This window comes from Terrapene carolina, unplaced genomic scaffold (assembly GCF_002925995.2).
Source record: "Terrapene carolina triunguis isolate 2854851 unplaced genomic scaffold, T_m_triunguis-2.0 Scaffold67, whole genome shotgun sequence".
Taxonomy (NCBI): domain Eukaryota; kingdom Metazoa; phylum Chordata; order Testudines; family Emydidae; genus Terrapene; species Terrapene triunguis.
In genome coordinates this window covers 29,902,359-29,974,447 of record NW_020664418.1, presented here as the reverse complement: position 1 = coordinate 29,974,447, position 72,089 = coordinate 29,902,359, and the positions used below count along the sequence as shown (strand labels likewise).

At 44.1% G+C, this 72,089-nt stretch overlaps 1 protein-coding gene across 2 annotated transcripts; it reads left to right on the top strand.

Moving 5' to 3' along the window:
• Nucleotides 1-33,788: 33,788 nt before the first annotated feature.
• Nucleotides 33,789-59,772, top strand: MAPK6 (mitogen-activated protein kinase 6). 2 transcript variants are annotated; one of them, XM_024199733.3, is made up of 6 exons: nt 33,789-33,928; nt 42,923-44,127; nt 45,856-46,000; nt 52,791-52,955; nt 54,359-54,560; nt 55,370-59,772. In XM_024199733.3, the coding sequence occupies exons 2-6, from the start codon at nt 43,573-43,575 to the stop codon at nt 56,466-56,468; spliced, it is 2,166 nt and encodes a 721-aa protein (XP_024055501.1). In that variant the 5' UTR covers nt 33,789-33,928; nt 42,923-43,572; the 3' UTR covers nt 56,469-59,772. The 2 variants fall into 2 exon arrangements, with proteins under 2 accessions (XP_024055501.1, XP_029766618.1); XM_029910758.1 differs by lacking the exon at nt 33,789-33,928 and adding an exon at nt 35,419-35,505.
• The last annotated feature ends 12,317 nt before the right edge of the window (nt 59,773-72,089 follow it).

Here is a 72,089-nt window from a genome sequence, read left to right as displayed (position 1 = left end):
GGCATTCGACCACACACATTTTAATTGCTTGTTTCAGCTGTTTATTATGAAGATCCATTGAAATGTATGGGGGACAGTATAACAGTGGAAAAGGAGAGGTTCTGAAGAGAGATGCCCTTTGATAATGCAAACTGATACAGCAGCTATAATTTATGCACACTATGTGAGGCACCAAAAATAAAATCAATTGGGAATTCTCATGAACAAGACGGAGGGGGTAGTTGTCTATGTGTTTGAGAGAGAATACCCTTGATATGGAATTTGTCTTCATGCAGTGGGAGCTGATGTTGCAACATTAGCATATTAACTAGCTTTTAGGATTTGTACTTAGTATACACTATTGGCTTTTCAAGCTGTATGTTGATCTGAATATTTTTAATGGAATTGTTTCCTATCATAACTATTCTGCATTTTGTGGCTACTTCTGAGGTGTGTGTCTTACTTTTCATGTTTAAATATAAAAGGCAATAAACAACTGTTTGTAAAACCAAGCACACGTGGGTCAGCCAGGGCTGTCTTGGTAACAGTCTCTCCCCTAACAAATAGAAGAGTTATGTCAAAAACAAACATGTGATAGGTTGTATTTATACAGGATCACTGGACGCAATTATGCAATCATGAAAGCAACCAAACATAGCCAGGTTTCCTTGCTTCATCTGGGATGCCACCCAAATTTGTCAGCTGTACTTCAGCATTAGTCTCATGCTGATCCTTCTATCCTTGAGTGTTGCTGTACTAATCTATGGAGCAACCCTCTATTGGCCCTCTGCACTACTCTATCAACACTTTCCCCTACAGACTCTCTCCTTTCTGCCTCTCCTAATTTTGTGGACCTTCTGAAGCTCCACCAAACCACTCTGACCTTCAACAAAGTAAGGATGATGAAGCAGGTATGGAAGCAAGTATACATCTATTGCAAGAACTGATGTCTCATTAGACATTTATTTAGTATTCCTGGCAAGTTATAGTAGCAGTGCCAGGATTTAACAGGGGCAGCCAGAGTTCACTAAACCACCTTTTTGTATAAATCTTGTGGGAATGTACTTGGAAGTGCAAAGTCAATGCATACATGTTTCAACACTAGTATCCTGGTAAAATTGATCAGCTGTGTCTGGTCTCTCTTTATCCTCACTTTTTAACACTGAAAGAAACCTAGGTCCTTTTCATCCCTGGTGTAATTCCATTTAGATCTATGGAGTTACACCAGGGATGAATTTGCCCACTCTGTGTTGAAGAAATATTTAAATGACTTCATTCTTTATAAATTGCAAGAACTTTTACTCTGTATTTTCTGAAACACTTTCTGTAGGGATGGTCTATTTTTCTGCCTAAGGGCAGGGAGTGACTGTGTGTGATTTAAGCAGCAATCTCACACCCTCCTCCTCCTCTCATTTACATATTTATATGATGAATTATTACTAGAGTAACAGCTGTACACAGTACTCATATCTCAGCAACGTAACCTTCCCCTTCTCATCAGATCACTTCTATTTCTGACTAGAAAACTTCTGGTCGACCTTTTCACTTGCTGTTGATGATTTTTTTTTTGTTCTGTTGGTTGGTAGATCCTTAGGGATATTGTCTTCAGTGTCATTTATATTTATTCCCTCTGCTTAAAACAAGACACCAGATACAATGATGCTGAAGAGACAAGACAGCTTAAAAATTGGTAAGTTAAATGTTTGTGTGTGTGTGCTCTCTCCAATGAAGTGTTCATTAGTTTAAAGGGGATAGTATGAAGAACTAGAATTTGAGCTCTAACTACCCTACTAGTCTAACATTAAAACACAGAAACAAAGTGTGTGTGTCTGTGTGTGTTTATTTTTAACTTAAAAATTAAACAGGAATATACTGACTGGGGTCCTGGTTATATAGAATACTTTAATGCTTTTATATAAGCTATGTATCGGGTTATTTTGTTTTGGGTTTGATTTGGATTGGTGTATGTTTTCACATTGCACCAAGATGAATGAATGCACTGTGTAATCTCTTTAGATAGATTGTATTTAGTGTATTTTCTGTAATGATGCATGGACAAAAATACGAGGATGACTAGTTAGACTTTCCATTGTGAAAAAAGGTAGGGATGAAAAATCCAAGCAGCACCGATATTATTTCAATATGATAAATTGCCCAAACATGGAGAGAATTACAAATGTAAAATCTTTGTTCTTACTAGAAAGTTTTGAAAGTCACATCAAGACTTAAAAAATATGAAACATAGAGAAGGCTCAGAGTTCTATGCTGTGTGAACCTGTAACTGCAAGATTTTTTGAAATGTAACTTATTTGCATGCCTCTTTAAAATGTATCTTATGTATTGCATACTACAGAACAAGTGACTTTGGGTTGGGCTTCAATGCAGTTGTGACACAGAACTTAATATCAGCAGTAATATTTTGGAGGCAGTCTTGTTTGCACACCTGCCTTTTAAATTCTAAGGACCGTATTGTACTACAGGGTTTTGGTTTGGTTTGTTTAAGCAGATTTCCCCTCTGAAATTGGCATGGAATTATGACTTTTAAAAAGAATCAGTTTTGGCTTCTTAAAAGGGAGTTTCTGATAAGACATGAAAATGTTGCTTTTCTTGTGTCTAAAGGGGTGTTTGTAGTTGGAGAGTTACTGAGCTCTTTATTATAGTATTAAAGGCAGCACTAGTGTTTTCATGACACTGTCTTGTGTATCTCTTTCCTTTAGTGCTTTTCCTGAGACAAACATAACTGGGTATACAGAATGAAATGTTGAGAACCTGCTGCTCCCACAGCAGGCAATGGAACTTACAGATTCTCAATAGCTCTCAGGGTCTAACCTTGAGATAGCAAAGGATGGTTCCCCTGAGTCAAGGTCTTGCTGAAGTCCATGGGAGTTGGATTGGGTCACAGGAAAGGGCTCCCATCTTTTAAATTCACTGTTTGTCTCAAGGGTTTGGTTTTTTTCTTATGAAAGTTTTGCTATCCCAGAGCAGTTGAAAACAATGGTGTTTTTCAAAATGCCTTAATATCTTGTTAAACTTGTAGTGTATCCCTGAGGTAAAATCGCATTTCAAACAATCCCTTCAGTTGATTATCTGCACTGATTGTTACCATCTTGCAACAACTGTCCTTCTGGGCAGAAGAGAAACCCATTGCCAGAATTACAAATAATTTACATAACCCAATTTAAAGCTCTAACAAAATGTTCCAGTGCTAAGAGGATTGTTATACTGTAATTAACATGTGGGATGAAAATACTTTCTGAAGTTCGGGAACACTCAAAAGATAGATTAGATCCCTAGGAAAGAAAAAAATTAGCTTTTTGCCACCACTGGCAATGTAAACAAAATGATCAATTTAAAAACAACACATTGCACATGATGATGAAGTACTCCTGGGCCGTGACAGTTCATGCCAGTTCTGCAAGCCATTAGTAACAGTAGTTTGCGTTTTGTTGGTGTGATTTTTGTTTTTAAGGCTCCCAAAGTACTTCACATACTCTATGCAAGCAGTATAACTAAAATGCAGCCAACTGGTGCACAGCTCACACAACAGTGTACGTGGGAAAGGGGAGGGAGGAATTCTGGCTAAGGGCACTGTGTCATGGGATCGTTAATATCCCTGCAGGGTATACAGGACCTCATTTTGGACTTCTATGACTCGTGTTGAGTAGTCCTAATGAAATGAATGGACCTACTTATGCAATAAGGTAGTAGTGTGAGTAAAGATTTCTTCCGAAGGACCTTCACACAGTGAACTTTGTGGCACCCAATCTATCCACCTCAGAATGACAAAGGGCTGAATCCACCCTGCTAGGACCAGAGGCCACTCAAAATAATCTGCTACTCTAGACAAAACTTTAGTGGGCCGCAGCCTTCCTCCTAGGCCTAGGACAGCAGATTTGGCAGGGGCAGCTGAGCCAAATGTGAGTGAGTGGTGTTGCAATAGGGTGACCAGATAGCAAGTGTGAAAAATCGGGACGGGGGTTGGGGGGCAATAGATGCCTATGTAAGAAAAAGCTCCAAAAATCGGGACTGTCCCTATAAAATCGGGACATCTGGTCACCCTATGTTGCAACCTGATGGACGGGGCTGCGGTGCCTCTCAAGTTTGGCCCAGCCACCTCTTTATCAGGGAAGGGCTGCTGGGCCAAATCTGCCACCGGAGGCAGTTGCCCAGAAATCTGCCGACCTAGGCAACTACCTCGTTTGCCTATAGCTAGAGTGGCTTCTGACTAGGATTGGAACCTTTGGTTCCAGGAAGCCTGCATAATCCAAGGAAGATGATCAGATCATTGAGCCTTCCCCTTCTGTTGATCAGTAACTTGTTTTATTGTGCTTAAGTGTTAAAGTGATCCTCTTAAATCAGCCAAATAAACCCATAAAATGTCAAATATAATCTCTGGGGACCAGCATTAAGAATAGCTGAGCTCCATAAAAGGATGCTTCCGGGATGCTGGAGGAGAGAAGAACCTGTCCTTGACCTGCTGCTCTGAGGTTTTGCAATCCAGGCAGTTTTCCACCCAGGCTAGTATGGAAATGGAAGCAAGTAAAAAGAAATGACACTAGCTCTAATCATTGCAATGTGGGGTTGGTGTGTTTCACATACCCCCCTACCTCAGCCAACAGCAACTGGCAATGTAAACAAAATGATCAATTTAAAAACAACACATTGCACTTGATGATGAAGTATTCCTGTGCCCTGACCGTTCATGCCAGTTCTGCAAGCCAATAGTAACAGCCAACAGCTGAGGTGACGATGTCATCTGAATCTTCAAAGTAAAAAACTCCTATTAAAGGGCCATGCAAGTGGGATGTCTGAGCAAAGGCCAAACTACAACAGGTCTGTACAGCAGGAGAGCATCTGTTTTATGTGCAAATCAAAACAAGATAACAGAAGTAACTAACAAAGAACTGCAGCCTGGAGAATGGGCCTGCCTTCTTCCAGCCATCCTCCTCGTGTCTGTTCAGCGCCCTGTGTCACATCCCATCCCCTGTACAGAGGGAAGGAGAAGCTAGAGTTAGGACCCTGTACACAAGGGGCTGAGCTGAGAGCACCCCTGCACCCTGTCACAGGCTGCTTGACAACATTAGATGGACAAGTCCTCCACCTCTCACTGATCCTTTTAAGAGGCATTTACAGATGCCAGCTCACTGTGGCAAAGTGCCTGACCCACTTTTTCCACTCTCGTCTTGCAAGAGAGCTCTTTGAACAAATGTGCGGTTGCAGAGGGAGAGCGCCATCATCGAGTCTGTACTTGGATCCACATCTGAGGATCACAAAGAAACTAGGAATGTTATCGCATCTCGTTCATGCGCTGCATGTGATCTGGAATGACCACTAAGGAACAGGAACAGCCTGCAGGGGTTCTTAAATTGTTGCAGTGTTAAAGTGAACAGTGTCTTCCTGTCTAAAAGCATAATCTCTTATGGCAGTGTATCAAAAAGAGAAAACTCTGAATCTTTGAGTAGATTTAGATGGTTTTTAAGAACCCCAGGAGGGCAGGAAGTGAACAACCTAGAAAAGGTAATACAGACCCAGGCCTGTATTAACTTCTGCGGGGTCAGAGTGTGCACCCTGCCCTCCCTCCCGCACATCCTTGCGGGGATGAAACGTAGGCTGAGGTGACTGGAAGCCAGGATGGGGGAGAGATGTCTTGGATGATGAGCTATGCAATTGGGGAGCGGGCGGGGGGGAGGAACAGGACTGGCTGGGCAAGAAGACTGGGATGGGGAGTCCAGAGGATTGACATTAGGACTTGCAGGACAAAGAGGCTGGGATAAGAAGCCTGAGGAGTGAAGATTGCAATCGTCTAAGTGAGGAGAATGGGAGTGGGATGAGGTGTCAGGGGTGGGAAAGAGACCGGACTGGGACAGGGTAGAAAGGGGCCATGTTTGAGAGGAAATGGGCAGAAGAGTCTGTGCCCAGTAGAGCAAACTCCCGTCTACAGCCTGGAATGGAATCCAAGATCCCTGAGTCTCAACAATCCTCTGCTGTCAACATATATCTATGAAACCCTGTGTCTAGCGCTGGTCGAGAGAGGATGACAACTTACTACTGCTATCAGTTAGTGATGAGCACCATAGAAAAACTCATCTGGAAATTAATAACTGGATTTAAATAGCGTGCAATAAACAAGGAACAGGGCCACATGTTGAACAATGAGGAGAAAACAAAATATTGAGTAGCTGATCATTAAGCGAGCGCTGTCCATCCAGTGCACGGAACGAGGCAAGAGTCCTGTGTGGGGGAACAATGTGATTAAAGACTGTATCATAATGCATATTCACAAAAGGACCAAATTAAGGTGCACAGGCAAATTAATTCTGGCATTTCATAACCTCTGAGTGCTTGACTTTGCAACCTTGACATTCTTTTAATGTTGGGGGGGGGGTGTGGTGGAGGGAGGGTGAGAGAGGGAGATTGAGATGTATATTCCTTAATTATGGGTTTTAATCCATTTTGTTTGACATATGGTGGGAGATGTGCTGATTATTGCAAATTCAGTGTCTTAATAGTTCTTTAGAAAACAGATGGGCAAATATACTAGTTCACTTATTTCTGTGCTCTCCTGTTATGTGAAACATTAGAGCAGTCAACAGGTTGATATTCTCTTGCTTCTGTCTGTAAGAAGACTTTAAAAAAATTCCATGTCCCTCTTGCTGTCTTATTTAATTACACCAGTTACTCTAGGTTCCTAGTTTGAACATTCCTTGTCATATCACAAAAGTTAAACCCTGCCACTGATTTACAATTGGCTTGTAATGATTACATTTTTATTGTTTACCAACAAATACTATTGGACCTAGGATTATAAACACAAAGTACAGTGTAGTACTTTGATCTGAAATTGTACATTCTCAGTCCTTGAGTTGTTTTACCACAAGCAAATGAATTGCCTTCATTATTTAAACAGACCTGTTATCTCCAACCATCATAATCTCATCTCCTCTGTACTGCTAGAAAGAATTTAAACAGTCATTGCAGCTGTGGAAGTGCCATTTAAACTGGTCTCAGATTAAAAAAACGGGTACCATCTCACACAATCTTAGTAGGGTTAGGAAAGAATGATTTACTGGATAGCTGCATCTTCTGTTGAACTGTTCTCTTCTCTTGAATTCCAGGGGCAGTAATTGCTAACAGTGTCAATTCAGCACATTGGACAATTAAACTCCTTATTTTCTCCTTAGAGCAGGTAGAGATCAGGCAGTGGTAATAGAAGGCTCTTTGGCATTGTAGTATAGCTCTGATAGAGGGCGTGAGACTTAATTCAGTCTCTATACCCATTCTGTCCTTGGCCTCTGAGCTACTTAGAACCAGTTGTACTGGTGCATGAACAAGTATGTACTGATAACTGGATGAGGTCCACCATATATCAATTGTTAATCACTTTTGGTTTCTACTGACCTGGGCTAGATTTGAACCAGCTATCTAGAGATGAAAGGTTCCTAATCCCACTTGTAAACTCTTGAGCCCCTTAGGTCCTCTCTTGTTCTCCCTTTTTACTGATGATTAACTTTTCCATGATGAGAGAATTTGTATGAGTGGAAAAACACACTATCCTGCCACACGGGTATTCTCAGCAAATTAAGTTTTCTCTCACTATTGGCTTAACAGGAACCCTTTTTTGGTTGTTTTTTCCATTTTTTTTTAACAAACGGAATTACACATCTAACTTCCATGATTATGCATGCATATGGCTAATTACCTTCTCTTGCATGCACAATCAACTGATTTTGTGCATGCAGTCAAGGTAACTGTACACAAACTAGGCATTCAATTGCAGGCCCATGTATTGTGCTCAGTACATAGTGCAGCTCTCATTCCATCAACGACCAATCTACAAGTAGGTTGAGGACAGCATATTAAATCTACAGTGACCGTGAGGCCAGCTGGCAAATGGCAGCAAGCCTGGAATTAAAGATTTCTAGGTAGACTTATTCCAAAAATTGAAAAACTACCTTTTGTGAATAATCTCAAAGTTGTTTTTATTATGGGAGTGTTTGGAATGGACCTGCTTTTTTTCTTGAGAAATATCATGCTTTATCTCTTTTTATCAAAATGGTTATTGCATTTTTTTGTTTACTAAAATCTGGATTCTCAATAACTTTATCAAGAAAAAATATTCTTTTAAAAATCAAAAAGGCACTAAAGTGTTTCACCAAAAAAACAAAAATGTCAACTAGGCTGCTTTGAAAAACGTAGTTTAATATATTATTTTGTTTTTTTGGAAAACGTTCTCTTCAAAACCTAGAAAACCAGTTGTCGTTGCAAGCTTTTAAGGATTTGTTGGAGTTTAAAACTAGCAATCCTTTCAGTGTAGTGAAATACTCATACTACAGAGTTGTACAAAACCATGAATCTCTTACTTGTAGCTGAAAACTTTTAACAATATTGAACTTAAAATCCCTGCCCCCTAGCAAATGAAGTATCGACTCTTAAGATCTAGATCTTAGATAAGAACCTCCAGCTATGAACAGACAGTGGAACATCGTATTAATAACTACCCTTATTTAGACAACTTTCTGTCCTGATAAGTCACCCAAAATACATCATATCCCCAGTATGATAGAGAATAATTACATCTGATGATGGAGTTAAACCAGAGAGGAATTCAGTCCAAGCAGAACAATTGTTGTATCTTTATTAGAAGAGAATACCCGTTAAGCAATTTATTTGTAAATCCCTTGAGTATGTCTATGATTCTATGAGTAGGCACTTAAGATGGTTTTCATTGTAGTTTTAAGTGGAAAAAAGGATATTATTTGAATTTATTTCCTGTGTTTGGGAAAAAGTTGTCCGGCTTTTAAAAATACATGGTCATTAATCACCTTTTTTTTAATATGTATGCAAATTAAGGGCTTATACTAAACTCCACAGGGGTTAAGCAAGAAGTCCCTAGCTTCCTCCTGCCTTTAAACCCCCCTCCCCATTCCTACACACACACACACACAATGCACAACATGGCCCCTAAACTGTGAGCCTAATCCTGTCTCATTAAAATCGTGGGAGTCGCTAGGTGTATTATGTCTCTTATTTATCTGTATTGCCTTTTCTGAGAAGCTTCAGGAATTACCCAGCTTCCAACAGTGGCCATCGCACTGGTCTTGGCACAGGATATGGTAAATGCTATAGTTGCAGAAGATTGTTTGAATTTGTTATTTTGTGTCTAATTTTAAACATTTACTTGGTAGAGAACTGTTGAATTGTATTCATTTAGACCATCTTTAAACCCATATATTTACTCAGTACAAAGATTCTAAAGAAGGTGCCCTTATACCCTATTTAACATACTCACTCCACAAGGAGGAAATGCTTCTCCTGAGCTGTTCCGGCTGTCATAAGAATAGATCATTTATAAGTGATTGGAAGGAATTGGTAAACTTCTGAAAGAAGTGGAGGGACTCCAAGGTACAGTAATAAAGGAGACCCAATGTAGAATCCTTTGTTAAAATAAAATATCATACCCTGGCCTAGAACTAGTCTCCATCAGGTAGCAGGAGGCAGAGTATGACGGCTGGGTTGTTGTGATGATAATGTCTGGGGCCAGCGTGTTATATCACGAGAGCCATTCTTCCTCCTTCGCCCATCCTATTTATTAATTGCATTTATTTTATTTATATAATATGGGTGAAGGAGGAAGAATGGCTCTCATGATATAACACGCTGGCCTCAGAACCTAACTTCTGTACCACAGTTAATTATAATCCATGAACACTCAGAACTTTGTTGCTCTTTGGGCTGGCGGCTTCACGCAGTACGTATTGCAAACAGGAAATAAACTATACATCAGCAGCTAGAAACTGATGTGTTGCACATGGAAGAATACTGGGCAGAATGCCGTAAAGACCCTTTTCCAGAAAGTCACAGGGTGGTCTCCATGAAAGTACTCTTTTGGTTCTACCGCAATCCACAAAACTCCCACCAGACCCTGCAGGCATCTAAACTCACTCAGTGCCTAAGTTTTTCAGAATAAAAATTCCCTTTATAGCCTATGTTTCTGCTTCTGGGCATGCGCACAGCTGCTTCCTTCTAGGCCTCTGGGCACTTAAGTCCTGCCTAAGCCAGGGAGCGATCCACGGAGTGGGAGGAAACAGACATTCAGCCTCCTAAGTCATCTGTGGGGCCTGATCCAGTAGGTGCTCATTGACATTGGGCTAGAGAGAGCGAGGGAATGACTCTGTAGCCCACTGGTTAGGGCTCCCACCTGAGAGGTGGCAGACCCTGAGTCCAGTCCCCCTGATCCAATCACTCTTTTGTTGTTTATCCAGAGTGAAACAGCTTCAACAGGAGAGATTGAGGGAGCCCCACATGAGAATATCCCATGGCTCAGAGGCTAGAGAACTCTTCTGAGAGGTGCAGAGACCCTGTTCAAATCATTTATCCTCCTTTGGCAGGGAGGGGGCAATTGAACCTGGCTCTCCCACATCCCAGGTGAGGGTTCTAACCACTAGGCTAAATGTTATAAGGTAGGCACCACAGGCAGCAGCGACTCCTCTATCATTTTGTGTAGGGAGAGACAAAGTATAGCTAATCTGATGTAGGTGCCTCCCTACAGCCTGGATTTACATGCCTATGTGTGAGAAAGGGGAAGGATTTAGGACACACCCATATTGTCGGCATCTCCCATTGTCTAGTTTAGGTGGCTCCCCGCCTACCATGTGGTGTTTTGTGTATCACATTCTAAAGCGCCTGTCTGCCCCCATTCGTTGCATAGGAATCTAGGCACCTAACTTGGCTTTGTGGTTTCTGGATTTTCTAGGCACCTAAAAGTTAGACAGTGTGATGCTCCGCATTGCAACGTTGAAGTCTCTTTGTGAAGCCCCCTCAGTGTGAATAATGTATAAGGGCTGGTCTATACTTAGCCGCTAGTTCGGCGGCTGGAAATCGAACTTCCGGGTTCGATTTATCGCGTCTGGTCTGGACGCGATAAATTGAACCAGGAAGTGCTCGCCGTCGACTGCGGTACTCCAGCTCAACGAGAGGAGTACCGCGGAGTCGACGGGGGAGCCTGCCTGCCGCGTGTGGACCACGTCTGAACCGCGGTAAGTTCGAAGTAAGGTATGTCGACTTCAGCTACGTTATTCACGTAGCTGAAGTTGCGTACCTTACTTCGACTTGGGGGGTTAGTGTAGACCAGGCCTAAGCCCCCACAGTGCCCAATAGAAGCTGCAGAATAGGCAGGGAAGGGAGGTGTTTATTGCTACTGTGAAGAGAAACCACTGGCAATGAGGTTGGAGTTATTGTGGGGAAGTGTCTTCAGCACATAGGGTGAAATCCTGGCCCTACTGAAGTCCGTGGAAGTCTTGCCATGGGCTTCAATGGAGCCATGAGTTTGCCTATAATCCAGATATTGCTACTATTTAGAGACAAATCATCAAACTTTTATTCATAAAGAAACATGAACTTATGCCAAGAGATTCCCAATCCTATATTATAACAGCAGAAGAAAATGAACAGGCAGAGGCGAATTCCTAAAAAGCCATTGTATGATTCTGATAACAAGAGTGACTCCCCTGAAATCGAAGACGTTACTCTAGTGTAAGTGAGAAGAAGATCACGGTGCCTAACCTTCATCAGCATCATGGGAACCTCCACAGCCCAATTAATCCATCACCATTTGTAGGCCGTAAGAAGGCCAGTTACTACTCCTGGAGAGTGGAGGAACAAACATTGGTCTAACCGATCCCACTCAGTTTTGCTATATGTAGATAATTCCTTCCACTTCCTTTTAGTGGCAGCTTAGTTGCCAGTAAATTTGACTCTTGGCTGACATGTAACTGGGGGGGAGGGGGGAAGAAACCTGGCCTATTTTGGAACCCTGATACAGTATGGAGTAAAAATGCATGCTATGTTTAAGACTTAAGGGAAATGCATGTAATACTGTCTGGGGCAAGTGGCATGAGTATTCCTTTTTCTTGGGCAAAATAGACAAGTGCCATCTATGAAATGGATTGAGACCTCAAACTCATTTCTCATAGGCCAGTGTTTCTCAAACTGGGGCCACCGCTTGTGTAGGGAAAGCCCCTGGCGGGCCGGGCCGGTTTGTTTACCTGCCACGTCCACAGGTCCGGCTGATCGCAGCTCCCACTGGCCGCGGTTTGCCGCTCCAGGCTAATGGGGGCTGCTGGAAGCAGCGCGGGCCGAGGGACGTACTGACCGCCGCTTCCAGCAGCTCCCATTGGCCTGGAGCAGTGAACCGTGGCCAGTGGGAGCCGCAATCGGACAAACCTGCGGACGTGGCAGGTAAACAAACCGGCCCGGCCTGCCAGGGGCTTTCCCTACACAAGCGGTGGCCCCAGTTTGAGAAATACTGTCATAGGCCATCAAATGGCCAACCCATCGTGACTACTGATTGTGGCATATAGACCAATTGCAAGGGACCATGTCAGGGAGGGGAAGAAGTAGTTGGGAAATACACTTAATGATATTGTTAAGAAATCATGAAATAACTTAGAAAATATTAATGAATATTGGTGAGATGTAATGGGGGGAGGAAGGAAGATGCTTTCCTATATGAAGTGAAAGTCTTGAGAAATAGGTTGTGTAGTATATAGTGAGAAACATAATAAAAAGACTAGATTGTGTCACAGCTGCTCAGTTGCTAAAAGTTTTGAAACTTTTAGCTTCTGAGGATTTTAAAAGCCTTGCAGCACAAAGAGCTGAATATGGCCTGGCTAAAACAAATGGAGGCGGCTCCAGGGAGATGTGCTTCTGCCTTCCTTATATCCATTAATTGGTGACAAAGTGAAACAAAGGGGAAAACGACCTGGCCAACCAGGATACAAATAATAAACAGTAATGAGGTAGCACCTAAAGGCTCCAGTCATGGTCCAGGGCCCTATTGTGCCAGGTGCTGTACAGATATGGTCTCTGCCTCAAAGATTTTATAATCTAATTATGATGATGATGGTTTCTGTGATAAAGAGCAAAATTACCAACCCACGACACACAGGTCCTCAAACAGCCTTTATGTAGACAGTAATGACTTTCAGCCATAGCTGGCCAGGGCTGGATTTGAACCAGAGTCCTAATCAAGGAGGCTTCTGCAATCTGTTACGAATCTCCTAAGTAATACTATATTTGAGACCATTACAATATAGCAAACTAGCACAGACTTTCTGCTCTCCTAATTTGTTCTGGCAGTAGCAGATCTCAGCCCCATCTGAGGCAAAAAGCAAGATTTATTCTGGGGTATATGCTGATTTACATAAACAGTTGCTGCAGTGGCTTTTTGATAGTGTAATGCCCATCCCATCCCCAATTGTTTAACTCTTTAGATAATAAATAGCAGTTAAAATTATGTAACAATTCTGGAGCCTCAGCCTGCAGAAGATGTATATTTGCTGCTCGTGGATTACCACTATAAACTTATTTCCAGGGGGTTCTAATGTTGATGAAAATGTCCTTTGGCCAAAAACGAGGCTTTTCTCTGTATATGATAACGATTGCAACATGAGCTTTATTTACAGATGAGCAGCAAAGGTTTCATCTGTGTAATGCAATAAAAATGCAGCTGTGCTGAGCAATGCTGCATCTGCTCCATAGAAGGAAGGTTATTCATTCCTCTAGAAAAATAAAAGTATTTATACCGTAAATATATAAACCTTAACATCAGACCCTACAATTATTCTCAAACTGAAACATTTCAGTAATTAGCTACAATCAACTACATGTATCACTAATAGCACTTTGCCAGCTGAGCACCTCTCTGCATTCAAATATTTACCTAGGGTGTGCCAACATAAATAATGTCTACACAGTATTATACTGACTTTGCAATGTAGTGTAAATGCTGTCACAGCTATAACTCGAGAAAGGTATCTTAAACAACTACTCCAGTATCACCTCAGCAAGCAAAGTGTCATGTTCTCTTAACTACGTCACTTTAAAGATTTTTGAAAGCAGAGAGAGCAAGCTTCACCTAGGGCAGCGTAACATGGCCACCCGAAATGTGCATCAGTGGGAGAGAACATAAAATGTTTTAGGTATAGGAAAACCTATTAGGCCAAACGTCCCATTGCTTGGTTTTTTGTTTGTTTGTTTGTTTTCACTTAATCCCACCCAGGGCCGGCTCCAGGCACCAGCCGAGCAAGCTGGCGTGGCAGCTTGTAGGAGGCAGCATTCCGCCCAATCCTAGGGTGGCCTGGCTGCTTTTTGTTTGTTTGTTTGTTTGTTGTGCCGCTCCAGCCGCCCTGTAGGGGGCAGCGGCGTGGAGGATGGGAGCGCCCTGCAGCAAGCCCGGCAGGGAAGCCCGCGTCCTACCCTCCCAGCCGACCGGAGCGGTGCGGAGCCCTCCCGGCAGGGGGCACGGTGGGAGGGGCCGCGTGGCAGCGCCCCGCTGAAGCCCTGGCCGCCCCCCTTCTCTCTCTCCCCCCGCTCCCTTCCCCTCCCCCCGCTAGCCGGGGCACATCTGCAGGGCAGGGAGTCCCCCTGCACCCTGGCTCCGGCCGCGCCGCAGGTTTTTTTTTGTTTTTGTTTTTTGCTTGGGGTGGCCAGAAAGCCAGAGCTGGCCCTGATCCCACCTTCCTGCTTTTTCACAAGACTCTTAATCCTCTTCCTCTCCTTCTCCAGAAATAAACCCAAGCACCATTTTTCAGTGTAGATGCCTTCACTGAGGCACCCTAAAAGGTCTGTTTTCCTTCCACCCCCCACACCCCTCAAAAGGACTGAGCTCTTACTCCTCCTATGAACTTCAAGAGGAGTGCAGAGGGACCCATACCATTTAGGGCACTCATCTTGATAATTTTGATACTAGTCACCTTTTAAAACTCACTTACTGGTGTTTCTCTCCATCTTTTTGTTTCGTTAAGTAGCTTTCCTTGGTAAATTATTCTATATGTTTACTACCCTTTGCCTAAAACAGTTCTAGGCCTGATCTATGCTAGACAATGAAGTCTGCTTAACTACATTGCTCAGTGGTGTGAAAAATCCACACCCCAGAGCAGTGTATTTATGCCGACCTAATTTTCTAGTCTAGACCAGGCCTCGGTATGTCTGCATTACAACTGCTACAGCCTCACAGCTGTAGCTATGCCACTGTACTGTAGACATTTACTACAGTGATGGAAGGGGTTTTTCACTCTAGTAAATCCACCTCCTCAAGAGATGGCTGATCCCTTGTTCAAATCCCTTCTCCCCACTCACGAGGACTTGAACCAGGAGTCTCCCACGTGCTGGGTGAGTACCTTATCTACTAAGCTAAAGACCATGAGGGTAGGCCACCTCCTCCCTGTATCCTCAGGCAATAGTGTGCATGCGCAGGCAGGGGATAGGTGCCTGGTAATCTAGAGGGAGGCTGCAGTGTGCATGCCCAAAGGAAAAAATGTAGGTGCTGAGTGAATTTAGGCACCTAACAGGTTACGTGGCAGCCGAGCAGCAGTGTTGCGGATCGCAATGGTGCCTGAAAATGGGACAGGCATCTAAGTACCTTGGTGGATCCCACCCGAAGTAATTGGGAGCTAATATCTATACACCAGAGTACTAAAGGGAGGTAAGTTCTTCTAAGCGTTTCAATCTTTTACTGGTCTTGCCTGGGTTCTGCTTTAGCCAGCTGCTCTTCCTCCAGGTGCTCATTTTGATCAGGCAGTGAGATGGTGTCATAGAATCATAGACTATCAGGGTTGGAAGGGACCTCAGGAGGTCATCTAGTCCAACCCCCTACTTAAAGCAGGACCCATCCCCAGACAGATTTTTGCCCCAGATCCCTAAATGGCTCCCTCAAGGATTGAGCTCACAACCCCTGGGTTTAACAGGCCAATGCTCAAACCACTGAGCTATCCCTCCCCCCCAAAGATATGTCCCATATCTTTGACATAAAGGAGATGTTGAGCTGGATGTGGTCTGCACCCAGGTGGCCTTTCAGCACCTGTTGTCACATGGCTGTCCCAATAACTTTATATAAAGGTTGAATACTATTGTGGGAGAGGAGTGAACTGTTCTGCTTTAGTTGTTTAATGACATTACATTTTTGCTGTAGAAACACAAACCCCTGATCTCTCAGGTCTCGCAGAGAAGAGTGCATTTACTTCTCAAATGCATTGATTTGTAACTTGAGGGCTAAACATTTTCTGTTAATGATTTTAGATATTTCACAGTTTTTATGATTTCACTTTAAATTGCACTTATGAATTGTGTTTTTTCTCTGTATTCATCACTTTGCTAATACAGTTTGAGCTCTCCCATTCTTCCTACTATTTTGCATAGGGATGATGGTTTCAGTAATCTCCCAGATCCTTTTTCCTGATCAGAATGCAGATGGATACTGAAGATGGAAGTACTGCTAGCCTTCTTTATGCTTAATTCCATCAAATGAGGAGATAAGACAGTGCTTCTTCATAATTTGTTTGCTTGACCATCAAGTTTTGCATCATCCCCACTTGTTTCAGTAGGAGCCCAGTACAGAAAAGACAGCCCTCAGACTACACAAAACTAAAAAGGATTTTGACTGAATTGTCCCCCATATACGATTTAAAACAGAATAAAACCCACTTGCTTTGATAAATGGAGCTTTTCTATCACTGCTAATAATATGTACGTAAAATGTTCTTTTAAAACTTTCTAGGGGAAAACTATTTAAGTGTGAAGAATTCAGAGAGCTGTAATTTGGGAAGTGCACATTTGGATTCAAAACCCTATTTGTACACCTACTAAATGTGTCTTTAGAATGACCTGTTCCACCAAGCAAAAATACACTGCAAAATGGTACCTTGCAGCAGTGCCATTGGAACAATTTGTATAGTGGGTGTGTTGAAAGCCACTGAACAAAACTGCAAATCCTGTATATCATGGAACCCACTTCAAGCCAGGGGGTGCTGCCACACCGCCAGTTCCAGCAGCCCTGCCTTGCAGATGAGATCAGCCAAACTGTAGGGTTCTCAGTTAAACCCCACTCTACCTACCCTGGATGCTGAGCGTTGGCCCTGAGAAGCTGCAAACTGAAACAGAAATTGGCTTTAATAGGGCCGTGTTAGAAATGTGTGTATAACGGGCCAAAAGGAGAAAGCAGCAGTTAGACCAGGGGTGGGCAAACTTTTTGGCCCAAGGGCCACATTGGGGTTGCAAAACTGTGCTTCCCCGAACAGCCTGGCCGCTGCCTCCTATCCGACCCCTCCCCCCTCCCGCCCCCTGGCCGCCCCCCCCCGAATCCCCGACCCATCCACCCCCCCCCCCACTCCTTGTCCCCTAACCGCCCCCTCCCAGGACCCCCTGCCCCTAACTGCCCCTGGGTCCCCACCCCCATCCAACCCCCCTGCTCCCAGTCCCCTGACAGTCCCTACCCCTATCCACACCCCGCCTCCTGACAGGCCCTATGGGACCCCAGGCCTATCCAACCCCCTCCCGGTTCCCTGTCCCCTGTCCCCTATCCACTCCCCCACACCCCGGGACTCCCATGCTTATCCAACCACCCCCCTGTTCCCCGTCCCCTGACTGCCCCCCAGAACCTCCACCCCATCCAACCGCCCCCTGCTCCCTGTCCCCTGACTGCTCCCCAGGACCCCTCACCCCTTATCCAACACCCCGACCCCCTTACCATGCTGTTCAGAGCAGCATGTCTGGCAGCCACACCGCCCAGCCAGAGCCAGACACACTGCCGCGCTGCTCGGCAGGAGCGTGCAACCCAGCTGCCCAGAGTGCTGTCCGCGCGGCGGCGTGGCTGCAGGGGAGGGAGGATAGTGGGGGACGGGACGGGGACTAGCCTTCCCGGCCGGGAGCTCAAGGGCCAGACAGGACGGTTCCGCGGGCCGGATGTGGCCCGCAGGCCATAGTTGGCCCACCTCTGAGTTAGATGATACCCAACCAAACTGCCAGACAGCTCTCTGGTGCTGGGCCAGTAAACCTGATCCATACTGCAGGGGCTCAAATCGCCCTCTCCCATGGGACAAATCAGGGGGAAGGGGCAGAGGCTGAGGGCAGAAAGACTGTCCTTGGAGAGTTTCTCCCTACTATTTTAACTGGGTAGGATTTGTTTCCCCAGGCCTTGTTCCCAGTACAGAATGAGTCATGGGGACTGCCCAGAAACCCTGCCCATCCTCCAGGTCAGATCTTACTGGATTGTAGAAGATCTACAGGAGGCCAAGTCCATTGATGAGGAGGATTTATGCTTCCCCAGCAATTCTATCTCCGCACCCGCATCCTCTCCACAAATACATGTAACCCTGGTAGCACATGATTCCAGACTTTCCTGCTCCACCTTCCCAAAAGAGGGACCCTCACTGCAGATGGGGTTCTGTGGGATGGATAATCTGGGACTGTCTTACTTCAGAATCCCTGCGGGGCTGGAGATTGGATGAAGTGTCTCTCCATCCAGTCTCTGTCCCCTCCCACTGAGCACATCTTCTATGGTCTGAAGGAAGAGGAGATGCCGCCATACTGGTAGCCGAGCTCGCCTTCCACGTTGGAGGGGGGAAAGCATATGTGGATATTCTCTTTAACACACTAATCTGGGAGACACTATTACCTTTGTTGTACGGAGCTATGGAAAGCTTCCTATCTTCTGTGTGCTGCACCTTTTAAATGTCTGATACACACCCTGTGTAATGTGCACAACAGCCATTTTATTCTTGCCTGTAATAGCTGCACACTGAACTCTTGAGTGGAGATATAGGTCCACATTTGCAAAAGTGACTAGTGATTTTTGGGTGCCCAATTTGAGGCATCCTGAAGGAGCTTCATAAGAATGGCCATACTGGGTCAGACCGAAGGTCCATCTAGCCCAGTATCCTGTCTTCCGACAGTGGCCAATGCCAGGTGCCCCAGAGGGAATGAACAGAACAGGTAATCACCAAGTGATCCATGCCTTGTCGCCCATTCCCAGCTTCTGGCAAACAGAGGCTAGGGACACCATCCCTGCCCATCCTGGCTAATAGCCATTGATGGACCTATCCTCCATGAATTTATCTAGCCCTTTTTTGAACCCTGTTATAGTCTTGGCCTTCACAACATTCTCTGGCAAGGAGTTCCACAGGTTGACTCTGTGTTGTGTGGAAAAAATACTTCCTTTTGTTTGTTTTAAACCTGCTGCCTATTAATTTCACTTGGTGGCCCCTAGTTTTTGTGTTATGAGAAGGAGTAAATAACACTTCCTTATTTATTTTCTCCACACCAGTCATGATTTTATAGACCACAATCATATCCCCCCCTTAGTCGTCTCTTTTCCAAGCTGAAAAGTCCCAGTCTTTTTAATCTCTCATCATATGGCAGCCGTTCCATACCCCTAATAATTTTTGTTGCCCTTTTCTAAACCTTTTCCAAGTCCAATATATCTTTTTTGAGATGGGACGACCACATCTGCACACAGTATTTAAGATGTGGGCGTACCATAGATTTATATAGAAGCAATATGATATTTTCTGTCTTATTATCTATCCCTTTCTTAATGATTCCCAGCATTCTGTTTGCTTTTTTGACTGCTGCTGCACATTGAGTGGATGCTTTCAGAGAACTATGCACAATGACTCCAAGATCTTTCTTGAGCGGTAACAACTAATTTAGACCCCATCATTTTATATGTATAGTTGGGATTATGTTTTCCAATGTGCATTACTTTGCATTTATCAACATTGAATTTCATCTGTCATTTTGTTGCCCAATCACACAGTTTTGAGAGATCCTTTTGTAGCTCTTCGCAGTCTGCCTGGGACTTAATTATCTTGAGTAGTTTTGTATCATCTACAAATGTTACCACCTCACTGTTTACTCCTTTTTCCAGATCATTTATGAATATGTTAAATAGGACTGGGCCCAGTACAGACCCCTGGGAGACACCACTATTTACCGCTCTCCATTCTGAAAACTGACCATTTATTCCTACCCTTTGTTTCCTATCTTTTAACCAGTTACCAATCCATAAGAGAACCTTCCCTCTTATCCCATGACCGCTTACTTTGCTTAAGGGCCTTTAGTGAGGTACCTTGTCAAAGGCTTTCTGAAAATCTAAATACACTATATCCACTGGATCCCCCTTGTCCACATGCTTGTTGATCCCCTCAAAGAATTCTAGTAGATTAGTGAGGCATGATTTCCCTTTACAAAAACCATGCTGACTATTCCCAAACAAATTATGTTCATATATGTTTCTGACAATTTTGTTCTTTACTATAGTTTCAACCAGTTTGCCTGGTACTGAAGTCCGGCTTACTGGCCCTGTAATTGCCTGGGTCTCCTCTGGAGCCCTTTTTAAAAATTGGCGTCACATTAGCTATCCTCCAGTCATTTGGTACAGAAGCTGAATTAAATGATAGGCTACAGATGACAGTTAGTTGTCCACATGCATGTGAATTGCTAAACTGGACATATAGATGTTGAAGAAAGGCATGAGAATATTTCTGCATCAGGTCCTCTTGTATGATTTTTTTCCTCTGGCCCCTACCATCCTGTCCCACAGAGAACTCTGTGAAAGAGATGCACCTGTACCAATACCTTGTGTGTTAAGAGGACATGAGGAAAACCTGATGCATTATGCTCTTGGAAGATAGGGGGAAATTGGCATTTGCCCAGAATAAATAAGATGTTGCCATCTAGCCATGCACAGCCCCATCTTATCTCTGGTGTCTAAGGATCTATGGGAAAGCCTCCCTTCAGCCCTGTGGAGATCCTGCCTCTCTGACCCTCCCAAACCCACACAACAAAACTAGAAGTGTGTTTGGCTCAGGTGCAATGCTGCCATTGGTCCCCTCCAAGCACAAGCTACCTCCCCATCTGAGGTTAGTTAAAGGAACTGAGGGGGAATTGATGGTGCAACAAGCAGCACTAATTTACATGAGAAATTGCCATGTAACTTGACTGGGAGCATGCTGCACAGGGTAAATAATCCCTACCACCATCCCTTTATGGACAGCCATGTTCACCAAACTGCATTTATAACCTGATCTGGTACTAGCACAGAGCAAGTGTCAGTCATTTGACCTTTCCACCTGCTTCAAATGGCAAACATGGATATGGAGCCACTTTACACACAGTGCAGTGGAAGGCTGTATGGGGACTGTACTAAGGCTGCAAGATCTTTCTCTCCTTTCTGTTGCTATCAATGAGGAACATTTTGCTCTTGTCCTTAGTTCCTTTCAGTCCATGGCTGCAATAACATAATGACTGTGTAGGTGGGAGGATTCTTATAATATAATGAAAGTCACTCTGGCTTTTAGAAATAACATTGCTCCTCCTACCTTTGCGTCCCAAATCTCTCTCTAATGCAAGTAGCCACAACCACCCCGTATGTTTTGCTGTGTTGCTGTCTTTAAAATATTTCAATTCTGCATTTTTTTGGGTTGTACTTAAATATAGGCCTCAGCCCCCTTGGGATGGCAAAGTCCTTGTGCTCAGTTAGGCATAAGAACTGCAATTATTCTGCTTCTTATCTCCTATACCCTTCCAAGTGCATGCACCCATACGGAAGGAGGGATGTGGGAGTGGACAAGAATAATCTGTTTGTTTATGCATGTGAATGAGGACAGGGATTTTTCTCCTTCTAATAACTTGGGGGCTGAGGGAGTTCACTGGTCATGGTTTATGTTAAGATTCCATTTGATAAAGGGTTAAATGTTTTAATCTGTTGTTAGTGCCACGGGGTAATAGATTGGTTATAACCATTTATAACCCCTACTGTTGTGTTCATACCTATAACCCATACTGCTCATGTCTGGATCATGCTTACAACATCTATTATTATTTATGAAACCTTTAATATAAAATGTGTCTGGTTAACTGATGGATTCCATACACATTTTGGGTCATAGGCTCCATGCTGTAGTAAAAAAGTCTAGGAATTTCTAAGATCGCCTGTTCTTCCATCCCCACGAGGCCCACAGGACGGTGTAGCGGGGGGGGGGAGGGAGAAAGGGGACAGTATCCACAAAGTCCCCTCTGTGTTTCCTGTACAGTATGTCCTCAAGGGGAAAGGTTTCTGGGGCTGTAGAGCAGGGACAGAGGCAGGCCTTCCAATGTTATGGATCATGGTGATTCACAAGGAAGGGTACCCCAGTATTGTATAGGCAGGTGCCTTCTGCAGGGATAACAGCCCCTCTCCTACCTTAGTAGCATGGCTCTTGATGTGGTTGTTGGTTGGGTCACTGGGGTTGCTGAGCAACAGGCATGTTCAGGGGACTCGGGGAGAGAGTTAGCAGAACATGGAACATGACTCCTAATTGGCTTTCTACACAGAAATCCACCTGGTTTGCAGGCAATAGTGCTGTACAGTACATCTAGAATAACTTCGGCTGGGAGGCAGAGCAGCAATTCTCCAAAAATAATAAATCAGCAGAGCCCTTTTTGCACTGAGCATCCATGGAGGGATATTGTCGGGGTGCTGGGCCAAGAAAGGGAAAGAGCTCTGGAAGAGGAGAGCGGCACTGCAGAGGTTCCCTTCTGCACACGTGCAGAAAAGATGCACTGGGCTATTCCGACACTTCCCACAAAACTGATCTGTGTGTCAATGCATGTCCTGCCATCTAGTCATGAGTGGGTGGGAGGAGAAGTCTTTAGTAACTGATGTAGAGCATGGCTAGAAACCCCTATTAAAGCGATAAAATACCAGTTGATGATGTGATTGTGGGGATGCAGATCGTATTTTTTTTTTAATCTGTAATAAGAGGCCAGAGCCACACATGGATCCATGCAGCAAATTTCCAAGCCTCTGGCAGTCTGATATACAAAGTCCACAATCCCTCTCCATGTGCAGATGGTGCCTGTTGTGCTCTTAGCCACAGAAGTATTTATAATTTCCAGTGCTGAGGAATGGATTTTTTCCTCTTTTTCCTGATGCAACTTACTTTTGCGATTTCCTAAGAATGTCCATTCTGGGTCAGACCAAAGGTCCATCTAACCCAGATCTAACTTCCGACAGTGGCCAGTGCCAGGTGCCCCAGAGGGAATGAACAGAACAGGTAATCATCAAGTGATCCATCCCCTGTTGTCCATTCCCAGCTTCAGGCAAACAGAGGCTAGGGACCCCATCCCTGCCCATCCTGGCTGAGAGCCATTGATAGACCTATCCTCCACAAACGTATCTAATTATTTTTTGAACCCTGTTATAGTCTTGACCTTCACAACATCCTCTGGCAAAGAGTTCCATGGGTTGACTGTGCGTTCTGTGAAAAAATATTTCCTTTTGTTTGTTTTAAACCTGCTGCCTATTAATTTCATTTCGTGAGCCCTAGTTCTTGTGTTATGAGAAGGAGTAAATAACACTTCCTTATTTACTCTCTCCACACCAGTCATGATTTTATAGACCTCAATCATATCCCCCCCTTAGTCGTCTCTTTCCAAGCTGAAAAGTCCCAGTCTTATTAATCTCTCCTCATATTTCAGGGTAATACTCTGATTCCTGCCACACCTCCTCTACTTCCCATCCCCCAAATGCTTCCCCCTCCCTTTTGCGTGGGACCATTTTTGTGCTGCAGGTCAGTACAAAGTGGCAGCATACCAAATAGTAGGTTTTAGCTTGCCTGTCGAATTTGTAATAAGTTGCTACGGTGTTCAGCACGTAAGCCATGGGAGCATATGGCTCATTGTTCTACGTACTTGAAATGCTGGCACCGAGTAGCAGAATTACCTCAGTAGCATTACATGCAAGATGTTGCTTTTTATTTTGTAGCTTCTGCCTGTAGAAGAGTTAATAACACATCTGGCTAAGTTAGAGCACTAATGCTTGGCTTTATAAATGGAGATTTTGATTCAGCCAAAATGAGTTTCCAGAAGTTGTTAGGAAAGAAATAATTATTCAGTGGAGGCTGGTATATGACTGACTGTTCTGAATTACCGGTCAAAATTTTAGCTTAGCTGCCATGACCCAGTTAAACTAAACTTGGCTCCATTCTCCACATGAGAGCAGATGTAAGCACAACGCCCTGAGCTAGTACTAGTGTAACATTTGCTTATATTGGTTTCTGTTCCAGTAGCTAATTTAACTGGTGGAAGTATTTTTTTATTATTTTTTTTAACACAGGGGGGATCCCACAGCCTCCACCTTGTTAGTCATGTTATACTAAAGAGTTCCCACACGGAACAAAACAGGGGGAACTCCACACTGCCCTGAAGAGTTATACTGAAACTGAGCCGCAAACAGATTTCTTCCTGTAACAGGTAGACCCAGTACTTACAGATGTCTCTGACTATCTGGAACAAGTGAAAATCAGAGTGTTCTTTCTCTCTCTCCCATGATTTATTGTGTTTAAATTGTTCTGAGGCACTAAAGCCTCATGAAGAAATCTTTGAAAAACATTAGCTGTTGCTCTATTTTTATTTTTTTTGAGGAATCTTTGTTCCTCAGCTGCTTTTATGAGGAGGGAGACAATGTCATGGTGAGAGAAATGAAAACCATTTCTGCAGAGGAGGAAGGCGGTGATAAATGGACTCGGGACCAATAGTGATATCAAAACTGCAGACCATGATGCAGATGTGAAATCTGAGTCAATGTAGCTATATTTGAAGATGGTTTTGGGTTTTTTTTTTTTGCTTTTATTTAAACAAGAAAGGCCTGTCTCCCAGCCTGTCTGCACTAGTTTCCAATCATGGCTTTTTTTTAACCACATAGTGACAGAGATCTGAACCAAATCAAACATTATTGAACTTACTCCACATAGCAGTTTCTCTGTCTGCCAAAACTGTGTGCTAACCATGCATTCACATCTAAATCTACGATGCTGCCTAACAATGTATATGCATTGGTGCACAGTGGGAAAATCTGAGCAGCCATTGTGTAGTGCAGTGGTTCTCAAACTGTGGGTTGGGACCCCAAAGTGACCCTGTTTTAATGGCGTCACCAGGGCTGGCTTAGACTTGCTGGCGCCTGGGGCCAAACCTGAAGCCCAAGCCCCACAGCCCAGGGCTGAAGTCGAAGCCTGAGGGCTTCAGCCCTGGGTGGTAAGGCTCAGGTTACAAGCCCCCTGCCTGGGGCTGAAGCCCTTGGGCTTCAGCTTTGGCCTCCCTGCCCCACCCAGGGTGGTGGGACTTGGGCTTTGGCCCTTCCACCCAGGGCAGCGGGGCTCAGGCAGGCTCAGGCTTTGGTCTCCTCTCCTGGGGTTGTGTAGCAACTTTTGTTGTCAGAAGGGGGTCACGGTGCCATGAAGTTTGAGAACCCCTGGTGTAGTGCTTCCACTGGTGCAGAGGATTTTGGACAGGGGTTTTCCAAGCTGTCCCCATACTGCTATTCAAGATTGTGGGATTTGCCTAAGAATCCCAGATGACTCTTTGGCCACTTTCCATTAAGGAGATCTCGGGCCGGACCTGGCAAGTTTTGAAAGTTTGCTGCTTGACAGCCTTGAAAGCAAACAGGTCAAAAATGATTGCAGAAGACTGACCATTGCTGTCCCTACATGTTGCTGAGCTGAACTGCAAGGAAACTAGACTCTCTCTGGGCTAGACCCAGCTCTCCCCATGGGTGGGCTATTATTGTGGCTGGCTTGGTAGACGTATGCAATATTGCACGCAGAACCTAAATGTTGTTACTGAGACTTTTTTCATTAATAAAAATGAATATAGAGGCTAATCTTGAAGGTTGTACATTAATTCCCACAATGATCTCATGATCATCAACACACTTCCATACAGCTATGCTATAGTTAGTTTCTAATTTTTTAAGCGTTAGGGGGAAAAAACAGTAACTTTTGACGTTGCTAGAAACCTCACCCTTAAGACTGTATAAAACGCTGCACGAAAAGTCAGCATACCTGGGTTTTGTATGCAAAACCCACTCTCGTTTTTCCTCCTGATAGCTTCAAAGTTATAAGCGGGGTTTTTTTTCCATTTTCTTCTTTGTAGGCCCCACTGGTGTCACTGTGGTGCTCTAGACTGTTCTGCTTGCTGAGGAAAGTAAGGGGAGTGATTCCTGCGGTAAAAGTCTGGGAGCAAAGGCTGTTGCCAATTTAGCTATTTTGTCACTAGATATAGCGACTTTCTGGTTTTCCTAGCGTAAAAAGAAGTGTCAAAGTGACCAGTGACAAATCTAGTGACTTTCACTGCCAATTACAGTGACATTTAGAGAAAGAAGTCACCAATATATATAGTCACAAAATCATTCACCAGCAGCTCAGCTGTGTTAATAAAATCCATTCAATGCTCGTCTTACTACTTTCTTTTGCACACCAAGTCAATGTCATTATGTCTCAACTGGGATTATGTCATCAGTAGGAATTGCATTCCAGGGTTTCTTGGGCTGAGATCACTATAATCTGCAAGCAAGGAAAAGAGGTTTGTGGAGGCTAATTGCTTAAACCAGGCATATTATGGAAAGAGAAGTACATTAGCCAGTGATTGTTTTTAGCCAAATGTTTTTTCTTTCTCACTGGGTAGCATACCCTGTGATGCAGGGAAAGATGGCTAATGAAGTGGGCAGGGTGGGGGAGGCAGGTTAGTCAGTGAGGAGAGCCGCACAGATGGAAGGTGAGGTGGGATGAGACCAGCGGTGGCTCCAGGCACCAGAGCTCCAAGCGTGTGCCTGGGGTGGCAAGCCGCGGGGGGGCGCCCTGCCGGTTGCTGTGAGGGCGGCAGTCAGGCAGCCTTCGGCGGCTTGCCTGCAGGAGGTCCGCTGGTCCCGCGGATTCTGCAGCAATTCGGCGGCGGGTATGCTGAAGCCGCGGGACCGGCAGACCTCCCGCAGGCATGCAGCTGAATCGGCGGTACCGGGGACCTCCCTCAGGCATGCCGCCAAAGGCAGCCTGCCTGCCTGCCGTGCTTGGGGCAGCAAAAAAGCTAGAGCCGCCTCTGGATGAGACAGAGCCATGTGCCCCAATGGGGTAGGAGGCACCATGCCCCCAGGGAGGAAGCCCTTACTACAGGATCAAAGGTGGAGCTAGCTTGATTTTGGCTCCCCTTTACGTATCCCCTTGGCTTGGCCTGGGATTAGCTGCCCATCTGTTTTCAGAAATCAAACCCTGGAAGAGGGGGGGAAGGGGTCCGGCTAGTGGATTTTTGTTTTTAAATCTACTTTCTTGGCTCCCTCTGGCACCGAGCTCAGGTCAGGCGAATGCCCTCCTTCCCTGGCTCTGGGCCCTCCCTTTCACTAACCCAGGGCCGACTCTAGCATTTCTGCTGCCCCAAGCAAAAAAAAAAAAAAAAGCCGTGATCGGCGGCGGCAGTTTAGCGGCAGGTCCTTCGCTCCTAGAGGGAATGAGGGACCTGCCGCCCCCGAATTGCCGCAGGTGCCGCCCTCTCCCTTAGCCGCCCCAAGCACCTGCTTGTTAAACTGGTGCCTGGAGCCGGCCCTGCACTGACCTGTCGGCTCAAATCCAGGCTGGCAAGAAAGGCGAGGCTCAGCTGAAATTAACCAGCCCCAGCCAACCTGGGCTGCAGTGGGACGAAGATATTTTGCAGGTTTAGGTATGCCCAGTGCTTAATTTGTGATGAAAGAGGGGCCAGGGCTCAGCTGCCCTCAGTCCTGGCATGCCCAGGCACAAATTAAGCACTGCCCAGAGGTGTCTGAAGGGGGACTGGGTTTGGTTAATTTCTTTCTTGCCAGCCTAGATTTGAGACGACAGTTTAGTGAAAGGGAGGGCCCAGAGCCGGGGGGGAGGGGGAGAGCATTCGCCAACAACCTGCCTCCCCCACTCTGCCCACTTCATTAGCCATCTTTCCCTGCATCACAGGACATGCTACCTACTATGGAGCAGCAAGAAAGAACACATTTGGCTAAAAACAACCCCTGGCTAATGTGCTGCTCTCTCCAAAGTGCACCTGGTTTTAGCAAAATATTTAATTGGCCTCCACAAACTTCTTTTCCTCGCCGGCAGATTATAGTGATCTCAATCCAAGAAGCCCTTGAACGCAATTCCTTCCAAGGACATGCTCAATTGAGAGGTAATGACATTGTCTTGGTGTCCAACAGAATGTAGTAAGAAGAACATGGATTTTAACAATGGATTTTATTATGATCTTGAGCTACTTGTGAACGATTTTGTGACTATACTTGCCTGGACGCGCGCACACACCCACACATATATAAAAAAATTCTCTGTTGAATTCTCTGGAAGTTTTGTTTCGTGACATTTTTGACTCCTTTTGAGTGCTTAAACAGCTACATTTAGTGACTTTTCAGGGTTTCTCTGGTGACTTCCTGCTATGTCGAGTTGGCAACACTTCCAGCAGCTGACTCCTTTTTTCCTCAGCTCCTGTCTTTTTGGTGCCTGGAGCTCAGCCCCACACACATGATGACCAATTTTCCTGGTTTCATCCTCCCTGTCCCAGAAAGCAGGCATACCCCTCAACAAAACAAGGAAGTGGGAACATAAGAGGTAAATCACTGTGGCAAAATGACAAAATTCAAGAGGTTAAATGAGCCAAATAGATTTCCTTCAGGAAAAGGAAATGAACAGGGATTGAAATAGAGGGGAGGGGGTATTACTATTCCTAGCTCTAATCACAAACAACTTTGCTCAGATGAATAATCAAAATGAGATGCTATTCACAGGATCTGTGGATGTTCAGAATATGATATTGTGCGGAGTTTCACTGGGCTCCTTGAGACTAGCTTAGCCTCTCTTGGGCATAAATTTGCCTGTGGGCTTGTTGTCGCTTTCTTAATTGGGGGAGGGGTAGTGACTATATGGTGTGTCTCAAACCCCACCCCCATTGGTGGCACCAAACTGAGACATCATTCCGGACACTTTGCACAAAAAGTGTGGGGAGTTCACACTAGACTCTCCAACAATGTTAGGCACAGGGGGTCCCCGGTATACATCTCCCCTTTATTTGTTGTTTCGGATATCCGTCGCTCATCAATAGGGGTACTTGTTCTGATTTACGTTGGTCCTGATCTGTATATCCATCATTTACATGGATTGGGACCAACGTGAATTGGAACATGTTCCCTAATTGTACTGTACTTGTGTCTGCTGGCCACATTCAAGGGTTATTACCTTCAGAGGATGTTCTCCTTGCTGATTAAAGAGACAGCAGGTGAAGGAAAGCCCAGTGTAAACGAGTTTTGGAAGTCCTACAACATCTTGAACTGCGTGGAAAACATTGACGCGTCATGGGAAGAGGTCACTTTGCAATGTATGAATGACATTTGGCATCATGCATGGCCAGATGCTGTCCACAGCTTCATGGGCTTTGATGCCGTTCCTGCTCTCGAGCAAGAAATTGTCAAGTTGGTGAAGGATGTCGGCTTCGAGGAGGTAGAGGAGGAGGATGAGCTGTACAGGAGTTGTTGAAGTCTCACGCTGACCAAACTGACAAATGAGGAACTGATTGAACGGACCAACAACGGATATCCAAAGAAAGCAAGGATGATGATGATGACGTAGGGCAAGAAGCCAATGGTCTGACAACAAAGAATCTCTCCTGTTTCTTTGGATTGCTGGATGAGATGACGCAAATCATACAGAGGAGTGATCCTTTTCATAAATGGTCTGCCGAAGTCTACAGGGCTCTCGATTCAGTGGCTTGCTGCAGGGAGATCTCTCGTTCAAAGATTCATGCAAGAGTGCAGACATCGATAAAATCCTTTTTTAAGACTTCTGCAACCAAAAAACCAGCCATGGAAAAGCCAGCCCAGGAAAACCCTGCTGCCACCCCTACCTAAGTTTAGCATAATTGACACTGTTTTATACTGTATTACTGTACTGTATTTACTGTATTAAAATGTTCTGTGTTTGAACAGTGTTAGTAGGGTTTTATGTTATTTTATTCAATGTTTTGTGTAAAATTTGTACTGTATAACCTGTCATTGTAAAAAGGTACACTGTTTAGGCGAAAAGCATTGTCATAGGCGAGAGTGGTGAAGTTGTGATCGCCTCCCCTCGCCCTCCTTATTCCATTATGTCTTATGGGGGAAAGTTCACCGGTATACATCGTTTTGATATCCATCACCCTTTTCAAGAATGCAACCCCAATGTATACAGGGGACCTCCTGGACCTCAAGTTCATCCGCATACAAAAATTAGTGACGCCAAGCCCAGAGATCAATGGGGTAGTTCATATCTCTCAAAGCTATTGTTCCAGGTTCTCTGCAGCCTTATCTCCAATCAGGGCATATTTTTGAGGCTTTCTTAACCATACGCTCAGGTCTACACTAGAAAAAGTTTGCCTTGCAATTCCCTCCTAGTGTAGACGCAGCTTCTACTGGTACCAGAATGCTTTTGCTGGTGTAGTTTATATCACTGTATTGTCTAAAAGCTGTAGCCAACTGTTTGAGTACACTCACAGTTTGTTCTTAAGGGTACGTCTATACTTACCTCTGGGTCCGGCGATAAGCAATCGATCTTCTGGGATCGATCCCTGAAGTGCTCGCCGTCGATGCCGGTACTCCTGCTCCACGAAAGGAGTACACGGAGTCGACGGGGGAGCCTGCCTGCCGCGTCTGGACCCGCGGTAAATTCGAACTAAGGTACTTCGACTTCAGCTACGTTATTAATGTAGCTGAAATTGCGTATCTTAGTTTGAAGTGGGGGGTTAGTGTGGACCAGGCCTAAGAATGGTCAAGAGACCACATAACCAAACTTACGGCTGGTCTACACTAGAAAAGTAGAGCAACCCATCTATGTTGCTCAGGAATCCACACCCATGAGCAAAGTAGTTAAGCCGACCTAAGTCCCCATGTAGACAGTGCTAGGTTAATGGAAGAATTCTTCTGGAGATCTAGCTACCACCTCTCGGGGAGGTGGATTACCTATGCCGACAGGAGAACACCTTCTGTCATCATGGGCAGTGTCTAAACCAGGGGTCGGCAATCTTTCAGAAGTGGTGCTGAGTCTTCATTTATTCACTCTAATTTAAGGTTTTGCATGCCAGTAATACATTTTAACCTTTTTAGAAGGTCTCTTTCTATAAGTCTATAATATATAACTAAACTATTGTTGTATGTGAAGTAAATAAGTTTTCAAAATGTTTAAGAAGCTTCATTTAAAATTAAATTAAAATGCAGAGCCCCCCGGACCGGTGGCCAGGACCCGGACAGTGTGAGTGCCACTGAAAATCAGCTCACGTGCCACCTTCGGCACGCTTGCCATAGGTTGCCTATCCCTGGTCTACACTGAAGCATTTCAAGTGTACACTAGCACATAACCAAATGTATTGTCTAAAGACAAAGCAGTACAATATGAAAAGGAGACATATATATCCCCCGGGAAGCAATTCTTATCTCTCAACATGTTCACATACAGAAGGTATGTTTCAAAGATATGGATTTTAGCTATTTATAGTATGTTTACAAGTTACAAAAGTCCTTACACGACACTAAAATCCCACCCACCAGTCCATAACAGTTCCTTAACTTGTTCCTCGGTTTTGTACTTTTCTTGTCTCTGGTTTGGATACTACATTCCAAACCAGCTGCCCATGAAGGTAACTATACTAGGACATAGAACAAACGTATTTTGATTTTGACAGATTTTGAATTTTCCAAAGCTGACTTCAGCGTTGCAGAGTGTTATGGGATACGTAGCCAGAGTAAGTATGATTCAAATATGTAACCTGGCTCCAAGTAAGTATGATTCAAATATAAAACTTTAGCTAACATTTATATATAATGTATAATACATATTAATATGGTGTGCAATATGTATAACATGCGTATTAGCTAATCACTGCCCCAAGCAAAATAAACTGTACCCACAAAAGCATTTTTATGCAGGTAGAGCTTCATCTACACTAAAAGGGTTTACCAATACTGAAATTCTGCAAGCCCTCCACCAATTGCCATTACTATACCAAAAAAAGTTTCTAATCTAAAACTGGTCTAAGTTCAACATTCATTTCAAAAAAGGAAAACAGTTTCTAGCAAGCAAGAGAGCACCTTCATGGAGGTGCTAGTTCTCTGAATTGGTAGGTGGTGGTCCAATCTGAGCCCTGAAAAGGAGCATAAACTATGACAAGTACTATGCAAGAAGGAAGCTAGGAGGGATAACTTTTAAGCCTTGTTACAGTAGTATAGTTTTTATATAACTATGCTGGGTAGGACTGTGATTTTTTTTTAACTGATATAGTTTGGCCAGCCCTGCTATATAACTGTGGCTCACGAGATGGCTAAGGGGAGATATGATTGAGGTCTATAAAATCATGACTGGTATAGAGAAAGTAGATAAGGAAGTGTTTACTACTTCTCATAACACAAGAACTAGGGGTCACCAAATGAAATTAATAGGCAGCAGGTTTAAAACAAATAAAAAGAAGTATTTCTTCACACAATGCACAGTCAACCTGTGGAACTCCTTGCCAGAGGATGTTGTGAAGGCCAAGACCATAACAGGGTTCAAAAAAGAACTAGATGAATTCATGGAGGATAGGTCTATCAGTGGCTATTAGCTAGGATGGGCAGGGATGGGGTCCCTAGCCTCTGTTGGCCAGAAGCTGGGAATGGGCGACAGGGGATGGATCACTTGATGATTACCTGTTCTGTTCATTCCCTCTGAGGCACCTGGCACTGGCCACTGTCGGAAGACAGGACACTGGGATAGATGGACCCTTGGTCTGACCCAGTAGGGCCATTCTTATGTGGCTCTTTTACCGTTAAAGTGCGGCTAGCGGAGCCCACCTGCACCCCCCCCCCCATTCTCCACTTACCAGACTGAGGGAGGGGGGAACTGGGGACCTGTGCCTTGCAGCAGGGTGGTGGTGGTGTGGTGGTGGGGTAGTGGCTTCTGCCCAGTGGGGAGGGGCGTCTCAGGGCTTCAGCCCTGTGCGGTGTTCCTGCTGGGGTTTGGGGCTTCAGCAGGAGCAGGGCTGAAGCCCCAAGCCCCATCAGGCATCTCCTGCGGGGCTGAAGCCCCGAGCCCTGGCAGGTGTGCCCCGGCTCTCGAACTTCTGAAGACTGTCGTATGTGGCTCGGAGGGCCAGTAAGTTTAGCCACCCCTGTAATATAGATACAACCCCTAGTGTAGTGTTGATGCAATAATAGTGGTATAAAGAAACCTGATACCCACCAAAGGGGTTTGGCCGTTATAACTGCCTCTACAGCAGGAGGGCAAACTTTTTTTCTATTGTAAACAAGGCCCAAGGATGTTGCTTGTATTGGTCTTCACCACAGTGTGTAATAAGGAGACACTTATTCTTTTCAAGTAATAAACATGAAGTGTGAGGGCTGGAGTGGGAGAGTATATAATGATGTGGGAGAAGTCAGCCATCTTGTACAGTACATAGATGTGGGGGAGGAGGTTCAAATACAGACATTGCTAGGCAATTGGAGACAAGTAAATGGGTCCAGCCAGGTGCTGATAAGGATTATTATAGGAAGGAGTTTATGGAGGCGGGAAGGGGAGATTGGGGCTCTGTACAGCACCTAGAACAACCAATTTTCATGAAAAGATTGTGAGTTTTTATCAGTTGATTTACTTTATTCTCAAATTACTACTGAGCTTTTGACTTTATCCCAGCTGGGTCAAGTGATTTACCGCTGTTCCGTTTATTCTAGCACTATCCTTCTCCTGTTTCACTCCTGTAGTTGGGGTGCAGTCCCTCTCCTTGCTCCCCAGTCGGTTCCAGCAAGACTGCCTTGCTCTCATTGTAATCTGTATAGAGACGTGCCTGTGAACTCAATTATGTGCACCCAGCCCCTCATAATCCACACAACCTGCCTCCCCTCCTCTGTTTCTGCCCCCTTGTTGCTACCATAAGCCATGCCCCACTTCCCAATCATTTGTGCCCCAGCCATTTCATGACAATCCAGGGTAAGCCCCTCCCCGATCATCCGTTCCTACCCCACGGGACCGCCCCCCGTACCTGTGCCTATACCCGCGTCCTTCCCACCTGCAGCCCCCCACTAGGCCCTGCCCCCTCCCGCAATCACCCTCTCTCGCTCCCGCAACCCCCCGCCCCGCCCCGCGAGGCGGAGTTGGCGCCTAGGCCCCGCCCCTCGCCCCACGTAGGCGGAGCCAGCCGGCGCCCGCCCCTCTCTACCCTTGGAGCCGGGTTACATGGCGGCGGCTGGAGCGGTAGCGAGGCAGCCGGGAACCGGAGCGGAGCCCGCCGTTAGGGCCGGGCGGTGCAGGAGCCTGTGCAGCGCAGCCCCTCAATGAGCCTGGGAAGCCCCGTGAGTGCGGCCGGCGAGCGAGCGGGCGGGGGCCAGGCCGCAGTGCGCGCCGCGCGGGGCCTGGCCGCACAAAGGCGCTTTGTTCCCTCCTTGCTGCCCGGGGTCCCCTCCCCCCTGCGGGGCCGCGGGACCGGGCCGGGAGCCTCCGCAGTGCGGCGGGCACGTGCCCCTGCCGGGCAGGGCGGCAGCCGGCCCTGGGGTAGGTCGGGCGGCCCCGCGTGCGGAGGGGACGAGGCCACCCAGCTTCCCTCACCCCCGGCGGGCGCCCCCCGCGCGGAGACTCCGGTCCCCGGGGCAGCGGCGCTATGCGGGGCCCACCGGGCTGAGGCAGCGTGGCCGGCCGGGCTGCCGCTCCCCGGAAGGGGGCTTCTCTGCGCCTGAGCGCGGGGGGAAGGGTCCGGCCAAGGGGCGCGGGGAAGCCTGGCTCGGCTGCCGCCCGGGATCGTACTTTCCCGCGGGGCGCGACCCCGGCCGCGGGGCACCCGCAGCCTGCCCTGGGCTCTTCCTCCGGGCTGCGCCTCCCATGTGGGCAGCGGGTGACTCAACTGCTCCGTTACGGGAAGGGTTGGCGAGCAGTAACCGGGGCTGTCCCCGCTGCTCCTAGCCCCCGGGGCGCTCCGCACCCGCCGCCTGGCCTGAGCCCAGGGTGCGCTGTTAGACAGCGGCTGGGCTCCAGCCCAGAGGTGGCTGCCTTCGGGAAGGAGCGTGTGTCGCTACTGAGTTGGTAGTGCGCTTTGGGGGCCCTTGCCATGGAGGAAGCTGTGTAATGGTAGGGCTTTGTCTCTGCCTGCAAATGAATCGAAGGACGTTTGAAGGTAGACCTCTTATGTGCTGTAGTGGCTCGCGGGCAGGATAGCTTGTCAAATATCAAGTCAGGTGTAATAGGTGGCAGGTACAAGGTCAGTGCTGAATTGTCTTTTGAACATTACTCTTGTCACCTATCTTAAAATTTTTCAGTCATGGCAGAGAGCCAGTATGGGGCAGAAGTAATGCTCCTGGTAGTTAGAATTGTCTCCCTTTTGGGGACCCACGAAATTGGAAGGCTGTGCGTCTATGAATAGTGCCTGGTTTTTAATACAGATCTTATCTTTCACTCATGGAAACGGGATGGGTGGGTTGTTCAACAGGTACAAAAATGCAATCCATTAGGGAAATGACAGTTTTCCTTGTTAATGGTCTTTGAAAGGATCAGTTGAGCAAATAAAAAACAAAAAAACAAATGTGAACTAAAATGTATAGATTCTTGGTGGCTTATCTTTTCTTTTAAAATTAAAATACACTACAAAAGCTTTGGCCTGCAGTTGGTAAAATTGAGGCGCCAAACTAGTATCATAGCGCTTTGTATTACCAATTGAGACATTAGTTTCTAGGGGTGAAATCCTGGCTTCACTGAAGTCAATTGGTTTCAGTAATGGGACTAGGATTTTGTCTAGCGTCTTTTGCTTCCAAAGTTAACAGTGCCTTGTGCCTTTTGGTAGCTGAGGAAATCCTTCTGGTACCTTTGACCATCACTCAGTTAAAAGGAGTCCTCTCCAGTTATCAGTATTCAGAAGGATGATGGCAGGTACAATCTTGAGGTGAGAAGCGTTCATGGATCTTCCCAGGGGACCTTAGATGACCCTGTGAGGGGAAAGAAGTTATTTGATTTTTTTTATTTGTTTATAAGTAGTTAAATTACAGAACAAAAGAGCACAATTTACATGATTGTGAATTAATAGAAATGGGCACAGTGGATCAAACTGGCAAAATACAGTAATGTTTAAAGCAACTGTGAATGGTGAAAATACTTTTTGTTACATTAATACAGTATTATTTTTGATCAACTTTGTAATGGTTAAATTAACTGGTGTGAAAAAAGGTTCTGATCGAGCCAGTGCAAACATTATGCTAGGTGCTACCACCAGCAAAAAATGTATTATATTTTTATTTCACAAAACAAGTTTTTTAATCTAGCTATAAATTCCAGAAGGTGGTGGTTGATAATGGAAATAGACTTTAGGTGGGAGCAGTAATACAACCTGATACTTTTTGAAAAAGGATAGTGGAAACTACAGTTAGAATTTAGATGTGCAGCCAGAAGCCTGACTGAATATATGCTCTTGTGATCAGTCTTTTTATATTTATTCTCGAGACTCTGGTTGAAAATCATGTCCCAGTAAAGCAACGAATTTACAGCCACCTTGCAAAATTGTTATTATCAGAGTTTACCAAATGAAGCTTCTGTGTGTGAAATGTTGACTATTGCATGAAATTACAGTAATGGGGCCTCTAAATATTGGTGTTTGCGCGAAAAAGAAAAATGCATTTTTTTTTATATCTGTCCATTAGTTTTGAGAGTAAACTAATAGTAACATCTGCTGACTCTCAGCATACAGTTCCCTAAACCATGTAGGGAGTAGTAAGTAGGAGGGTTTAGAAAAGCAGCAATTCTGTGATGACTCATTCTGCCTACTGACTGCAACGTGGCTGATCTAAAAAAAAAATATGTATGTGCACCGAATCTTTTACAGTTTAAGGGACAGGGCATTTCAGGTTGTGTAATAGAGTCACTAAAGAAAGCTTTCTTAGTCTTGTATTTTCCATATGAGTAACTACTCTAGCTGTAACTAAATGATTATATAATTAAAATTAGCTGTTTTTTTTCAGTAACTGGGATCCCTGGGGAAAAAAACAAACCCAAATATCTAGTGTAATACTTTACAGCAGTGTCTTATTGTCTGTAGCATTTATTATATTTAAATGTAAAGATTGATGTAGTGTGCAGTTGGGGAGAAATTGGAGATATTTAAAAGACCTTTTGCAAACTGAATTAAGCTTCATGACATTGCTTGTGTTAATGTTCTGCTGGGCTGACAATTTCAAGGAAGATGGTCTGGCAGGTGACTTCTGAAAAAAGCAATTTTGTTTGGCCAAAACTAACCTTCCTGTAAAACATGGCTGTACAAAGATGGTAATCCCTTCGTTCATTTACTTGAAATTTATTTTTTGGGCGGGAGAGGGCTGGAGTTGTAAGAGTCCTACTTAGTGTGATCACCTTGAGTAGTACTTGGTATCACAAATAGTCTAGCTAAAACTACAGTACTGTACTTAAGTAGTTCTATTCAATATGTGTAAGGGGGCAGAATCTGGCCCTTAGTCTCTTATACAATGCACTCCTTGTATAAGAATCACAGATGTCCTGGATGATTTGATTATTATGAGCAGTTTATTCTTGCAAGCAGAGTATAGATTAGTATAGGAATGATTTTGTCCCAGTGGTTTTGATCACTATATGGGGTTGATTCTTATACCAGTAATACTTACAAATAGAGTGCACTGTACTATGTCCTATACTGCACTATATTTAGCGTGAAGATATCTTTTATATGTGCTGCATTCTCAAATATTTATAGCTGTTCAATGTATCTGTGTCGCAACTTGAAAAAAGAATTAGTAGCTGCAGATAGCTACTTGAAAAGCAATCTTTTTTTATATTTATCCTTTTATACGGAGTCTCAAGACAGGGAATTGGACTGACTCTTCAAAATGTAGGCCTTGTATTGTATATGAGATCCAGATTTGACTGACTTGTGTTTAATAAATGTCATTCTTGGCAAGTTTGAACTCTTATTAAAAACTTCAATTTTATGTGTAAAAACATAAAAGGCACGATTGAAACTGTAAATTTGTTACTGTTCGGAGAAAAACAAACTTGCGTCACCATTTGAGGTTACTTTGAGGTTGGAGTGGGAAGGGCCTAATAAGTTCCAGATAACTTATTGTCCCTTCACTCTGACAAGAGCATACAATGACTTTAAACCCAACTTTCCTTAATCTTTTTTCCTCCCCTTCACTTCTTATGGTCCAATAAAACACTGTACTTATTAACTTGTCTGGGAAAACAATTTTATGCGGTGTTGCTGCTTAACCAGCCACTAGAGGAGGCAAAAGTATGATGAAACCTGGATTCCTGGAAGAGAATAGCTTGCAACTGCCAGTTTTTATCCAGAGCCAATCCAAGAGGTGATTGCAGTGAGCACATTACAGAATTTGAGCACAGTGATGCACTGTTGAAAAAGCTATCAAGCTAGTCCTTAATGTATTTACCTTCTAGGTGGAAAATGTGCAGGTAAAGAGAAAAGATAATAGGGAATTAATGATTAAGGGCAAAATTTTTGGATTTTTGTTTGCTGAAAACTTTATTATAGTCAGAATTGTGGCTCATCTTCCTCTTACTCATTGGTGTGAGCTATGTTTATGTGGTGATAAAGACCTTGAGTATCTCCACCACATTATTAGAAGCCACCGTTTTTTTGTTTTGTTTTTTGTTTTGTTTTTTTTTAACATTTTGGACAAGGGTGACTGACTTATAACATATTTTACACTGTTGTTGTAGCCGTATTGGTCCCACGATATTAGAGAGGCAAAGTGGGTGAGGTCATATCTTTCATTGTACCAGCTGCTGTTGGTGAAACAGACATGCTTTTGAGTTTACATAATCTCTTCTTCACATCTGGGAAAAGGGACCCAGAGTGTCACAGCTCAATACAAGGTTGAACAGATTGTTTAGCATAAGGAGTTAACATGTTGTAAGAGATCATTCAAGGTGACGTGGGCAGTTAACATCACTGCAGTTGTAGGACAAAGAGGGTTATAACATGGTAGTCCAGTGAGTTAGTTCCTACAAAAGAACCGTGTTAAGGCACACTAACTGCAAGACACCTTTCAAATGGTTGAATGCTTGTATATCTATTTATCTGAAGTGCTTCTGTGGCTCCCATTGCTGTTGTATCTGAGTGCCTCGCAATCTTTAATATAGTTATCTTCCCAGCACTTTATGATGTAGGGAAATACTTCTGTTCCCATTTTACAGATGGGGAACTGAGGCCTAGAAAGTCTAGTGACTTGACTGTGTATTAATGTTTAACTCTCCAATGTGATACATGCCATCATGTGCCAAACTGGATACCATCAGATTAGACCTGAATAAAGACTGGGAGTGGTTGGGTCATTACAAAACCTAAACTTTATTTCCCCAATACTAATTTCTCTCTACTGTTACTCACACCTTCTTGGCAACTGTCTGTAATGGGCCACTCTCTTACCACTTCAAAAGTTATTTTTCCTCCCTTGGTATCCTTCCAGGGCCGGCTCCAGGGTTTTGACTGCCCCAAGCAGCCCCCCCCCCAAAAAAAATCCGCGATCTGCGGTGGCAATTCGGCGGGAGGTCCTTCGCTCCGAGGCGAAGTGAGGGACCGTCCGCCAAATTGCCGCCGAATACCTGGACATGCCGCCCCTCTCCGGAGCGGCCGCCCTAAGCACCTGCTTGACAAGCTGGTGCCTGGAGCCAGCCCTGTATCCTGCTGTTAATTGATTTATCTCGTTAGACTGACCTCACACTTGGTAAAGAAACCCCAATCCTTTCATTTATTTATACCTGCTCCTGTATTTTTCACTTCATGCATCTGATGAAGTGGGTTCTAGCCCACGAAATCTTATGCCCAAATAAATTTGTTAGTCTCTAAAGTGCCACAAGGACTCCTCCATTGTTTTTCTGATAGACTTAACATGGCTACCACTCTGAAACCTATCTCTCCAGTGTTTTTTCATACTTCCTTTTCAGGTAGCCCAACTTATATTTCCTTTGTTTTCATTTTAACAGAGTTCTTATGAAAATTGTCTTAGTATGTCATGCAGAGGAAGGATATTGCATGACCTGATATGATATTTTTAATGGGATTAGGAATGAGACTTGGGGAGAGCAGGAATGGGGACTGCAACTTCCTTTTCACATAAAGTTAATACAGCTGCTTTTGCTGCTTTTTGACGTTCTTTAGTGTTGTCACGTCCGTGCAAACCATGAAATGATGATGGGAAGATAAGCAGATTTTGCTTGCTACCTCTGTTTCCTAGCTAAAGGTCTGACCAAGTATCTTCTTTCCTATTCCTGTCCTGTTCAGTGAAACATGCTAAAGTATGGACTCTGGACGCAGTATCAAACAGGGTTTGAGAGAGTCTATTGCCTGCACATAGAAAAAATCGGAGCAGTGACATGACAACGGTGTTATTTATGGGGGAAAAAAGACCCTAAAGAATTGAAATATTAAAATTTTAGAAGTACATATGTAGATGACGTTGGATCTTGAGCTAATGAAAGATTTGAATGAATTAAAGTTTAAAAATGATCCTTCCATAACAATTTTAGAAATATATAAAGGAAAGGTAACCCTCAGTGAGTTGAATTGATTTGCGGGGAGTAATCTGACTGAGATTTCCTGTTAGATTGTGTAGATGAATTGCGTGTTGACAAAATGAAGCTGTCTTTGCAAATGACTGTCATTTTATTACTGATGTACATCACAAATTCCTCTAAGGTAAAAGCAAATTGAATTAACAATCAAGGTGTTAGGAAGATAGTTGATGATAGTTGACTACACCTTAGGAAAGGTCCTCATATGTTCTGTTATAAACTAAAAATGGGCTTTGGGGCACAAGAACAAGTGTTTAGAAATTTTACATACAGCAGGTCAATTTTAGAGGGTTAACATACATATTGCTTGAATGATTTCTCAGTATTCCATTCAATTTACGAGCCCTAAAAAACACTTAATCTGTTTACGGTTAAGGTTGCTCAAATTCCTCAGAATTCACTAAAATAATTTTAAGGCTACACTCACACACCATACAATACGTCATCAAAACTAGCCCACCACTCTCACAAAATTCAACTGCATCAATATATAAATACCTTCTAACTAGGGCTGTCAAACGATTACTTTTATTAATCGCACGATTAAAAAGAAAAAATACCATTCCAGAAGAATTGTGTCCATGCTGATGACAGATTCTGCTCGATAATGATCCAAAGCAGTGCGGACTGATGCATATTCATTTTCATCATCTGAGTCAGATGACCCCAGCAGAAGGTTGATTTTCTTTTTTGGTCGTTTGGGTTCTGTAGTTTCTGCATCGAAGTGTTGCCCTTTTAAGACTTCTGAAAGCATGTGCCACACCTCATCCCTTTCAGATTTTGGACGGCACTTCAGATTCTTAAACCTTGGGTTGAGCTATCTTTAGAAATCACACATTGGTACCTTCTTTGCATTTTGTCAAATCTTCAATGAAAGTGTTCTTAAAATGAACAACGTGCTGGGTCATCATCCGAGACTGCTATAACATGAAATATATGGCAGAATGCGGGTAAAACTGAGCAGGAGACATACAATTCTCCCCCAAGGAGTTCAGTCACAAATTTAATTATCGCATTTTTTTTTAATGAGCGTCATCAGCATGGAAGCATGTCCTCTGGAATGGTGGTTGAAGCACGAAGGGGCATACGAATGTTTAGCATATCTGGCACATAAATGCCTTGAAATGCTGGCTATAAAAGTGCTATGCAAACACCTGTTCTCGCTTTCAGGTAGCGCTGTAAATAAGAAGCGGGCAGCATTATGTCCCGTAAATGTAAACAAACTTGTTTGTCTTAGCGATTGGCTGAACATGAAGTAGAGCTGAGTGGACTTGTAGGCGCTAAAGTTTGACATTGGTTTTTTTTTTTTTTTTTTTTTTTTTTTTTTTGAGTGCAATTATGTAACAAAAATCTACATTTCTAAGTTGCACTTCCATGATAGAGATTTCACCTCATACAAGTACTGTAGTGCATTGAAAAATACTATTTATTTTGTTTATCATTTTTACAGTGCAAATATTTGTAATAAAAAATAATATAAAGTGAGCACTGTACACTTTGTATTTTGTGTTATAATTGAAATCAGTATATTTGAAAATGTAGAAAAACATCCAGAAATATTTAGTAAATTTCAACTGGTATTCTATTGTTTAACAGTGCAATTAATCTCAAATAATTTTAGAGTTAATTGCTTGAGTTAATTGCTATTAATCGACAGCCCTACTTCTAACACATTCAGTTCGGCGGTTGCAGTGCCTTTAATGCTCAGTACCGGGTTCCCAGTGGTGCTGTCCACACCGGGCCCGTACTCGGAAGGGGCTCATTATGCTTGCTAGGTATAGGTGTCATGGGAGTCTTTCGTTTGGGGAGGCTACGTGAACGCCGGAAGCTCCCTAGAAATCGGGGGGGGGGGGGGGCTGTCGTTCCTGGACTGTGGCCTCTTCCCTCCCCCCTCCCCCCCCGAGGCCCCTGCTGCCCACCACTCGCTCCTCTCCACTCCCTTCCCCCCCTTCACTCGCCCTTGAGGCAAGAAAAAGTGATAGGGCAAGCAGGCTCAGCCCACCAGGATCCAAGTGTGGAAGGTTTTAGTGTGGGGAGATCCATTTATGGGGTGAGAGGGTTCTGTGTGGGGCAGTCTGGGTACGGGTGGCTCGGTGGGGAGACTGGGTGCAGGGAGGGTTGGGTTAAGCGAGATCTGTGCATGGGCTCGTTGCAGGGTTCTGGATGCAGGGGGAGTGGGAATCTGCAGGGGGGTCTGGGTGAAGGTGGTTGGAGCTCAGCAGGAAGGGGTCTGGGTGTGGAGGAATGGGACTCGGCAGGTCTGGGTGTGGGGGCTCCGCGATGGGGTGGCGGGGAAGTGGGGCTCAGTGGGGTGGGGGTCTGGGTGTATGGGAAATGGGGCTCGGTGGGGTAAGGGTCTGAGTGCAGTTGGTTGGGGCTCGTTGGAGACTGGTCTTGGTGCAGGGTGGGGGTCCGGATGCAGGGTGTAGGGGCTCGGCAAGGAGTCTGGATGGGGGGTCTCACTGGGATGGGGGGGCTCAGTGGGGTGGGGATTTGGGTGCTTGGGGCTCAGTGGAGGGGTTCTGGGTGTGGGGGGGGAGGCTAATGTCACTTCATCCTCAAAGAGCATAAAAAGTATGCATTATTTCTAGTTCTACAATTGTGGTGGTGGTCCTTTTTGTGGTTACAGGTGATGTGCTCAAATAATGACCTACAACTTGTCTGAAGCAGTCTAAAAGTCTTTTGTATAGAAACACTGACCTATTTTCTTTCTCTCTCTCTCTCTCTCTCTCTCTCTCTCTTTCTTTTTTTTATTTCCCCTCCAGGTTGTCACGGAATAAAATGGATGGTAGCTTTGATTGTGATTGTGGTGAGCTGGAGCCACCTGATCATTAGCAGAAGGCAACTTTTGTAAATCAAGATCTGCCAGTTTCCTGTTTAACTAGACTGTAAACAAAGGAGGAAGAAAAGGAAGAAAAAACATAGTGCTTACCAGCACCATAGAATGACGCTGCTCAGGACCAGTCCAACACTGAATGTATCTGCACTGTGAGGAGGAGGATGTTAATAGAAGTCTATTATGTGCATATTTATTCACATTTTTGTTAAATGTTACCCAGTTACATGGTAGAGCTGAGTGCATAGTATGTCATTTCATTTCGTTTGAGTTTCTTGTGAGTATTTTCTTTAATGTCTGCAGAGATTCTGCACCTTCCTTGAACTATGAATGCTGCAATCTTTCTATCTTACGCTCAGTTTGAGTTATAGCGTTTGTCAGCTCTAAATTTAAGGGGACACAACAGGCCTGGTTGGCTAATAATGCAATGAGTGTGTCAAAAAAACATATTGCAGTCAAAGCCGAGTTTTTCTTCTCCCTTTCTGTAAGATCTTTCCTTCAGATACCAGTGGAAGAGTGTCTACGTATTTACAGAAGCTTGGTAGCTTAAGAGGAAAAAGAAACGTGAAGAATTTCAAAATGGCAGAAAAGTTTGAAAGTCTCATGAACATTCATGGTTTTGATCTGGGCTCTCGATATATGGACTTGAAACCACTGGGCTGTGGTGGAAATGGCTTAGTTTTTTCTGCTGTCGATAATGACTGTGATAAAAGAGTGGCTGTCAAGAAAATTGTCCTCACAGATCCTCAGAGTGTTAAACATGCTCTACGTGAGATTAAAATTATTAGAAGACTTGACCATGATAACATTGTGAAAGTATTTGAAATTCTTGGTCCCAATGGAAGCCAGTTAACGGATGATGTGGGCTCCCTTACGGAACTGAACTGTGTTTACATTGTTCAAGAGTACATGGAGACGGATCTGGCTAACCTGTTAGAGCAGGGCCCTTTACTGGAAGAACATGCCAGGCTTTTCATGTACCAGCTGCTACGTGGGCTCAAGTATATTCACTCTGCAAACGTTCTGCACAGAGATCTCAAACCAGCTAATCTTTTCATTAATACTGAAGACTTGGTGCTGAAGATTGGCGACTTTGGTCTTGCACGGATCATGGATCCTCATTATTCCCATAAGGTTTGTGGAGAGATGGATTCACTTTTTAAAAAGTGATATCCCAATAGCCTATCCATCTTAGATTGGTCTCTCTTTGTCTAGGTACTTTAGTAGTATTCATCATTATAATATAAGTGCTTGATGGGCAGGGTTGGTGCAAGAGGAAAGTTTCTTAAGCCTATCCTGGATTGGTAACTAACTTTCCTCACAGTATTTTACAAAGTTGCAGCATTTGCTGCTTGTCTAAGAACGCTGGCAGAGTAAGGCTATGTCTACACTGCGTACTTTTCAACGGCGCAGCAGTGTAGCTGCAGCCGCACCATTGTAAGGTGCGCTGTGTAGCTCTCTCCCGGCAACATAATAGAGCCACCTCCAACAAGGAGTGGTAGTTTTGGGCAGGTCCACACTGGGGCGGGGGATCGATCTAGGAAACGCAACTTCAGCTACGAGAATAGCGTAGCTGAAGTCGACGTTTCCTAGATCGAACTAAATTTACTTACTTCGGGTCCACGCGGCGCAGGCAGGCTCCCCCGTCGACAGCGCTTCCTTCTCTCGGCGAGCAGGAGTTCCGCAGTCGACGGGGGAGCGCTTCTGGGATCGATCTATCGCGTCCAGATGAGACGCGATAAATCGATCCCAGAAGATCGATCTCTACCCGCCGAATCAGGCGGGTAGTGTGGACCAGCCCTTTGTCGCTGGGAGTGCAGCTCCCACTGATGAAACGCTGTCCACCCTGGCGCTATTGTCGTTAAAACGTTTGTTGTTGGGGCAGGGGGTGTGTTTTTTCACACCTCTGAGTGACAATTTTGATGAAGGTGCTAGTGTAGACATAGCCCAAGTTAAAATGTCATTATCTCCATAGGCGGGCATTAATGGCTGCTAGTGTACCATGAATGTCTTGCCTTCAGCCCCAAAAACATTGAGATTTTTCACCTCTGATGGCTTTGTATCTCATCTGGTCTTTTGAAAGTTCTGAGCATGCTACTTTAGTTAACTAATTTACTTGTAACCTTGCCATGGGAGATAATCCAGAGTTAGTGTTTAAAATTTTGGCAAATGCAGTGGATGAGAGTGCTGCTTTTTTTTTTAATCCTCATAAATGTAATATTTTGGGGGCAGGTTAAGCCCTCAGACAATTTGTTTACTTCCAGGGGGAGATTGCATGCACATAACCAGGAAGGGAATTTAACTCTGAGTATTTATAAAAGCAGTATTTAGATGAACAAATGCACAACTTAGGTTTTAAGAGCAATTCATAGATGTAGAATTACAGGAACTTTAGATTATTTTAAAATATCTGTGCATCCCCAATGTACAAATGTGACGACTCACTGGGATTTATTAGTATAGTGTGATCTTCCTGTTTCTTGTTTCATGTCTCAGAAGGGATTTGTTTATTATCTCCATTAACTTGACATTTGGAAATAAGGAACTTTTAGGAGCTATTACCTCATGTAAATCAAGTTGCAAGTCATTGATTAAATACAATCACCATTGGACTTAACTCTGTTTTAAAGGTGGTTGTATAAAATAGCCCTTTCGAGATCAAACTTGGAGCTCATTGCAAACAATATTTAAACTTGTTTAGTGTGCTTATAAAATATACAGTATTGGTATGCATGGTACACTAAATGTAACCGGTAGGATGATACATGTGATCAAATGGTATAATGTCTTTGGAGGCTTGGATTACAATAATTTTTTTTGTCTTAAAGAAATCTTATTTGCATATTCTTTTTTCTTTCTTAGGGCCATCTTTCTGAGGGATTGGTTACTAAATGGTACAGATCACCCCGTCTCTTACTTTCTCCTAACAACTACACTAAAGCCATTGACATGTGGGCTGCAGGTTGCATCTTTGCTGAAATGCTGACTGGGAAAACCCTCTTTGCAGGTTGGTAGCGTACTGATTGTCATTCACCCAGGCATACCGGCTGCTGCTGGGGCAGTCTTGCCCCCATCTCACCCTGCAGCAGCCGGAGTTTGCTGGGGGGGGGGGAAGCTCAGGGCTGGGGCGCGGGGAGGTGCTTACCTAGGGGGGGCTCCCCGGAAGGGCGAGAGGAACTCCCCTCCCTCAGCTCTTCCTAGCTCCATGGGCTGCCTCTGCCGGCAGACACTGCCCCCACAGCTCCCATTGGCCACGGTTCCCAGCCAATGGGAGCTGCAGAACTGGGCTTGGGGCGGGGTGGGGTGGAGCAGAGGCAGCATGTGGTGCTCAAGAGCAGGGTAGAGAGCCTGCCCCAGCCTCGCCAACCCTCTCTCCCGCCCCCCCCCCAAGCACCCATGGTGCCCCCGGCTGCCTCCCCCCTACCCCAGCACACCTGGCACCCCCCTCGGCCATGGGCCTCCGCCCCCTCCCCCAGCACCTTTGGCCCCCCCTGGTCTGGCCCCCCCAAGCTGCCCCCACCCCAAGTTTTAATCAGGGGTATGTAGTAAAAGTCATGGACAGGTCACGGGCCGCGAATGTTTACAGTCCGTGACCTGTCCGTGACTTTTACTAAAAATACCCGTGACTAAAACGTAGCCTTATTTATAACCCACTTCTGGTGCTCCATTGGTGCAGAAAGGACATTGTTTAGGGTAGGATATGTCCCTTTGAATTTAATGCGGCTCACAGCCCTTATGAGTTTGTGGTTTTGCCAGCAAAACTTGTAACCTCCATTAATGTTTCTGATCACATGGGATGCAAACTACTTCTCTCCCTGAGAACTACACTAACTCAGGAGTTAACTTCTGTCAGTATAACTAACACGTGTACAATTAATGAAATACAGGTCTCACAAAAGTACAAGCAAAATCCATTCAGCTGTTTGAGTTAGGAGTGTGACAAGTTTTCCATACACTTAAAAAAAAAAAATAATAATAATAATAATAGGAATTTCCTTACAGCATTATTATTAACTTCAGGCATCAATATAAAAGTTAAGTTGAGAGCATTTTGTGCTTTAAAATGCCATTAATTGGATGTCATATCTTTGAAAATCGCTAGGAACTTGAAGTTACATAGAGATCTGCCTCTCTCCAGAAGTTTGTCCTGGAATTAATAGATGTATTAAATCTTCCAGTGAGCACTGAGAAATGGGTACTGAAGTGTCTCTTGGAAGCAAAATATTTAATACTCAAAAAATGGAAATATAATGTGCCTCTAGCTTATTGAGAATGAGTGAAAGAAATGTAGCATTTTTTCCATCAGAGCTGTCTGAGTCAGTAACACAAAGTCCTGAAATTTGGTGCTTTGCGTTCATCGATGCAGTTTAATATAGCACAAACATAGAATCTGTATATTAAAAATGTAATCTAAAAATATTTTAGCAATGTTGCATCACTAGAATTTAGATTACATTTTTAATATACATTGATCCTAGGATTATGCTCTGGCCCTTTTTATGTCAAAACTATTACATAAATAAAAGCATAAAGCCATGTACTCGTATGCTTCCATTCTTTTGTCTTGATGTCTTTCATAATGGTAGCTTAATTTTACATCTTCGTTCCATTGTCTGTTCAATTTTTCTTGAAAAATCAAAGGACAAACCGTGCATATTTGTAGTTTCAATTTCAGCCTTAAGCTGGCCTCAGAATACTTATCACTTATGGATTATAGACCGCCTCCACTTTACTTTATCTGTGCACCCTAACTTATTTACATCTTCCTTATGGGCTACAAACCACTTCTTGCCTCACTCCACATTCTGCTTACTGACCAGTGAACCAAACCTCATTGCATGTGGGCCAGACGACTCTACTTTGCTTCAGAACACCCTACCCCTTCCCCACTTGGCTAGATGACACTGTCTTGCATTTTGTCTTTTGTATCATGCTTTCCTCCTCCACGGTCTATGGACTGGCAAGTTCAATCTACTCTACCCTCCATAGAGAGAGTTTTTCAGCTGTTCACATTTGTTTTGCCCTCTAGACATGGTTGGAAACCATGACATCCCATTACAGACAGATTCACCATTACACACTCTGCTATGCCCATAGACTGAGACTTGTTCTTTATCTTGGACTGATTTGATTTAAATATCAAGATTGAGTATTAGTCCAGACATTTATTTTATTACATGAAAAGAGTGGGCTAAAAAAAGTATTTAGATTAAAGCTTGGCTGCTATATATCTCTTAAAATGCTACAGTACAGCTTAATTTTGAGTGCCGAATGCATGGTAGCTTCAACAATGTATTTTACAGGGAAAAGGGAGTGTGGGTGTGGGGCGGAGCACTCAGGGCAGGGGGTTGGGGTGCGGGGGGCTCAGGGCAGGGGGTGGGGATGTGGATGATGCAGGAGTCAGGGCTGGGAGCATGGGGGGTGCAGGAGTCAGGGTTGGGTGGCGTGAGGGGCTCAGGGCAGGGGGTTGGGGTGTGTATGTAGGGGGGAAGTCCTGTGGGCCGGGGGCTTGGGGCTGGCCTGGGACAGTCCCGGTTGCAGCCGGGTTACCTGGATGGTGGATGGGTCCCTGCCCCACGCTGTTCCTGCCAAGGGAGCTGTGGGCCAGCTGTGTGGGGGCACTGCATCTGCAGGCAAATGGGGGGTGGCGGCAGAAGACTCCCTGGCCTGCCGCTCCCTTCCCCTTCCCCCCCGAAGGGCCACAGCTGTGCACGCCCCAGGGACGGCACGTGACTGTAGTGCCCTGGTATCCAGCCATAGTGGTGAGAGAGGGACAGCAGGACAGGCTGGGACGCGGACACCTCCACCGCGCCTCCCGCCAGCCCCTTTCACTTGCCTGACTGCATGCTGCTTAGTCCGGTGCACGGGGCCGCCTGCAGGAGAGTTCTGGCAGCCAGCAGGACCTCAGCTGGGAGCGTGACACGCGCTGTGCCTCCAGCTGCAGCGCAGCGTTCCAGCATCGGCCGACTCCGAGAGTGCACGCTCCACCTTACTTTCACTTCTAGGGGCCGGCTGCCGGAACCCCAGAGCAGCGGCTGGCTGAGCGGGGCCGGCGGCCGGGACCCCAGAGCGGCGGTGGGCTGAGTGGCTCAGCCTGCTGCCGGTCTGGAGTTCCGGCGGCCGGCTCCTGCCAGCTGGGGTTCCAGCTGCTGGCCCCGCTCAGCCCGCTGCCGGCCCGGGGTTCCGTCCATCCAGGCCAGCAGCAGGCTGAGCGGGACCAGAGGCCGGGATCCTGGGCTGGCAGCGGGCTGAGCAGTGCCAGGGCCCCGCTCGGCCCGCTGCCAGTCTGGGGTTCTGGCCCCCAGCTCCTGCCAGCCGGGGTCTCAGCTGCCGGCTCCGCTCAGCCCGCTACCGGCCTAGGGTTCCCTTCACCCAGGCCGGCAGCGGGCTGAGCGGGGCCGGTGGCTCGGACCTCGGCATGCCATTAAAAATCGGCTCACGTGCCACCTTTGGCACGGTGCCGTAGGTTGCCGACCCCTGCTCTTTCATATTTACTAGGTATAACAAAAAATATAGGATGCACTTACGTTGGGGATGCACAGAGTTGGGTGCATTAATGAGAGCTTAATGCTGTTGTCTGTTTGTAGTCTGCTAAGAGGTGGTTTCCTAGAAAAGCCAATGACTTCTAATGGAAAATGTCACTGTAGCTGGAAAGAGGTGTGTTGTACAATATTGTAAAGTTCATCTTGTGAAATTGCAGTTACCCTCACAGCACAAGCAAAAGGCTTATGCAGTTTTTTTTCTCTCTCTAATACAGTAATGTCCAAATTAAAACCACTACAAGCCAAACTTCCAAAAGTGCTTAGTGCCCACAATTGGGACCAAATTTTTGAGAGAGCTAATTGTTCTCAATGGAAAATTGTTAGCAGCTGAGCACTTTTAACAATTTGGCCACTTCATTTAGGTGTCTGAAGGGGAAGTAGCTGAGCTTGCTTGAAAATCTGACCGTAATTTCTTGGTAAAGACTTTTTCTTTCTAGCTCTGTGCAGTTTTGTCAGCAGGTGTGGGATTCTTGTATCTAATGCATCCTGTGGCCGCAGGCTATACAAATGCATATATGAGTCTCTCTTGTTTTGCCACCAAGTAGGATACTTGTACATGTTTTCTTCATGTGTGGTGTCAGTTTAAAAAAGTTAAGAGTAAATCATAAGAAGGTGGAGTTGTAAGCCTGTATATCTGGAAACATACATTATTCATCATCCAGACTTAAGTTTTGATTCAGCCTTTATAGGGAAAATCCCAAGTTCAGCATGTCTGTTTACATGTGAGATCAGATAAAGAAGCAACTAGAAAAGACTCCCGCTAAGTCCTAGCTCAGGAAGCTAATTTAGTATCATCTTTACTTCTCTCTTTTTCAGGAAGCTAACTTTTAATGTCTTTAGATAAATGGGAGGAGGGGAAAATCTAGAGGGGTATCTAACAGTTGTATTTAACATGTTAATATCAAGACATTAATTTATTTTTCTGATTGGAACACTGTTCTTCTGAGGTTTTTAATGTTCATTGCCTGTCTGTGCTTCCAAGTTATCCCTCAGAATCCTGCTTACTAGAAAGCAACTTCAATGAAAGAGGAAATAGTAGACATCCCAGAATACTTGGGGCTCGGGAAGAAAGTTGATTATGACTATAAAGGAATTTTTAGAAGGCTTTTTAAGAGTAGTGTAAAATACAGAAGTAATATATTTTTAATAGCAGTTATACATTCACATTTCCAAGCAAATATTTAAACAATAAATAGTTCATCTTGAATGGGGAAAAGAGAAGATCTTTCATTTTCTTAAGCAAATTCTTAAATAGACTGAGAGAGAAACAAAAGCAGCTGCTGCTCGTCAGCCCAGGCAAGTGAGGTACAGCCTAACTAAAGAATTCAGAAACTAATTCCCAAAAACTACGTTTTTTGTATATATACAAATATGTTAAGGATACTTAAGCATGTATACATTTAAATAAGCTAACATAACTCCACAAGAAGTGCTTGTGATTTGATTTAAATAAATCTGTCACTTCTGTCTCCCCCTTCCCCCCAATCTCCATAGTGAAATGTAATGCCAGAAAACGTAAATATGGGTGGGGCTCAAATTGTGGTTTAGATATCTGTGCTTCAGGAAGCTGCCTTGTTACCATGGGAACTTACCATGCCCAGGAGTCATTTTGTGAAGATGTTGCTGTGGTAACCACAGCTCGGTGAGGCTGCAGCAGGACTGCAGCAGTTACGACCAGTTCTGACAGTGGGGCTGCAATGGGCTCCCTACCAGCACTGACAGTGGGACTAGATCCCTGCATGGCCAAGGGACCTTCCACTCCATGGCACAACATGCAGGGTGGCTGCTGTAGTCATCCCAGCTCAGTGCAGCAAGACCCCTAGCTAAGATTGCAAGGAGGAGGACAAGCCTGCAATCACAGGGCAGGCCACCCCACTGCTGAACAGTTCCTGGCTGGGAACAGCTCCCAGTGCCACACGCCTTGTTGACAAGTGAGCGAGTGGGGCCATCACAGCAAAGCTGCAGAGCCAGTGACACCTAACTCCTGAAGGGGCAAGGTGCAGGGAAAGCTGCGGTCCTTTCATGGGAGAGCAGAGGTTCCCGGCCAGGACTATTAGGATGAGTCCCTTGCAGCAGGGGAGGCCACGCTGCTGATGAATGGTTCCTATTGGGGTTCTCCTGGCCAGCAGTCAGTGCTCTGTCTCCCTCTTGCACCTTGTGCCTAAAGGGATCAGGTGTCAGTGGCACTGCATCAGTGCAAGGTATCCTCTGCGGATCTGCTCGCTCCCTCATCAGCTGGGAGTGTGTGGGGGCTGTCCTGCGTAGGAGCCATTCACAGTGGGGCAGCCTCCCCTGTGGCATGGGTCTTGCAGTCCTGGCTGGGAGTGTCTGATCTGTACCGCCAGGACCCACTTGCTCACTTCCATGACAGCAGGGCTGCAAAAGGCTCCCTGCATAGCCAGGGTGTTGCTGACACTCTACCCAAACTGTGAAGGTGCGGGAGGGAGGGTGCAGTCCTGGCAGGGCAGAGCAGAGATCCTGGCCAGGACTGCGAGGAGGAGTCCCTGGGCCTGGCCACAGGGGGGCCACCCTACTACTGAATGGCTCCTGCTAGGGGTTTATCGTCATCGTCCTCACAGTCATGGCCAGCTGGTCAGTGGAAAAGCTCCCTTCTAATTTAGTAAGCGTTTTGTGTTTATGCCTGCTGTCCCATATTTATAGGCTTGGTTTTTGAATAGTCTTCTTAAAGGCAGTGTTGCATGGCTGCCTTTTTAATATGCATAAGTACACTTCATTAACTATTTTAAATGTTAATACTGCACTTCAAAAATAAAAAACAATATTTGTACGAATTTTATGTGGAACACTTTTTTAATCAACTGCTATTGATGTATTGTAATAGCATTCCTGACATTACTGCAAGATTTCAGTTCCGAATTGTACTTCAAATGGATCAATTGGTGGGTCCGTGAATTATGTTAAAGTAATTAAAAGCTGAGATGAATCATCGCTGTTCTGATGGTAGAGGAGCACGGAACATAAAGTGCTCCAGATATTGAATGAACTATTGAGTAAGCAAAATGGAACAGCTGGAGGGGGCAGGATATTGGCAAAAAACAAGTGGTGAGACATATTCTTGGAGTTTGATGTACAGAAATTTAAGACTCTGTAAGACATAATAGGCTAATATCTAGCCATACTACACTAATTCCTTCTAGGTGTACTAAACTACTTTTGAGCTCATGTGTTTGTCAGAAATTAAAGAAAGTTGTTTGGAACATAACTGACTTCTTGTCTTGTCTGCTTAACTTTTAGGTGCACATGAACTTGAACAGATGCAGCTGATTTTAGAGTCAATTCCTGTTGTGCATGAGGAGGACCGTCAGGAGCTTCTCAGTGTAATCCCAGTTTACATTAAAAATGATATGACTGAGCCGCACAAACCTTTAACACAGCTGCTTCCAGGCATCAGTCCTGAAGGTAAGTGGTTCTGAAAAAAATCTAATTTTAGTCCCTGTAAATTAAAAACCGTAAAAATCATAGCTGACAACTTTACAGTGAACATTTTTGGCACCAACTTGGTTATGTATTAAGCTTGTTTTCATGGATGGCAGGGTCGATACTATATATGACGTCACATGTTTGACTCCTGGTCATTCTCCAGAATAGGAATTTTGTGGAGGCAGTTGTTTCCAGCCCTTGTGAGAAATGGAGCATCTTGTATCCCTTTATTATAGCTACTTCGTCAGTGCTAGAGGAGTGTTGCATGGCTTTGCAGGGAGCCATAGAAAGAGGGGGGATATCTTTGTGACCATTCAAATAATGCTGAGGGGCGGAGGGGGTTGTTGAGACGTTAATCCTCTAAGGATGTGAATGTGAGCATGTGAATGATGTAATTGCTTCAGGAGTATACAGTAATTGTTCTGAAAACATTTTAGGCACTATTTTGACAAAATAGAAAAGTTTTGGTTCAAGTATTCCTGCTTGAACAAAACATTTTGAATCTTTTTTTTTTTTTTTTTTTTTTTGACCATTCCTTGGTAGAAGTCAGGGGCACTTGCTAGCTTGATTTAGACCATGCTAACTCGATTAACTTAAAACTAATAAGAAATTCTCTTTTAAAAATCACCACTTATTGCTGTATTCTGCCTTTCCAGATTTATAGTTACAGTCAATGTTCCCTCTAATTTTTTACATCCATGTGCGGAATGAATTTTATGTGCACCAATATGGAGGTGATGTGTGGTGGGGGTGGGGGCGAGGGGTTTGGAGTGTGGGAGGGGTCTCAGGGCTGGAGCAGAAGGTTGGGGTGCAGGGGGGAAGAAGGCTCTGGCTGGGGGTGTGGGCTCTGGTGGGGATGAGGGGTTTGGGGTGCATGAGGGGGCCCTGGGCTGGGGCAGAGGGTTGGGGTGCTGGGGATGTGAGCTCTGTGGTGGGGCTGGGGATGAGGGGGTTGGGGTGCAGGCTGCCCCAGGGCTGCGGTGAGGAGAGAGGACTCCCCCCAGCCCTCTCTTGCCGCAGCAGCCCGAGGCCAGGGAGAGGCACCTCTGCCCGGGTGTGGCAGCTCTAGGGGCTGGGGCTGGGGCCAGGCGAGAGGTGCCTCTCCCTGCCTGCGCAACCCTTGATAGCTTGCTGCATGGCCACGCAGCTTAGAGGGAATTTAGATTACAGTATAGATTTTTGTCCACATTGATTTTATCACCTGGTTGCTTTGTCTTAAAATCATTCTGTAGCCTTTAAGTCTCAATGTTTTCAACAGTCTTTGACATAGACATACATGTGTAAAATAAAGCAGTGTGTTTATAATCCCCAGGTGTAATTGTTTCAGGAATAAAGATTTTCAGCTTCTAATTACTGATCACTGATGTGGTTTTACTCTCCAGCACTGGACTTCCTGGAGCAAATTTTGACATTTAGTCCCATGGATCGATTGACAGCAGAAGAAGCTTTGTCCCATTCTTATATGAGCATTTACTCCTTTCCAACGGATGAGCCCATTTCAAGTCATCCTTTTCACATTGAAGATGAGGTTGATGATATTCTGCTCATGGATGAAAGTCACAGCCATATTTATAATTGGGAAAGGTAAATTTATTCCAAATTTGTTTAGATATTAATGAATTGTCTTGTGCCGCTGAATCATGACATCTCCCTTAAATCTAAAGTAAGAGGCTATATCTGAGATGCTATGAGTACATCACTTTAAGAGCAGTAGAACTCTGCAGAAAGCAGGAATAAGTATTCCCATGGTGAGAAGTCTTTCCTCCTCCTTCCCCCTCCACCTCCCCAGAAACCCCAATTGTATTTTAATTGATTTTTCTAAATTAACATGAGGATATGTATTTTCCCACAGCTTGTCTCTGTAACTAGTCGTTATGCGCTTTATAATTGTCCGCTGCAATATAAAGCACAACAAAGACTGACTATTTTTCAGTCTGCTAGGCTTTTAAGATTAATTTTTTTTTAACTTTCTTCAGTAAGACAAATTGGTCAGGAATGCAAATTTTCCATATTCTACATTCAGTAAATACACTAGTAAAAGCATAGAATTGCAATAGTCGTATTTAAAAATATCTTTACTTAAAATAGCATTTCTGATAGGAGAATATTTGTGGGGGGGATTCTTAATTTGGGTTAAATCTCATATTTTAGTGATTTATATTCTGGGATTTAAAATTATTAAAGACATGCATGTATAAATTACCATATTCAGGATGCATTTAAAAATCTAAAATACAGAGACCGCCCAGTTCAGTTAAGAAATTACTTGCATATGTTGAATTGTAAATGGTCTAGCGTTTTTGTTTGTTTGTTTGTTTGTTTTTTGTCTGGGATAATTTGTAATCAAGAAGGTTTATTTTCATTCACTAACTCTAGGAAATTAATTATTACAGATACCATGAAAGTCAGTTTTCAGATCATGACTGGCCTATTCATAATAACTTTGAAGCTGATGAAGTTCAGCGTGATCCAAGGGCTCTTTCTGATGTCACTGATGAGGAAGAAGTGCAAGTAGATCCTCGCAAATATTTGGATGGAGATCGTGAAAAGTATCTGGAGGATCCTGCTTTTGACACACACTTCTCTACTGAGCCTTGCTGGCAATATCCCGACCACCATGAAAACAAGTACTGTGATCTGGAATGTAGCCACACTTGTAATTACAAAATGAGGTCATCTTCATACCTAGATAACTTAGTCTGGCGAGATAGTGAAGTTAACCATTACTATGAGCCCAAGCTTATTATAGATCTTTCTAACTGGAAGGAGCAGAGCAAAGAAAAGTCTGATAAGAAAGGCAAGTCAAAATGTGAAAGGAATGGATTGGTGAAAGCTCAGATAGCTCTTGAGGAAGCATCACAGCAGCTTGTTGAAAAAGAAAGGGAGAAGAATCAAGGGTTTGACTTTGATTCATTTATAGCAGGAACCATTCAACTTAGTTTACAACATGAGTCTACTGATGTTGATAAATTAAATGACTTGAATAGCTCAGTGTCCCAACTGGAATTGAAAGCCTTAATATCAAAGTCAGTAAGCAGAGAGAAACAGGAAAAAGGAATGGCCAACTTGGCACAGTTGGAAGCGCTGTACCAAACTTCTTGGGATAGCCAGTTTGTAAGTGATGGGGAGGAGTGCTTCCTCATAGATCAGTTTTGTTGTGAAGTCAGGAAAGATGAACAAATTGAAAAAGAAAACACTTACACCAGTTATTTGGACAAATTCTTTAGTAAGAAAGAAGATACAGAAATGCTAGAAACTGAGCCAGTAGAAGATGGGAAGCTTGGGGAAAAGGAAAGAGAAGAGAGCTTTCTTAGTAACAGTGGGGAGTTTCTCTTTAACAAGCAGTTAGAGGCTATAGGTATCCCTCAGTTTCACAGTCCTGTTGGTTCACCACTTAAATCAATTCAGGCCACATTAACACCTTCTGCTATGAAATCATCTCCCCAAATTCCCCATAAAACATACAGCAGCATTCTGAAACATCTAAATTAAAACACTCAGCAGACATTTTTTTTGTATTCTTCATGAGATGTTTTTGTCTTTTTTATTACTAGTGTAAGTAATTTTTTTACTTGAATCAGATGGTGTAATTTTGGTATGGATTTCATTAGCTTTCTGTTTACCATCAGTTTTACAATCCAGAATTAATTTCTATACATGAGTTAGTTTTTTGTTTTTAAACTGGCATGTCGTTTGCACACAAAATAAAAGAATAGAGCAGAATAATGCAAAATGTAGGAAGAAACAAAAAAATGCACTAAACCAAGTAAAAACATTCTGTCAGTAAAACAGTTGTCCATGTTTTGCAGAAAAAAGAACCTTGCCTTGAAATTTACACAGTGAGACTGTACATAATTGCATGAAAATATCTATTTTTCCCTGAAACATTTTTTCATTCGTGTATTAGTTTTTCATACTGTAAACATTTCTTAGACACATGATACCAGCAGCAACTGAAAATGAATGCAGAATTTGGTACGCATGTGTTATCTACCTCAAGGTAACAGCAGTATGTGGCAAAACATTAATCACCCATAGTGCTTCTCATTATGCACTTCTCTTTAGCCAGCATTATTATAGTAGCTATTTTTCCTGAAAAATCATTCAATATTTATAAATGTTCTGGTATGCATTCTTTATAGTGAAGTGTTAATATGTGGCACTTTTATTTATTTTAACAAATAAATGTTTTCTGTAATTACAGAAAGTCAACTTAATTTTTGAAGTTACTTGGCAGATAAGGTTTTTGTTTAGCACTATGGTTTATTGCCCACATAGCTGAATATATAATAACATTGGCTTATTCTAAGGCTGTCCAATACATCTATTTTTTTTTAAGTTTTCATTTCAAGTAAAGCACTCACTGTGTATAGGAATTTGTAATTTGGGGGTGCTTGATCTCTCTACAAAAATTTAGGAATTGCTTTATTATAAAATGCTCCTAGAAATCTTAATTGTCTTCATTTTTTTTTTAAATTTTGTAACGTTAGTTGTGTGCATGGAAATAATTAAGGTACATTATTAATGTAGGTTAAAAGTTCTATATGGTGAGACATTTTGCTTTTACTGTATGTTTTTACCGAATAATTCCCAGCCCCAAAACAAGCATGAATAAAATTAGGTTAAATGTAGCATGTAGCATCTTGGTCTTCTGGAAATTTGTTTTACCTTCTGTTTTTTGTTTGTTTGTTTTTGTTGTTTTTTTGGGTTTTTTGGGATACTGTATGTATTATTGGCTCCCCTGTTTAAAGAAAGACAAATAAAACATGGCCAGCAAAAAATGACTCTCGTTTCACTACTTGTACAATGAGAATTACCTGCTGCGTTGTAACTTAGGTAGATGTCACCATTTATATTGTGGCCTGTGTGCCTGCCCCCAGTTTTAAATGGTTTCTGTTGCACCCTCAGCCTATGATAACTTGAGTGTTGCCCAGATAGAAAACAAAACTCCCTTTGTAGTGGAAACAAACCCTAGGTGATGTATTATTGGATCTCCTACTGTAGCAGTATCCTGTAATATTACATTTAGGAAGGTCACAAATGTGATGTATTGAGACTATAATGTTTGGAGGCAGATGAGTAGTAGCTTCTATACATCCAATCAATGAAAATTCAGTTATTGTGGGTGAAGATCTTTAATTTATAAATAAGCATTACTGCTTTCATTGACCGCACACAGCAACAAAACAGCATGGCTATGAGCATAATGTTCCAAGAGTACCAGCAAATTTTCAAGGTACCCTTTCTCTTTTGGCCACTGCTTGGAGCCCTGCTTATACAGGGTCAGATTATGCCCTCCTATTCCACATGCATAAACAGGTCACATGGGGAAGGAAGGGGCTCCTCATGTCCTGCCCTATCACCATAGCCTGTGCTCCCTGAAGCGCATAGGCATAGGGAAGAAATTAAGCCATGTCTGTCCCAAATGCATGGGACAGCAAAATTGGCTAGATTGACTAGAGTACGCGGCTTGAAAGCTAGTCTTACCTGCAGGTCTGGCATGATGTACCCTCAACATGGCACAAATGAGCATTGTTTTACAAATTGTTAGGATCTAGGCACCTAACTCTTTTGTAACTGCATATCAAATAGGCAGCACTTCATAATGTGTATGTGGAGAGAACTAACATGGTGTTGATGCTGTAGCCTTAGCCCTTCTCCCAAATCTCTCCACCCTTCTGTAGGGGGTTATCCAGTCCCATCTGCAGAGCCCCTCAAACGATGGAGCAACAAGCTGAACATGGCACACAAATGGCCATTTGGGGCTAGCTAGTGTAAAGTGTTTTAGCAAAGACACATTATGTCCTGAGTTCAAACTGTCATCTTGGTGTGCTGGACCCCTCTATGACCTCTTTTTGCCTAGGATGGAGAGTGGGAGGAGGAGACTGCTTTGAAATGAACTATGATAAGTAGTCCATTCTGAAACTGGATGAGAAGAGTGGGTATGAAATTAATAGAAATTGCAAACCAAATTCAGCCCAGAAGCCCACTACTGTCAGTGTGGGCTGATTCTCCACTGCCTCATATCATATGTAACATGAGTGCAAAAATACTACCACCTCAGAATGTGAGCATATTACACCCATAAATAAGACACTTTGTGAAGAATCTGATGCCAAGTCTAAATCGAGTATGATATTTCACGGCTGTAGACCTCCAGGAGTTCTGTGTAAGAAAGAGTGCTTTATGGACATTACTGGTTTATTTTGGTGGGAAGTAGTATTCTGAGAGAGGCCTGGGTCTGTGATCACCTGGAGCGTCCAGCTGGTCTATGCTCTTGCTGAGAGGCCAATGCAGTGGCTTAGTCAGCAGAACAAATCCTCTTAGAGCAGATAATTAAAGGAGGTGGAAATGCATCAGAAGTAAGAGGCAAAGTTAAGTCCATTGCTAATAATTGACAACAGGCTGGTCAGGTCTTTGGTCCTTCCTTGCCAGCCTGCAAAAATCCTACTTTGGGAGAACAGAGGGTACTTATATAGGTCTGAGACTGGTTCATTCTGGATGAAAGATTGCTTTTGCCCTGGATGTCACTAAGGCTCCTCACCAAAGCAAAAAATGTATAAAAATGACAGTATAGAGTAGAGTTAAGAATAAGCCAGATGAAAGCTCTTCTGGTAAATGCCAAGGTGGTTGCCAACTCAAATTCTATTGTTTTGTTTAAGAGAAAGCAGATCAATGAAGAGAAATGCTAATAATTTAAGTTGGTTTTTCCAACTTCTGACTGGTTTTCTGGGTTTCTCTGTTAAATTTGAATATGATTAATGATAACACTGGTCTACAATTTTTGAGAAGTCGTCTGCTTCAGAGATAAAATGTGCTATTACGTATTTTGATGTGCTGAATTCAAATATGACAATTAAAACAACTGGCTACTGTTTCTAAGATATTTAAGTTTTTACATTTTATGTCTATGTATACTGTGTAGATAGTAGAGTTTTAATCATAAATTGTAAACCTAGGTCTTTTCATGTGTTTATGGTTGCTTTACATGATAATATTTCACCTGTCCTGTTTATGTAACACTTTAAAAATCAGCAAAAGGGTTATATAAATAAAATGTATTATGAAACAAAAGGCAAAAAACTATTATGTACATAGTTTAGTCCTATTCAGTGTCTACTCGGCGCTTCTTGGCTTGTCTCTTGCATTCATTAAATGGAGCATCTCTTGTCACTGTCCAGCAATAGTCTGCAAGCATTGATGGGCTCCATTTGCCCTGATAGCGTTTCTCCATTGTTGCAATGTCCTGGTGAAATCGCTCGCTGTGCTCGTCGCTCACTGCTCCGCAGTTCGGTGGAAAAAAATCTAGATGAGAGTGCAAAAAATGTATCTTTAGTGACATGTTGCAACCAAGGCTTTTGTATGCCTTGAGGAGGTTTTCCACCAACAACCTGTAGTTGTCTGCCTTGTTGTTTCTGAGAAAATTTATTGCCACTAACTGGAAGGCTTTCCATGTCGTCTTTTCCTTGCCACGCAGTGCATGGTCAAATGCATCATCTCGAAGTTCACGAATCTGAGGACCAACAAAGACACCTTCCTTTATCTTAGCTTCACTTAACCTTGGAAATTTTCCATGGAGGTACTTGAAAGCTGCTTGTGTTTTGTCAATGGCCTTGACAAAGTTCTTCATCAGACCCAGCTTGATGTGTAAGGGTGGTAACAAAATCTTCCTTGATTCAACAAGTGGTGGATGCTGAACACTTTTCCTCCCAGGCTCCAATGACTGTCGGAGTGGCCAATCTTTCTTGATGTAGTGGGAATCTCTTGCACGACTATCCCATTCGCAGAGAAAACAGCAGTACTTTGTGGATCCAGTCTGCAGACCAAGCAAGAGAGCAACAACCTTCAAATCGCCACAAAGCTGCCACTGATGTTGGTCATAGTTTATGCACCTCAAAAGTTGTTTCATGTTGTCATAGGTTTCCTTCATATGGACTGCATGACCAACTGGAATTGGTGGCAAAACATTGCCATTATGCAGTAAAACAGCTTTAAGACTCGTCTTCGATGAATCAATGAACAGTCTCCACTCATCTGGATTGTGAACGATATTGAGGGCTGCCATCACACCATCGATGTTGTTGCAGGCTACAAGATCACCTTCCATGAAGAAGAATGGGACAAGATCCTTTTGACGGTCACGGAACATGGAAACCCTAACATCACCTGCCAGGAGATTCCACTGCTGTAGTCTGGAGCCCAACAGCTCTGCCTTACTCTTGGGTAGTTCCAAATCCCTGACAAGGTCATTCAGTTCACCTTGTGTTATGAGGTGTGGTTCAGAGGAGAAGGAGGATGGGAGAAAATGTGGGTCCTGTGACATTGATGGTTCGGGACCAGAAGTTTCATCCTCATCCTCTTGTCTGACTCAAGTGAGAACGATTCTGGTGGATCAGGAACCGGCAGTCCTTCTCCGTGGGGTACTGGGCGTATAGCAGATGGAATGTTTGGATAATGCACAGTCCACTTTTTCTTCTTTGACACACCTTCCCCAACTGGAGGCACCATGCAGAAGTAACAATTGCTGGTATGATCTGTTGGCTCTCTCCAAATCATTGGCACTGCAAAAGGCATAGATTTCCTTTTCCTGTTCAACCACTGGCGAAGATTTGTTGCACAAGTGTTGCAGCATATGTGTGGGGCCCACCTCTTGTCCTGATCTCCAATTTTGCAGCCAAAATAAAGGTGATAGGCTTTCTTAACCATAGTGGTTATACTGCGCTTTTGTGATGCAAAAGTCACTTCACCACAAACATAGCAGAAGTTATCTGCACTGTTCACACAAGTACGAGGCATCTCTGCTCACTTTGGCTAAACAGAAATGTGTCCCTTTGCAAAATCAAACACTGACAAATAAGAGAGCACGACACTGTATGATTTCTAGAGCTGATATAGGGCAATTTGTTCAGCAGAGTGATGTAAGCTTCGTTATGATTGCATCATCCGTGACTTCTAGGAATAACATGATGCAATTCATATCATGTATGACGCAATACCAGCTTCAGATTGCATTCATTGTTTTGCCTAAAAAGCAAGTACTGTCCAAACCCAGTCATAGATTTATTCATAGATCCCGTCAAAGATGTATTTTAGTCATTTCTGGTTTAAATTGAGATCCCTTCCCTTTATAACTCATCCTCCGCCATTCCCAAGTCAAGGGTCGTATATACTGACCCAATAGCATATCTTGAAAACTAGAGCCAATCAACAATTTTAAGCATCATTTTCGTTCTCAGTGACCCAGAATTAGTAAAGTTTGACTACATTTATTTCAGAAGCATTTTGGCTGTAGAGCAGTGTAAGTGAACTAACTAGATGAGATAATGCTGACCACAGCTTAATAACATCGACCAGGACAAAGTGTGTTGAGCATTCTGTTGTGCACCAGAGATTTTAATCACAGTTACCTGGCACTGAGATGAGCACTATTTGTCCTGGTTTACACTTAACAATATTGACCCATGACGTAATGGTAACTTAGTTAATTGTTCACAACTGTATGATGTGTCCTCACATACATACTCCTTTCCTTTTCTTTCCTGTTCCATAGTCTTGTTTTAAAAAAAAAATCTTAGCCTTCTCTACTGTGGAAGGCAACTTGAACCTTGCCTGGCACCTAATTACCCTGGCAGATTCTCCCTTTTCCCCAGGGTTTAGTTCATTGCCTAAAAACTGTACATTGCTTCTACATACAGTTTCTAGTTAACTGGTTTCCTGGCTCATAGAGAGAATTTTCTTCCCAATGCGTTAGGAACATTCAGTGTCATAAATGAGTTCTTTTCTCTGCCACTTCTGAACTTCATTGTAGTCAGCAAGAGAGAGGGTTGTTTTTTGTTTTTGTTTTTTCCAGTTTACGTATTAGGTGGACTTCTTACAGACACAAGAAATGGCCCTGAGGGGAAAGTTGAGAGTGATGGAGAGAGAGCAAAAGAGCAGGTTCTTTGTTGTACAACTGGGGCCACAAAACATATGAAGAATTAGTTGGGACTCCCTGAAGAGTTAAGTGATAGAACTGCTGAATTGATCATTCCTGGAAGCAAGAAGTGGGGGAAAAGGGAGGGAGAGAGAAACGCCTTAATGACATTTGCTGTCCTGAATCTATTTTCCTCCAAGCTGTGTCTCTGAGTTGCTCTTCCTCTGCAGAGAGATTGTTTGTTTTAAATCCATCAGTTAAGGATAAAGAAAGGGAAGAACCACCACATAACTCCCAGTATGTTCAATGTTCATCTCTATCGTGGGACCGTCACAGGAGTCCTAACTCCCTTTGCATTTTAGTCCTTGAATTACTTCTGTGCTTATTTAGTCCTGCAGTTTCTGGCTGCTTGTTCTACATCTGTTTACATAAGGTTTAGGTCTAACAATCTGTGGAATAATATTTCCCCATCTGTAGTAACAAACCAGGTAATCAGCAAAACCATTCATACCTGCGAGGCTTACTCTTTCAAACAAGTGGCACTACATTTGAAATGGTTGTCTATTTATTCTGAGTGGTATTTAACAGCTGCTCAAAACATTAATTAACTAAAAGTTCAGTGACCTCAATTTTTTTCCCCAAGAATCAGAGCTAATGACAGTGTAATTTACATGCAAGAATCAGTATGCGGTGAAAGTCCTGCTATGATAGCGCTCTCAAAATGCATTGATAATTAGGTACCACAATCTTCTAGAAATAGTTTTGTTAATGATTGCCTAAGGTTGCTACGATATACAAATGTTCTCTGTCATTTGTCTGGCTGCAGTCAAGGCAGACCTTTTATAGTGAACTCAAACACTAACATTCCTATTATAAGTAAAATGTTATTCCAGTGCCAGCCAAAATTACAGTTAATCTCTGTGTGTCACCCACGCTGAAAGATGGCGTTTATGAAAGTGTAGGTTTTGGTATAAGAGAGGTGAGCTTTCATGGTCTGGATGCAGAAATGGAAGCCAGAAACCTCCTGGAGTCTCTTGCTGATCCTGATGCAGCATTCTACTGTGCTGTTTGGCAAGACACCAAACCTTCCTGTGTTTGTTTCCCTATTAATATAATAGAGAGAACATCCCTGTGATGCTGATGTTATGAGGATCCCATAGCTGGTATTTCTAAGTGCTTTGATGAGGAACATATAAGCACTATGCATGATGATTTTCATAGAATGTTGGTGTGCTTTTATTGTACACCTCTACCCCTATATAGCGCATCCCGATATAACACGAATTCGGATATAACGCAGTAAAGCAGCGCGCCGGGGGGCGGGGCTGCGCACTCCGGCAGATCAAGCAAGTTCGATATAATGCGGTTTCACCTGTAACGCGGTAAGATGTTTTTGGCTCCCGAGGACAGCGTTATATTGGGGTAGAGGTGTATTTTCCCCATGTTATAGGTATGTATCAGGAGCAAATTCATTCCTAATCCTTAATGGGAATGTTGCTCTTGATGTCCAGTGGGTACAATTGGCCACTTAGAACCCCATCCTTGAAGTCAGTGGGAGTCTTTTTATTGACGAATGGGAGTTGCATTGACCCCCGAGTTAATGTTCCCCACCCATACCATCTAGAATTTAACCATTCGAGTTGTCAGCCAGCTCTTTATTTCACTGCTGTGCCAACAGTAATAAGTGATGCGCAACATAAAACATTGACTAGGATTATAATTCTCTTTATGTGCATTCTTTCTATAGTGTGACTCCTAACAGTTTCCTAGTATTCCTGATCTAACAAAATAACTTATAAAACTATGCCACATATAAATGATTTTTTTCACTTATTTGAATTAGCTACATAATATCACAGCTTTGTTCCTATTCTCAAAGTGACTTACATTCAGCTTTGTTGTCCAGTCGCATGTATCTAGACACCCCCCCCCCACACACACACACACACAGAGAGAGAAAATGGATTTTTTATAAAGCAAGGTGATTTAAACATCAAACATTTATGTACTCCCATTACATTTCCTTCCCAACCATAGATTACAAGGAGAAGCATTTAGTAAATATGTATGAATGAAATTTTTTAATTAAAAACATTTTTTTCATCCCTATGTCAAATTAGAGTGAAGGAAAGACTGAGAGGGATGGGCTGCATGGGTAGATAGATGGAGAAGGGGAAGCTGAAGGGTGAATGTTGTGATGTTTGTTGAATCTGTTGATTCTCTGTGGTCCAGAAATGGCTTCCGCCCTCAAGGTTTTTCTCTATCCTATGTTCTGGACATTAGTCTTTCACATATGGCTGTTTTTGTTGTTGTGATTCATTCTTGGATTGTTGGCCTTATGTTCCAGTGCTTTTGATAATAGAAGGCTGATGATTATCCATTCTGTCCCTTTGCTATCTATTCTGTTCAGGTTAGTGATGCTTTCAACTGCACTTTGTTTCAAATTTCATTAAAACTTCTGTTTTATTTAGTACATTTTTTCCAGTAATTGGTTATGGTTGGATACAGCCCAGAATTTGTAGATGGTCTCCTCCTTGATTTGTTTAATATAATTGGACTATAGCAGAACAGATAATAAAACAGATAATAAAGTTAATCAAATTACAAGCAGCCTTTTGCATTTGAATTTTGGTATGTCCCTCCAGCTGTATTCCAAAGCTATGGGTCAGTAGAAGATTTTTTAATATGTACAAAGCTGTAAGAAAAGACCAAACAATTGAATGACAGATTTAATGTGACTCATGTTTCTGCTTGGACAAAGATGTATATAGTACATTTCTTGAAAAGACTGGATAACTGGCACAGGCACATTTCCAAAAACTATGATTAAGACAGCACATGGGTTTGGTTTTTATTCTAAATTTTGTCCATCTCTCACCCTATTTGGGGGCAATTGTTTTTGTATTACATGTGTTTCTTAGCAAATTCAGTAGTGTCTATGCATACTGAAAGATTGTGGTAGTTTTATATGCTAAAAGATCCTGTTGTACACTTATGGATATACTTATAGCTATAACCTGATTCTTTTTTTCCCTCTTAATCGGTACATTTTTGTATTAAAAGATCCACACTTACAAATATTGGTGTCTTCTGTTGGTATCAACCAACTTCATCCACAATTTTTTTTCAGGAAACCAGTATGGGTATCTTTCTTTAAAGTTTATGTTGAGGTCAATGCTACCCCTCCCTTCCCGCTCTCTGGGAACTTGCCTTACTAGATGTTTATATCTTGAATTAATTGGTTGCCAATTAACTTGAGGGTTTAAAATGTTTGTAAAGGCTAGTGTGTGAAGGCACACGTTTGAGCCAGGCTCCAGAAGTTCATACCCTCTAGGGCAGGCAATCAGTCAACTTGAGGTAGAAAACTCTAGTAGCCTTCAAGAGTCAAGGCCTGCAGGGTGCTAGGCAACCCCTCATGAAGTGTAGAATGCTCCCAGCATTCCGTGGGGTGCGGCACTTTGCAGAATCAGCTTTTGAGTCAGCTCACTAACACTTTAAGACCTCGGTTCTGTGAGGTGCTGAGCATTCTTAACTCCTACTGACTTCAGTGCAGGGATGCCCATCACATAACCTGAGGGATATGTGCTGCCCACACCTACCCACTGCTGGTAACTCCAGTGTGGGAAGAAAGCTTATTAACTGCAGACTTTTATTGTTACTGAACTGTCAACCAGTAATTCCTACTCACCTGTAGAGGAAAGCACAGGCACAAGCAAATTGTAAGATTGCATGCATTTAGTTTTTGATAAAATGTACATACAACTTAGGTGTGACTCTTGGCAAATTGCCAATGTGCCTCCCGAAGCTTGGTCACCCCACCAAGCTGCTGCTATGATTTATTTGCATCGCACCAACAGTGTACTGGATTGTTCACATCAGCTGTAAAGTTACAGTTCCTGCTATGAGGAGCTAATAATCTCTACGGACAACACGGAACCAGGGAATTGGAGAAAGGGATCAATGCAAGCAATGTGACTGAAGGAGTTAGGCTGTATGTGTGGGCCCACTTCTACAATTTGCAGGATGTGTGTGTGCTGGGGACAGGCTAGTGTTCATAGGTTCCTTTGATGAAGAGTGTTAGGAAGAGAGGGTGGAGGAAAGACAGTTTGCTGTCCAGAGGAGATCCCCATGCCTGAGGCAGTGTGGAAGGCAGCACAGTGGGAAGACAACACAGAGAGGCTACAGTCACACAGCTTGGTGGAGTAAAGGGGGTGAGGGGTGAAGTGGAAAGAGATGAGCCCAGAGGCAGGGAGCAGCCAGGTTAAGTAGGGCACTGAAGGAAAGGAGAAGAAGCTCACATTGTATTTGGTTGGTAGTGGGAAGCTACTGGAGCGAAAGTAGTGGACTAGGTAGATAATATTTAAAGCAGCATTTTGGTTGGGTTGAAGGCAGTGAGGTGAGTATCTGTGTCCAAAAAGAAGGAAGTTGCAGTAGTGGAGGCATGAGAGGATCAGGGTTTGCTCGAAGGTTTGGCAGTGGGGATAGAGACGATGGGCAGAGTTAGAAGTGTGTAAGTGAAACAGCACTGTCAGCTGCTCTTGGTACAGTCTCTCTTGGGGCCCCAGCTTTCTCCTAACTGGTTCCCTTCAATTCACTTACAATTAGACCAGTCTACAACCTCCTAACTTAAACTGAGTCTATCAGCCCTTAAACTCCAGGGCTTGCAGTCTCCTTTTGTCTCCCTGTCAGTTTTCCAGAGGCAGCCTGGCATGGGGCTGTGACCCCTCTACTATCCCAGGTTTTTCTGCCTCCCTTTCGCTTGCTTTTCTCTCCCCTTTAGAGCTGGGCTGGTTGTCTTTATTGGTCACAATTGTGGATGCGCGGGGGTGGGTCAGCCAGATTGCCTGTAAACAGGAAAGACTCCCATCTCCCTTCTGCCTATGCTCAGTACGGAGTTTGCACGATTTAGCAACATTTCCAGTGTGAGGAGAGTCAAAAATGATACACTGGTTTTGAGCCTGAGGAATGAGGTATACGGTGGCGTTACCACTGGTGATCTAAGGGGCAAGAGGAGGCTTTAGGAGGAAAGAGAGGGAGAGTAGCTTTAGTCTGTTGGCACCAGCCATCCCGGGTGAGGTGTTGGAAAGATGGCAGAAACACACTCCTGAACCTAGGGGGAAGGTGAGGAGTCGAGAAGTAAACCTGGATGTTGGCATGGGTGTAACTGAATTGTGTACCTGGATCAGGTTACCCAGGAAACAGGAGGTGGGGCGGGGAACCAGGGATGAATCCTATAGGGACATCTGAAATGAGTGGAGAGGAATCACTGAAGGAGTCCTCATCATTGGATGCCCTCCCTGCCCACACTCTCCAGATGACATTCTGCGGTGAATTGGCTAACCCTGTTGTAGCAGCCAGTCTGTGTTTGAACTGGTAAGACTAAGAGAAACAAGAATTGTTCTTCCATCATAGAATGGGGGGAGGGATAGCTCAGTGGTTTGAGCATTGGCCTACTAAACCTAGGGTTGTGAGTTCAATCCTTGAGGGAGCCATTTAGGGATCTGGGGCAAAAATCTGTCTGGGGATTGGTCCTGGTTTGAGCAGGGGGTTGGACTACATGACCTTCTGAGGTCCCTTCCAACCCTGATATTAGGGGAGGGGGAGAAAGTGTCCAAGCTGCTCTATGAGATAATAGTGATGGAAGTGCAGAACTGAACTGAGAAAGTCTTTAGTGTGTCATTGCCTGAAGTGATGGAGAGTCATAGGTGCAGGCAAATGCCGGAGTCTAGCTTCTTTCCACAGACTTTCCTGTTTTGCTAACAAATACACCTCTCTCTTCTTGTTGTAAAAATAGCTTTTCTGCAGTCAGTCAATGTGCTGCTGTTCTGTTTGCTTTGTAGCTAAACAGACTGAAGCAACATAGCTCCAACAGAGTTTTGAACTTCCCCCTCAGATCTGAATGGAGCATTACTTCAGCACTTTGTTTTGATTTTTTTAAATGTTTCATGCATTGCTAAAGTCAAGGGTCTGGACCCCATTTGGTCATCCATCATACATAATGTGCCCTAACATAGCAAGCAATACCACAGTAGGTACGCTAACATGAGTAGCCCCCTGCGCGTCAGCTATCCCATAGTGTAGCAACAGAGCAGTCAGCTGCCTCATTGCTATGACTCAATCATGAGAGATTGTACACAAAGCAGACATATCAGATTGTCTTGTGCCAAAAGAGCATGTAAAATAAGAGTCCAGATAGGCAACTGCCCCTTTGTTTGCTTGTGTGAGTCAACAGCATGCCTCCTAGAAAGTAGCAGGAGGCAGCGGCAGTCCTGGGACAGTGTTGTCACCGAACTTGAATTTGTGATGACTCTGGTCCATGTGCATCAAACATATGTTCCTCCGTCTCCATGCTTCACACGATTGTACCAGTTCGTCCCAACTGGAAGCACCTATCTGTGGTCACTGAAACTTAAAGTACCCGGAAATCCTTAAACTTATAGTGTAGTCAGCTTTAATTTGCTGTACGCAAATAGGCAAGAGTACATCTCTAACCATATGCTATTGCATTAGTTATGGATCCATTGTTCAGAGACGCTCCTGTGTCTTTGTTTGCATTTCTCATATGCCTGCAAGCCCAGATACAAAGTACAAATCCTCCTTTAAAGGTACGAAGTTCCAGTTGTAATGTTGCATCATCTTCCACAGCTCTTGGCTGGGGGTGGGTTCGAGAGAATGAGCTTCGAGTATTATTGGCAGAGTTTTATTTCTAATGACCTTGTTAATTGGATAACCTAACGTATACAATATTTTTCTACAAAGACAAGATACGAAACCTCAGAACACGTGGCTTAGGGCCCCGTAGGAGGGAAGATAAAAGGTGTCATCCTGTATTGAAAGACACCAACAATATTAAAAATGAACCAGAAGACTAAGTTTAGGTGCTGTAAACTTACTGGTGACTAGTAGGCTCATACTTTGCAGCTTAAATATTGAAAACATGGCCACTACATAATGTGTCTGTATATGCTATATAGGGTTGCCAACTGTCTAATTGCTCAAACCCAAACACCCCTGCCCTGAGGCCACGCCCCTGCCCCACCCCTTCTCCAAGGCCCTGCCTCCACTCACTCCATCCCCCATCCCTCCATTGCTCACTCTCCCCCAACCTCACTCACTTTCATTGGGCTGGGGCAGGGGGTTGGGGTGCAGGAGGGGGTGTGGGCTCTTGGCTGAGGGGAACGGCTGAGGGGTTCGGAGTGTGGGAGGGGGCTCTGGGCTAAGCCTGGGGCAAGGGGTTGGGATGCAGGGGGGTGCAGGCTCTGAGAGGGCGTTTGGGTGTGGGAGGGGACTCAGGGCTGGGGTAGGGAGTTGGGGTGCAGGACGGGGTGTGGGCTCTGGCTGGGGGTGTGGGCTCTAAGGTGGGGCCGGAGATGAGGGGTTTGGGATGAAGGAGGGGGCTCAGGGCTGGGGCAGGGGGTTGGGGTGTAGGAGGGGGTGTAGGCTCTGGAAGGGAGTTTGTGTGTGGGAGGGGGCTCAGGGCTGGGGCGGGTAGGTGGTGTGGGAGCAGGTGAGGGGTGTGGGCTCCGTCTGGGTGGTGCTTACCTCGGGCTGCTCCCGGAAGCAACCGGCATGTCCAGTTCCTGGGCTCAGTGGTGGCCTGGTGGGGCCGCAGGAACATGCCGGCCGCTTCCGGGAGCCACATGGACCAGGGCAGGTAGGGAGCCTGCCTTAGCCCCGCTGCACCAACGATTGGACTTTGGCATATAAAAATCTCCTGGATTGGTTTCAGTAGCCACCGTGAGATCAATTCTGGGAGACTCCCGGCCAATCCGGGAGGGTTGGCAACCCTAATGCTATATGTCTTTAATTTTGACAGTAAATCTGCTGCCAACATAATTCCCCTTGGCTTGATAAAATCATAAGCAACAAAGTGGATTTTTATTGATGCTCGAGCCCTGATCCAGCACAAGTAATCCTATTGACCGAATGAAGTCTAAATGACCACTGGTACTGCTCATATCCTTGATGTTAAGCATATGGTTAGATACTTTGCTGGAAGAGGGTCAGCGTGCATAGTGATCAGGTTAGTGGTATGCATGTGGACTTGTGGTAAAGTGGAACCAGTGGATTAGCCTTAGAAGGATTCCAGTTGTTCAAAATTTTGCTGGTGCAGCCAGCAGATGCTATATCCATCCTACCAGCCAGAAATGAGACACTGCATTGCATGTGGTGGAATAATAATTAATAAAAGATGAGAAACAGAGAGATTAGAACAACTGCCCTGAAAAAGGGCTCTTGGAAACCTCATTACAAAGAGGCAATTGAATATTGTCTGAAAGCAGGTGGCTTGGGAACAGGAGGACCTGGAACTATAGCCTTTTGTGAGGGTAAGCAGCCTTGAATGTTTATTGGGCCACCAAAAAAGCCCTTCGGCAGCACCACTGCATCACCCAGAAACGCACTTCGGGGTATTGTCTTTTTTAAAGTTTTATTGTTTATTATGCCTATTTACACAAATGTGCTCTCTTCCTATATTAGCACTTGCCTGTTCTCTTCCCTTTTGATATGATGAAGGTCATAAACCATTTCGTATATCTCAGTCTGGCATTATGTTTATTTAACTTACATGATCTAAAAACCACTGTCAACTAGCAAAACTAAGATCTGTTTCACAGCTCTGGTGCCCTGGGAACTGATCTAAACCTGCTGCCAGAGCTGTGATCTAGAGCTGATTTCAAGTGTAAAACAAAATAAAATGCAAGCAACATTTCCCCCCAATAACTGACTCTCTTTAAATGTCTGATGCCAGCACACAGTATTCTGTAACCATCTTGCATTTACTCCAGAGGAGATGAGTCCCCTCAGCCAGTGGAAAAGCTCCTTTTCATCGTGAAAGGCCTATTTGAGAACTGTCAGAATACTCGTTCTCAGATGTTTTTTTGGCCTCACAATTACCAGTCTAATCTAATCCTTTCTCCACCAGTTATTGTGATATCTAGGCCTCTTCATGAGAAGTGAGAGTCAGTTCCAGTGCTGGAGGCAGCTTTCTGGTTTGGGGACTGTATGGCAGATGAGTAAGGATAAGGTAAGACTTTTACAATCCACATTTAGCAAAATCTTTATTTTCACCCATGGAAACCAGATTGAAAAGGCTTCAAGCAGAGATGAATTCAATATACATCTCCTGACTCCTGGGTGTGATGCTATTCTGAGATGTTACATTAGCTGAATCATCATTGGCTGGTGAATCATCATTCTCA

Coding starts and splice junctions, on each gene's coding strand:
- MAPK6 (XM_024199733.3), top strand. CDS start 43,573: ATGGCAGAAAAGTTTGAAAGTCTCATGAACATTCATGGTTTTGATCTG. Junction 44,128..45,855: donor ATCCTCATTATTCCCATAAG/GTTTGTGGAGAG, acceptor TTTCTTTCTTAG/GGCCATCTTTCTGAGGGATT. Junction 54,561..55,369: donor CATATTTATAATTGGGAAAG/GTAAATTTATTC, acceptor TAATTATTACAG/ATACCATGAAAGTCAGTTTT.